We start from the raw sequence: 72089 nt of genomic DNA, 5'->3' as shown, positions 1-72089 counted from the left end.
TACCGTTGATCGGTTTGCCTCTGCCGTTCATGGCTGGCTTGGATTTGCTCCGCGAGGTGCTCCCTCAGCTCCTCATACCTCCGGTCAATAGTTTCCATGGAATCTTGCGGTTGTCGGGGTTGAACCATTGCCAAAAGAAGTTTCGGGTCAGGAAACGATCGGCTCTGATACCAACTGATACAGATTGGAAGCGATAAATGAAGGTTTTAATCGTAAACCAACAAAGATGTTCTTCTCTAACTAAACTAGAAGGAGTGAATCCCAATAAACAATCTATAAACCTTAAACTCTCAAAGAGAATGAATTTGATTTGATAAAAGTTGCCGTCATTCTTACAAAATGAGGGTTTAAATACTTCCCCTTAATGATAACAAAAGACAAGGATTACCCCTACTAGGGTTACAATAAGGCTATCCCTAAAAGGGTAAAATAGGTGATACGCCCCGACAAGCAGTACATTGGTATAGGTACGGATTGTCAGGGTTGTTGGTGAATTACTTCGGGAGGAAGTAAGCCTAGAGATCCGCCCAGGGTAGATGTTGATACGCCTCCTTGCGTACTCCTAGATTCGCCCAGCTTGCTTGTCTTGGGGATCCGCCCTCCTAGGTATAACCTCCGTGGGTCTGATGTCTGGGGATTCGCCAGAGCGCCTGTGATCAGTGATCTCAGTTAGGATGTCCGCATCAATGTGGATGTGGATGTGAACGATTTGGACAGTCTCACTCAAGAAATGAAATCATTGGTATTGTTCTTGACTTGGATTGAACTTATTGGAGTTCCCTTTTGAGGAGAAATGAAGCAACTTTGGTTTTGTTATTGGACCCTTTAATTACTCTTGTGTTGTTCCTTAATAACATGACTTTACTCAGACTTGATTATGTTGGTTGCATTTGCAGAATATGAAATTCATTAAGTTTCTCTTTATTTATTTATTACACAGGGCATACATGAAGAAGAGAAGCTATGGAGAATTCCGGATGAAACGAAATCAATTGGTATTGTCTTCTATCAAGGCATATATATATTTATAAAAAAAATTCTGGATTTTAGATTATGTAGTTAAATGACACAAGAGGCTTAGGTATCTGAACTGAGTTAAAACAGTCTCTGAACTGAGTTTCAATTGTCTGATGCCTATTTATAATTAAATGAGAACAATCACACATATTGAAAACCTAATCAAAGGTTTTGTTCACATATGGTTTATTTCAGTTTATTTTTACGTCAATTCAGGGCTTAAATATAGGTCAAAAGCTAAAGGAAACTAGAAAAAACAATGATTTTAACTTAATTAATTATCCTCTTTGTTCGTAACAGTGGGATAACATCAACCTTGAGTGCACTTACAAATCCAATCACCAAAACAACACCACGATCAAGTAGACTATCTCTGCCGGAATCAGAATCATCATTGTCCTTATCATCATCACTTGATTTCATCCTAACCGGTGTTATTTTCGAAGAAGAAATGAAATGGTATCTCTTCCTGATATATTTGAGTTAGTTTAATTTTCATCAATATATCACCATATTCTTTTTTATGTACAAAAAAAAGTGGCAACTCTGAATCAACATATTCATTCACCATAGATATTTCTACACTTTCTTCTCCTCTAGTAATATCATGGAGATAAACCAGATATTTCTTTGGCTCCAACAGAAAGTGCATCATCAGCATCTATGTCCTCATCATCATCGTCATCTATATCCTCGTCATCATCGTCATCATCATAATCATCACAAGAAGTGCTAGAATCATCACGACACAATTTTGTAGCAAAGCTGGTATTAGTATCTGTTGAGTGCGGCTGGACTTCTCTTGATGATTTCAGTTAGCAGTTTCTCAAAGGGCATGCCCTTTGATTCAGACTGTCGCAACGTCTCTACAGAATTTTGGGGAATAGCAGCTTTATGTTGTATGCTAGAAGGCATTTCCTAGAGGTTAGGTTGAGATTGGAAATGAATAAACTGTGTTTCAACTGCCTGTGCTTGATTCGTTGGTGCTGATACATTCAATGGATCTGCAATATCTAAAGCCTGTTTCCCTTTTTAGGCTGCTATCTGGACATGCATGGTTGTGTTAGAGAATGTTTCACCAGCAAACCCATTTGATAATTTAAGGGGTTGGAGTAGAACAGGCACCAAATTGCCTCTCTAGATCCCACATGAGAACTTTCAGTTACCCCTGAAGGCACCTGTTTGGCTTTACTGGGTACTAGATTAACAGATCGAGCTGCATGAACAGTTCCATGTCTTTTTCTGGACCGTGAACTATTGCCACGAACCAGAGCATAATTTCCCTTAAAAGACAGTAGACTTTTGGGCAGCTTTGCCTTCTTCATTTTTTGAGTTTCATTAAAATGGCTTGGGATTAATGAATTTTGTACATTTTGGAGTACATGCACATTTATAGAATTAGTACTTACAAGCAAGAAGCCTTCACAAACGGTTTCCAAAAGTGTTATCAAAGAGAAATCATGAATTTTGTATTTAGTGTCACATTCATCTTTCACTTTTCCATAACTGCAATTAGAATTTTTGATTTTGAAAAGAAGGGCTTCCTGAAAAACCATTTCAATAACATCTATCCCTACCTAAAGTTCATGTTGGAGGTATTACGACTAACTTAGCGGAAGCAATTAATTTAATCGTAGAGCAAAATAAAAATTAGTATGGAAATTGAAAAAAAAGCAAAAGAATTGAAGCACAAATTTTATTGATTGAATTTGCTTAACTCACCCTATTACAACCAGAAATCTAAAGCCTATTTATAGGTATACAAGGAGAAGATTTTATTGAAAAATAAGTGTGAAAATATAGTGTGAAAACCATACATTGAAATAACATCAATTTAATTGTTCTGCGACAATCAACCTATGCATAATTGTGTGTGTGGACCAACAATTAATTATCAGTGTTATCTCATTTTTCTTGTATTTTTTTGACTCAAGGTCATGGGTTCACATGATTTATTTTGGTTTTAATTTTTAAAATTGGTCTTGCATTTCCTGGTTTCATAAGATGCAAGATTTTTTTATATATATCCATCATTTTGAACATCCCTCATTTTTCAAAATACCAAGTTTGGTTCGTAGGAACTCAAACTTATTTTTCGGTAATGCCTTCGTAAAAATATCCCTAATGTGGCTTTCACTAATACAGTGAATTAGATTAACTTGGCCTTCATTTTCAGCTTCACGGACAAAATAAAACTTGATCTTGATGTGTTTCGTTTTATTGTGCTCAACTGGATTTTATCAATGGAAATTGTAGACTTGCTATCATAAAAAATATTAGTCGGTTGTTGTTGTATTTCACCCATATTCGTGGTAGAACGGGAGACGTACTTTCACCTAGGATAGTTGAAGAGACTAAAGAACATTACTAGAGGTATTTATTCAAGCTAGGCCATAATAACTGCTACTCTAATAACTGCGCCACCTCACACCATGATCCAAACCCCAAGCATTGTAATAACTGCAATCAAACGGTTCCCATTCAAATCCCTATAACTTCCCTTTTTATTCTATAAATTGAGAGGAAGAACACCTGCAAAAATCTCTACATTGAAACTGTCATCTCTCTCTCCCCTGCACATTCAAAACCTACCTCAAATCTCCATAGAAATGTAAGAACAACAAGTTGGAGTCGAGATCATTCCTATCGCTGTATACCGTAAGAACTTTCAAAATGGATCAAGCTAAATAAGTGGGAAAAGTTTTTTCAGCATCCCTAGTGTCACCTATCCAAGATTGGTCATAGAGTTCTACCAAAATCTTAGGGTTCATCCACAGGACCCTGATCGCCTGTTCACCACCGTCCAAAATATAAACATCTACATTTCTACTCAAACCTTGGCCGACCTACTGGAAGTGGATCTTGTTGGATTAGAACTCCGAAGAAGCGGAGATGAGCACAAACCTGGCTTTCCCTTGGACTATCTAACTCTCGCAAATCTTCAAGGAGATCTTCTTTCTACATCACTTGTTGCTGATCCTCTATATGCTCATTATCTCATAGCGCACTATATTCTCCCAAAGAAAGGTAGCACCACTTCTATTTCCAAGCTTGACCTCTATATAATATGGCATCTGTTCGAGGAGAAGCCTCTAAACCTGCTTGTTCTTCTCATTGCTGCAATGAAAAAAATGTAAAGCTCAACTGTTGTTTGGGTCTCTCATTACTCTCATTCTTCATAAGAATAATGTCCATATCCCCTCTGATATAGAACCAGACTCAGGCACAATCATCAACGCAAAGAAAATCAGAGGCTTGGAGCACACCAAGTCCTATAGATTTATGCGTGTAGAAAGAGAAGGGAAAAGGAACTCCAAACGACAAAACCGCATAGAAGTTTAAACCTCTAAAAATCCAGTCCAAGAAAGCCAAACCTGTCCAGCTCCTACCTCTGACATAGCACTTGAAACTGCTAAGCTGGTCTCTTAGAGGACCGCGGCTTTGCAAAAAGAAAAAGGGGAAGGTCTATGAGACAGAAGAATCTGACTCCGAGGACTCTGATGACGATAACCTCACTCTTCAAAAGGCACTCCAACGATGCAAAGCTGTCTTAAAGGACAACTATCTTGGAAGTGGCTCTGGCAAGTCGCCAACTGAATCACCCATTCATATACCTGAAGCAACTCCATCTTCTCCTCATGTCAAGGCTGGAGAACTCCAGGCCATGAACCTGAACAGAATCTATGGGCAAAGGCCCTCAATTTTCATAGATATTGCGGTCAAGGAAAATATGTGCTCCTAAGGTAAGTGATCAATCTTTATAGCTATCTCACACAAGTTTCATCTTTCCAACCCCATTTTCCATCGTATTTCCACAGGAAAAACAAGCCTCTGACTTTCCATGTGAAGATCAAGCCGCTCCATTATCTCATTGTTGAGCGATTTCCGCAAGTGCACGGTTTCGCTTGTAGTAATAAAAAGATATCGATCCCACAGGGAACGTTTTTCAATAAAAACTTATTTATATGTAGTTTAAATATGACTTAACGTTTATAAAAATAGATAATCATGATTTGAAATTTGTTTTGAGATTGATTGAATAAGAATTAGGTTAGAATGTATGTAGAATGTTAGAAATCAATTTTGTTGACTATGAATTACAAAATAGAAACGTTTAGTGTTTAAAATAAGAGATTTATTGTGTTCGTTTTCATTAAGCAAAGAAAACAACTTTAAACTTTGTATAAATTATAAAAGTGTAATAACGTAAACTCTTTCAATTAAAAGGCTTTGAACCGCAGACAATCCTCCTACGGTCAGGTTAGATTGCTACCTTAACCAAATTAACACTTATTTCCGATAAGCCGACTTAACGATTATATCGTCCTTAAGAATGAATTTGCCTAAGTGTTCAACAAAGTTTCCTTGTAAAGATATTGAATTTAAATACGTTTTAATGAAAACACCAGAACTCACTTCGGATCTTTTACCAAAGTGCTACATAAAATTATATTGAATCGCATGAACTTTATTAGATGAAATGTGAATTTGATACAAGTTTACAGAGAATAAAAAGCATGGAAGCATTCAAGAGGACTTAGTGAGTCCGGATTGTCAATCCTTCCTCAAACCCCGTTAGAGTTTGTCAGGTTCCGGGGTCGAATCCGCTACTTAATCTTCTCGCTGAATCTTCGGAATAGAGATGGCTCTTCTACTACCAAAATGTAAACTAATCTTCGAACAGATCTTAATCTAAATCTAAGTGCTACTGTGTTTGTAATTAATTGATAAACAATGTGTGTACATCATATCGTTTTTACAAAATCGAACTTCTAACTCTGAATCATTTTTGACTTAGAATTTTTGCATAAATTATGTACTAAATCTTTATTATCTAACTCTCTCTGAACTCTGAAATCAACTCTTTATTTATACATGTTGAAGAGTCGTGTTTAGGGGTCATGTCCGCTGCGAAGAGACATTTTTATCCACTCAAACGGACACGTTTCTTTGTAATAGAACATGTGAAGATAGTGCTGTCGAAAATCTGATGTTACCGAGATTCGTAAATCTCTACCGAGATGAGGCGAGTAAAATTTCAGCCTTCGGAACGCAAGAAAGGACGTCTGGAAGACGCGTGTCATGACCGAGATTAGGGAATCTCGGTCTCTACACGGGTGTTTTTTCCCGTCTCCGGCTTTGTTTCCCGTCCTCGTTTCGGTGCTTTTGATTTTCTTTGTCTTTCACTCTTTTCGTACGGGTTTTCCTTCGTTTCTGACCTTTTCCGCTCCTATTTTGATTTTACCAAATATTTGTATGAAAGAAACATATTCGGACGTAAAAGTACTCTAAATAGATATAAACATCACAAATTTGTAACAAAACTGATGTAAATATTAATGATATTTTAGGTATATTTTGGGCTTAACACTCATGCCGAACATCTATCTCCTAAGGTCACTATTGACCTAGTCCATATCGAGCAAGCTCCATCTGCTCAAAATGAGAAAACTGTGCCAAATCCTACTCAACTCTTTTTTGATGAGCCTATCATTGAGGACACATCCTCTGATTCTGAAAGCAATACTCCTCCCCCAACTTTGAATAAGTCAGCTAGAGCATAGAGCCAAAGTCAAGGAATTTCAGCCTTTCCAGCATCCACTCTGCCTAATGCTACATCTACCCCAATCCATATGGCACCATCTAATCTGGCTAAGTCAGAAGAGAATATGACCCCCCCCCACTCTATTAGTGCTGTTATGGAAAGAACTATCGGGGAGCTACCTCAGGTAGCAGCTGATCTTGGAGCCTCTGCTGGTCAGTTCTCTTCTGCATTTTCAAACCTGACCAAAGAACTGCAAAGCCTATCTTCTCATGTGCTGGCTCACGACTCATCTGCTCCAAATACTGAAATTCTCCATCTTCTGTCTAAAAATGTGGCTGCTACTGCCTCATTGGATGCAAGAGTAAGTACTCTCAATGCCCAGCATAATCTTCTGGATACAGCTATTCTGAACATCCTTCAGAAGTACGCTCATGCACTCACTGAATGTTGTCTGGCTAACTCAAAGGATCTGCACCTACTCATGAATGAAGCCATCATACGCAATGAATTTAGTGCAAATGGGGTTCGCCTTGTAGCCGACATCTTCAGCAAACAGAAGAAGAGCTGCGATCATTTCAGTACCCAGACTCAACATCTTCTTTCTCGGACCTCTTCTAGATCTCTGAGTATGGAAGTTGATAAAAACAGGGAGAACGAGAAGGAAGTTGTTGCTGCTCAGAAGGAGAAATCCAAGGAAGGGTAGGAAGAAAAGTTTCATGATGACAAATATGTTAAACTAGTGTGTGTTGGTTGTTCTAGATACTCAAAACATTTCTGTTTGTTATGTTAGGATTTCTGTTATGTTTCCTTCTCCTATTGTTGATGTTGTATGAAGGCTGATAAGCCTAAATATGTTATGTTTATTAATATGAACCTCTTTTGCTCATAACTTCCAAAATTCGATTATCCTAACATCTCCTGAATATTGCATTAAGCATGACATCAACAATAAGTTCAGAAAAGGAATCCTTCTAGGAGCTATACAAAAGTAAAGTGCAATAATTATGGGGGAGCAAGACGCGAACATTCCTTTTCTAAAAAATTTATCAACTTCAAAAAGGGGGAGATTGTTAAAACACGAGTTTCTATGTAGTTTTTGAATGTGTCAAAAATTAATTAATCAGAATCCCAAATAAACAAACTAAGGGTAAAGTTGATTTATTTACTACTTTTTTATGCGTTGAGTGTTTTGATCTAAGTTATAGTAAAAAAAAGAAGGGGCTTGAGAAACATTGAAGGCTTATTTTTGTACCGGAGGACCATATCGCCAAATAAAGACTGATCATTGATTCGGAAGACCATACTTGCATTTGGAGTCCACAAGTTAAAAGAAATCAACAACTTACATGCTTATTCCCAAGGGTTGTTCTAAAAGATAAGTGACATAGTGGGCACGTTAGATCAACATACCTATGCCATAGCAGCAGATAGAAAAGGTGGCAGAATTATACGGCCCAAGATTGAAGTTGTGGATGTATGGCAGACCTTTTCACCTACCAGACAAAAAGGAGTCAGGAGCAAATGGGACAACCTTCGTTCTATGAGAACGGTAACTTCAAGTTCAAACGGATATTTTGATTTTAGCTGCCTATAAATAGAAACTCACAAGTTTCACTTCGACTTGACGAAATCCAAAAGCTCTCAACAAAAATCAATCTTCAAAAGCAATATTCAAACACTCAAGCATTGTTCTTACTTTAGTTCGTCCAAGGATATTGTTTGGATCTTCATTGTATTTCTTGTAAAAGAAAATCCACTGTTCATAATATTTTCTTTCGAAAGCTCTGTTGTTTGCTTCGATAGTTGAGTGATTGTAAAGGAAGATACAGTACAGAGGCTCTGTCTATTTGTATAAGGTTTGTGCTCTACCTATGAAAGGGTGCTCTAGAGACTGGACGGAGGCTAGAGACCGAACCAGGATAAATCTGCTTAGTAACTATTTTCTAACCTTTAACCTACTGCCTCTGATTACTTACATGTTATAACTGTCATTGCATGAAGGTTGTTATCTAATTCTGTTCCATCACTTACTACTTAAGAACTGCATTATATTTCCTCAATTGCTATATCTTAACATTTGGTTCGGAACCCCATAATTGTAATCAGAACCCTAAAGATAGCCAGGTTCTTCTGTCTACCTTAAGGAAGTCTCTGATTCCAACTATTGTGCATTCTTGAGTCTCGCGTTAACAAAGTGAGAATTTATAAAACATCAAAATTACTCGTTAGTTCCATTCACCGCCCTTTGGAACTAATACTGTCTTACAACGGACCAACATAAATCCTATCAGGTCGAGTTCAATGTAAATTGCTGCACTTTGTCAGTGAGCAACTTTCTCTCTGATGCTGGTATCTCTAGTCTATCTGCAACCGTCGGACAAAGCCATTCGTCGAACTAGAAATTACGGTCTAATTCCATGCCAAAAATCCAGCGAACCTGACGCCTCACATCATGGTATAAATATGAAGATCAAATAGAGGAGTTCACCGTGTAGCACTTCGACCACCCATTAGCATACAGAAAACATCTTTGGATAAGCCGTGCAATCGGATTTCTCCCTTAAGGAGTTATTCAGTCCTGCATAAGAAAGAGAAATATAAATATAAGCAATTAATACTAAAAAATCACCCTTTTGGTATGCACTAGGAAGCAAAATTCATATTCGCTATGTCACTAGTTAGGGAAGCATATATTGGAAAATGGGACCCATCCATCTAAGGGAAGAAGAAGATAGTGAAGTTCGAACTAGATATTGTCAAACCATCTATTCTTTAGATTCTAAGATATGTGGAAGACACATTTCACATGCAGCTTACATTTTTTAGAATGAGCTGACTAATTGATTATATTTTAAGTAAGTTGGGAAAGACTATCATAACATTTTAAAAAAGTGGGGGTTATCAAAATACTTTAAAAATTTAAGATGTTGATCAAAAAAATTGGACAGGTTTCAGAAACAAATGACGTACTAAGCCCCTTAACTTACTAGGACAACTCTCACATCTTTCATACAAAAATTATTAAATTTCACATTATTCAGACGAACACGGATAGAGATAGAGGCACAAAGAATACTATTTCTATACAATATAGGATAGGGAAAAGTGAGGAAACATATAAATATTAAAAACATTGAGGCAAATTTATAATTCAAAATACAATATTATATTAAGGATTCAAAATCAAATAGAACCTTAAACTATCATAATCATCAACCAGGTCCCTGAACTAACAAAAAATCATCAATTGAGCCACCATTCTAAGCAAAAATCTTCAACTGAGGCCTCGTAAAAAATCATTGAGTTCAACAGTTTTAGACTTTCTTCCCCAAATCCATTTTTAACCAACACATAGATTATTATAATCTATATCAAATAGTCACAGTTTCTGATTTTAGGATATGATGAAGACTCAATTGGTGTTTTTTGCTTAGTTTAGACACATAATTGATGATTTTGATAGGTTAGGGTCCTAATTGACTTTGAAGCTTTAGTTTGGGTACCCAAATGGGTGTAATGCCTTTTAAGTTTATATGCACTAAAATTTTTATAATTTGTATTTTTGGCATTGGAATTATTAATGTGTCTGATCTTGATATGGCAAAAACAACCCACCCACACTTAAAAAAAAATGAAAAAATAGAAAATTTGAAAAAAATAAATATACAAATCTTTTCTAAGCCATACTTCCACATGTCTTTCATTACCAAACAACCCACATGTCCTCAACCTCACATCAATTCAGTTTCAGAGGAAAACAAAAAGTGGTACAGAAAATTGCATGTCCTCAACCTCATATGAAATTCAGTTTCAGATAAAAACAGACAATAAGAACAAAATTTAACAAAGCAAAATTAATATGGCATCAGCCAACCAATTTCTCATCATCATGTCATATTCAAAATAAACAAGAAGTACAAGAAGAAATATATAAAAATAGATGTTCTTGGATCAGATTTACCATTAATAAGATAAACAATCAGTGCTCATAAAATAAAAGACCCAACTTTTATGGTCATGGTCAATTTTATTTGCTTGCATTCACTAGATCCGGAAAAACCAATTGGCATCAGGAATATTTAAATGTTTCATTATACTTCTGACCTTGCTTATGATTAATCAATATAATGGTAAGTAACAACATAAAAGGGGATTTCACTAAGTTCAAACACGAACCACTTAAACCAAGTTCATGATGGCAAAAATACCAATTTAGGCCAAAAAAAAATGTTATATTAAATAATAAAGAAAATGAACATGATTGTTTGTCCATTTTTCATTTACAGGATTTGTAAGTCTTCAATAAAAAAAATATTTGTGATTCAAAAAAAAAAATTAATAAAAAAAATATTTGTGGTTTATTTAATATGCAAAGTTAGACAACCCTTCATTATTAAGTAAGTTGAAAAACTGAACTTTTAAATTGCTTTAAATCGCTATCTCTTGAGGTAAATTAGGACAACAATGTTTTTGCAAACAGTACAAACTATAAACTATATATGTTTGCAAGTTTATAAATCAAATGATTGTGTTTGCAAAAATATTAAGCCATAATTTCTTTTTACTTTACCCTAAAAATAATACAGTTGTTAATTAATGCCTGCTTGTAAATTATCTCAAGTGTTTGATCTTTAATTACTTAATTTTTCTTCATCGAATTGAAAATTAATTAAATTTGTAAAAAAAATAATATACGAGTTAAACTTAGAATATTTAAAATACTCTATAAACCAAGAAATTATCCTGAAGAAAAACATATCGTGTATTTTGTTGAGAGCAGATTTTGTTTCTAAATATTTATCTAAAATTTGAACTTCAAGATTTAGTAACTCAAATTGTATGTGATATTGTTGGATATGGACATTAATATCTTACCTTACTATTTCATTCTATTTGACTTTTGGGAAATGGACAACAAGAAAAACACTTATCTGGTGATTAACTTCTAATTCACATGATGTCTCTCACTTAAACTCTATGCTCTCTTAGAATAGAATTTGTGTATAAAAAGGCGTTGATAGAGTAATTCCGGTATAAGAAAGTGTATCACATTGAATTAGAGAAATGGAAAATAAGGAAAAGAAGCCTCATGTGCTGCTGGTAATATTCCCCGGCCAGGGACACATCAACCCCGCTCTTCAACTAACGAAGCGCCTCCTTTCCATGGGAATCCATGTGACCTTTTCCACCAGTGTCGGTGCAGAACGCACCATGTCTAAAACCTGTATTCCTCCTTCTTTATCTTTTGCTTCCTTCTCTGATGGCAACGATGATGCTTTCAAACCTGTCCAAAATTTTGAAGATTACATATCTGGTCTGAGGATTCAAGGCTCTGAAAGTCTCCGTGAAATCATAAATAATTCTTCATTCACTTGTGTTGCGTACTGGCTTCTTCTTCCTTGGGTTGCTATGCTGGCTCGGGAATTCAACCTCCCATCCGTGCTTTTCTGGTCTCAAGCTGCTACTGTTTTCAACATCTATTACCATTACTTCAATGGTTTTAGCCGCGAACTAGAGAAGAATATCAGTGATTCTTCTTTCTTGTTTCGTTTCCCTAGATTGCTGCCTTTATCTAGCCGTGATCTTCCTTCCTTTTTCAGTCCTGGAAGAACATCTCCAGATGCTTGATGGAGAAACTAATCCAACAATTCTTGTCAACACCTTGGACGCACTAGAATCGGAGGCCTTGATCTCCATCAGCAAGAACAAATTGCTGGGAGTTGGGCCTTTGGTTCCTTGTGGTTCTGATTCCTCAGTTGGAGGTGATCTTTTCAAATGCCCAACTTCCCGGTTTTACATTGATTGGCTTAACTCAAAGGTTGAGGCTTCAGTTATTTACATATCTTTTGGAAGCATCACACAAGTATCAAAGAGGCAAGTGGAAGAGATGAGGAGAGCATTAATAGAGAGTGGGCATCCATTCTTGTGGGTTATAAGAGAGAAATCCATGGAAAAAGTAGAAGAAAATGGAGTGACAGTGCCATGGTGCAATCAACTAGAGGTGCTATCAAATCAAGGAATAGGTTGTTTTATTACTCATTGTGGTTGGAATTCCACAACAGAGAGCTTGTCTTGTGGTGGCATTTCCGCAATGGACTGATCAGTTAACAAATGCTAAGCTGCTACAAGATTGTTGGAAAACTGGTATTAGAGTTACTCCTAATGAAGATGGGATCGTTGCCGCTCAAGAGATTAAGAGATGTCTCAATATGGTGATGGAAAATGAGGAGAAGAGAGAGAATGCTATCAAACGGAAGGCTTCAGCAGAAATGCTTTTAAGGAAGGTGGTTCCTCTCATAACAATCTTCAAGATTTTGCCAACTCATTGTTTCACAATTTTTAGAGTATTTCACCTATATAGGCCAAGACTAATGGCCATAATATTAAATAAATGAATAAATAAAAGAAAAGTGAAAGTGAAAGTTAACTCATCCTTTCTATTTAAATTTCCATAGCTCAAGAGCGTGAGATCTGTTGTTAGAAAGATATTGCACTTTCAAAGATTTTATTAATTATTGGGAAGAAAAAACTAAACAAGTAAAATGTTGATTTGCATTGATAAAATGGGAGCCTCTAAAAGCAATTGAAATCTACTCAATTATTAAGTAAATAATATATTAATTGTTGCTTTGCATTGGACTATTTCAAAATTTTAAGTAAACGTCATAAATATAATATTAATGGCTATAATTCAAAATCATCTTAAATAAGAGAAAGCTGGAGAGTGTGGCAAAAAATCAATTTGAAGAGAGATAGTTCATCTCTGTTGCAATGCAAGCAACCCTTTCCTAAAGAAGCTATGGAGAATGAAATTCTTAGTATTCCCTTCTAAGAAGGCAGATACGTATTTATAAAAGAAAAATTATGGATTGTATAATATGTTGTTAAATGACAAAAGAGGCTTAGGTATCTTGCCGTTGTGTTATATGTCCATATTACTGAAATTGAATTTGGAATTTTGTTGCTTATTCTGATAAGCATGTGGCAGTTGAATCTGCTTCCCTTCTTCGTGATGGCTGCTTGAATGAGATATAAGACATCACAATTCAGGATGCAAGCAATATAATGTGTCAGCATCAGTTGTGCCTTGTAATTTGGATTTGAGAAAGAAGAATGTAGTGAATCTTGTTGATTGTTTATGCAATTCACCTGAGCAAACTGCAGAGAATGCTGGGCAAGGCAATGCTCTCTCTGCATCCATTGTTATCTGAGGTACACAAAGGGTTGTGCAAAGTGTCTCGAAGGTGCTAATTGCAGTGGGGAGTTGCCATGGTCCTTAGTCTATAGATGAATTCTTCCCTGTTTGTTGCATCGGGAGCAATTCATGAACTCGTCACAGTGGAAATTTCTTAAAATCCAATAATTCAAGGTATATTACATGCTCCATCCATATTTTTTTCTTATTCAGTCACCAGTTCAATTCAATTTTTTCAACCGTTGTTATTATTATTATATACATGTATATGTGTCCCTACCATAATTATCTAAACCATTTTAACTTACTAGATTCATGTCGTAAACATGTCTCCGTCTTTAAGCCCTAACCCTCAGGGATTACGAGTATCAATGAAGGGTGAATGTTGGAGGTATTGCGACAATTTTAGCGGAAGCAATTAGTCAAAATGCATAAAACAATAATGACACATAAAAAACTAAAAACATTAATTAGTAGACTAGACTCAATTTTTTAATGGTTTTTCTTGTGACCAACAATGTCATATGTTCACATGCATATGTTGGGTTTTTATTTTATTACTAGATTTAACCCCGTGCAATGCAGGGATTACATGATTTTACTATATTAGATAAATATAATTTTAACAGTAAATATTAACCGAAGTTAAACATACATATATCATCTATTGTATCATTCTTCCATAATCAAATAATTTTCGCAGTAATTTTTCAGATTCATTTTGTAGCACTAATTTCTTCAATATAGTCATAAGTTAAAGATGTGGTTTACTAATTTTTTGAGTGGTAAAAATAATAAAATATAAACTTGTGTTGGATATTTAGGTGATATTATACTTATTCTCGTTTTAGTACGTGATATTTGAGCTTAAACTCAAACCAAAAAGTTAGATTGGCACTTACAACTCCTTATGCTTATTTATTATAATTATAATTGAATTAAGGATTAATTTGGCCCCTAAAGTTGGCATATATTTAGTTTAGCACAAATCGAAATTAAGTATCAACACTACAAGAAAAAGGGGATTTAATGATAGGAAATCCCATCACTAAAAGTGTAATTCCACTCATTAAAGGCTTTTAATGAGCGGAATTTTCCCCTTGAGGAACCCTTCTTACTAAAAGTATTAATGAATTAGAGATATGCCACTTATCCGATTACTCAACTATACAATATTGGTATGAGATATTGTATATTCGGGAAGCTGGTGTAATACTGTTTTCACCTATTATGAAGAGGTAGTGAGCTTCTCAATGAGAAGCAGATGTAGAATTTGAAACTAACTATAACTGTCCTTGGGGTGTATGCTCAACATCAGCCAATTGGTCTCCATATAGCTATATAACTGATGCTACTGTCATGGTAGTACGCAGACCCACCTGCACTAAAATCAAAATAGTTTACATACTCAATCTGCATTAGGTAGTGATCCCCTAATGCTTCATTTGGCCAAAATGTCAAGGAGATATGATAACATTCTCTCACCAGTCTCTTCTTTCTACCATTTTGCTGCTTCTTTCTCCAACTACTTTATTATGTGCACAAACCAAATATTTTCATCTTCAACTTTATTAAAGTAATATATAAATTATTTCATTTGCTCTTGAGCTATGTTGTAGGGAATGGAAATTTAAATTGAAATGGATACCAGAATATGTTATTTCTAAAAAAATATAGCTGAGAATTGGAAATGGAATACGAAAAAAGAAACTGGAAGGACGCCAAACTGAAGAAAGAATTTACATTGTAACATAGAATCTATGGGGTAATTCCTCGAGATTTACTATATATTTATTTCTAGGTTGTGGTTTCAAAAACGAAAAAGAAATACAAGATTTGAAGATTTACAATTTGGTAGACAAATTAATTAATGTTAGCTAGAATGGTTGTTCTTGAGGAGGTACTCACTGTACCTCTATTTTTATTGTTATTATTATGGATTTCTCCACAGTCACCACCGAATCATGCGTCCATAGTCGAATAATTCTCAACAACGTGGCTACTTTTCTTCTTGTTGTCATCGTCCACATCCCATCAGCTCCATGCCATCATCTCAATTCCAGATACCCAAGCTAACTTTTCCAACATATCTGACCCTCCTTTTCTACATATTGTAACCAGAGTTGCAATTGAACTCACTGTAGCTGTATTGTTATTGTTATTATTATGGATTTCACACTCACCATAGAATCATGCGCCTATAGTCGAATAATTCTCAACAACTTGGCTACTTTTCTTCTTTTTGTCATCGTTCCACATCCCATTAGCTCCATGCCATTCTCTCAATTCCAAATACCCAAACTAACTTTTCCACCATATCTGACCCTCCTTCCCTTAATATTTTACTTAATTTCTAATTGCATTACTATAAGTCTTCGACACCATCAATTGTTCATCTCCCTTCCCCACCATTTCAAGTATCCTTAATGCCTCTTCCGGCAACACATATAAAGATGGACCTATAATGTATTGAGAAAATTGATTACTAAGCAAATAGCATGTGACAAAAATTCAGAACTTTTAAGACTATGCTTGTATAGACTTCAAATCTAAAAGGCATTCACATATACACATTAGTGATATAAAAGCTACTCTTGGAAACTTAAGCTTTACAAAATACAAAAGCTAAAATGCTTGCTTTGCTCCAATTTTAAACTAATTTTTAATTTAACACCATATCATTCCCAACATGCATCCGACAAACACACTATCAAAATTTTCTATCAATATCCACCTTTTTATACACTTCTATTTCACTAGAACAATTCAACCATAATATCCAAGACTAAACTATGAAAGTTTAAGTGCAATAACAATACCACCATATTTCTGTGGGACTTGCCTGTAATCCAAATTCGAAGTAAAGTTAATCATTTGTTTCTGCTTAAATAAGTAGCCGATTCTTATTAGGATTCATCAACCAAAAATCGTCCATCTAAGCAATAAAGGACCGCTAGAATGATTTGTTCTTAATAATGCAGATTTAAACAAGCAATTAGTAATTTAAACCTCAACTTACATGAAGGATCCTATCCAGAAAAGGGGTTTTCGCCGGCCACATTCTGCAATCACATATAGGATATCCTTTTTTGTTCTTCTGAAAGCCCCAAAAATTTTCTGATGCACTGAAATCTTGACATGAATTTTCTTCTTGTTTCTTCACCATTGTTTTTCCTGCACAAAATTAATATTTTTTCAGATTTTATTGTTTCTTGTCCTTTCTGAACTATCATTGCTTTCTATAAAATTCATAGTCTCATTACCTTGTAGATGCTCATGGCCTCCTTGATTTTGATTTTGATTTCCTTGTTGATTCAAATTGTTTCCATTATCGCTTCTATTCTCTCAAATTACTGCTGCAATATATATAAGAAATTTTCAAAGAGAAAAATGGCAGACAAAAAATATGAATGAACTTTGCAGAATGCAAAAACAAGAAAGGCTGAGTTTACAAGATAAAAAGATCTCAACCAAAGTGAGAAAGAAGAAAAAGAATTAGATTCAGATTTGGCTTACAAGATACAGAGTAAAGCTTTATATATATAGGCTTGATGTAGTTTCTCAATTTATCCAGAGCACTCCACATCTTCCATACATGTGTCTTCTCATCACACATACATATCTCTCTGCATGAACTTCGGTCAAGAGGATTCCACATCTTCCATGTACGTGTCTTCTCGATACAAAACATCTTCACCAAGTGTCTACATACACATACCAAAACTACACCATAATAATGGATTCTAATCCTCTCCTGTATACCAATAAATTTACAAGGTCTGAGATACCACTAATGAATTAATCTCAAATATTAAACATTAAAACACATCTAATGCTCAGTTAACCATAACAATAATATTATTAGTTAGGTTTTTCTTCCAATAATTCTACAAATATGGAGACACACTTCAATTATTTCTAGTGAATTAAGTTTACCTCTCCAAAGTTCCTCATAATAAATTTTTGGATGAAAACCCTTTCCCTTGATTCCATCCCAATTCCATGTATATACATAAAGTAATTTCCGAGTATATTGATAAGAAAAGGAATCCCTAAGTTTTTATGCAAACAACAAAACTGAGAGAGAGAAAAGAGAGGAGAAGAAGAGCCATGGGAGAGAGAAAAGGAATAAGAAAGATGTATTGAGGCCATTAGAATATATTTATATACTCAAAGGGTAAAACCCAACAAAAATAACAATTTTAGAATGAAATGAAACATTACGATTTTATATTAGAAAAGTGAATGGATTTGTTTGGTAGATAGCTTGTTGATGGCCAGGGTTGGGTTTAGGTTGAAAAATCACATCCCAAGCTAACCTAAACAAAATTAAAATTTATGTCTAAAAAAATATTTCATATATAAATTTAAACTAGATATCGCCACGCCATATCCCTGAATGCCATATGGCTCCTGATTTTCGGGATAATGTGTGATTATAGCAATGGCGGGATTCTTGACTGGGTCTGGCAAATCATCCTGAGTCAAGTTTCTGGCACTCTATGGTTTTGTTGTATTTAGTGGAGGAGATATTATATCTTCTATTTTTTGAGAGTATGTTTAAGCCTATACCATGCCACGGCTAAGTAATATTTCATCCAATTAGTAAATTAAAAATGTTCTTTAATTCACTCCATTAAAAAGTGAATAAAAATTGATTTGGATTGAACCAACGATTTGGAAATTGAAAAATGTTAGTTTTGATCCTTGAATTGGATAAAGGAATCACCAACACAAATTAAATATAAAATGTTGTGAAAAATTATCTTAGGGGGATGTAGCTCAAATTGTAGAGAGCTCGTTTTCCATGCGAGAGGCACGGGGTTGGTCCCCCGCATCTCCACACATATTAAGTTATAATAAAAACTAAATGATTATGATTTAATTAAAAATTAAATATTTTAAATAATAAATTAAATATTTATTTGACTTAATTTAATTTTTTAACTATATTTATTGGATTTAATGTAATTTTTTAAGTTATGCTATGAAACAATTTAAAAGTTATAAGCACTTAATTGATTAGTTTTAAAATATTTTTTAAGTTATCAAATTTCTCATATTAGGTTGTACTAAAAACTAAATGTTTATAATTCAATTTAAAATTAAAAACTAAATATTTGAATTACTAAATTAAATATTTATTTGACGTAATAAATCATAAGCACTTGATTGATTATTTTTAAGTGATTTTTAAAGTTATCAAATATGAATTAAGAATCATTTTTATTATTATCTCTACCATGTGTTTTTTAAGCAAATGTCCTTTCAACTTGAAATGTGTAGAAAATGAGAAAACTGCCCAACTTCCCTTTTTTCTTCTTCTCATCTCTTTCCCCTTTTCTCTCAAAACCTCATCATTTATTAAATACACAACTTGTCTGATTTTGTGAATCTACTTTGATGAGGAAGAGGAAAGTTTGTCTTCCTTCTTCCTCCTCCCCCACCGGTTAGATTTGTTGTGTTTTTTCATTATTGTTATTCGTCTTTTCTATTTCTGATCATATACTTCATCTGATCTCTTTATTCATCTGAATTGTATCTACTCTCCATTATTATTTCCTTTATACCTTTTTCGAATTTAGCACGAGCGGAAACAGTTTATCTTATTCGTAGATCAATGGATCTACGTGGTTGCAACAAAAGAAAGGATTCACATCCGAATATTCAGAATGGCTTAAATGATGATGATTGGATTGCTTATGCTTTTCTATGGATTTGGATTTACGAGAAGTATATGTTTTCTTGTTCTTTGTTTTTAATACCTTTTATGGTTTTTTTTGCTCGTTGTAGTTGTTTTAATGCCTTTATGGATCTTATAAGGTTTTATTCCTTATACTTTCTTTGTTGTACTTGTTGTTTGTTCATCTATTAAAGATATAAGTACTTTTATCAAAAAAAGAAATGTGTAGAAAATGCTCAGTCTACTTTGGATCTCTTATTCTTAGTTTAACAGATCCTAATAGGGTAAATAATTTACTGTTCCTTAAGTTTTTACTTATCACACGGTTTAATCCTCATATCTTAAAAAAGACACTAGAAGGTCACATTTTTAACCAACTTAGGCTAGGTTGATACATAAATTTCAAATTAGATTAAATTAATTTTGGTTGCCCACTTTAGAAATCGTTTTTACCCTTATTTCAATGTACCCGCAGCTACGCAATATTACCGGATCCTAATGGAATTATCAGTACTTCGTATAAAATGGGTATGGGACAAGTATGAGCTCAAAAAAATTACTAGTGACGGGTATGAGAATATCACGGGTATCCGTTACTTGATGGTCCCGACTATTTTATATAAAAAAACATATTAATAGTTTTAAATGTAGACATGAACGAGATCCCTTTCGGCTCTTTCATTTAGTACCTAGGCAAGCAACATCCTTGTAGGAATTATCCAATCGTACTAATTCGTATTCGGGTGAATTACCGATTAAAAGTTTATCCAATTGTGTTATTAGATAATTGCAAATGCTAAATTCATTAAGGATAAATTACAAAATTGGCCCAATAAAAAGACTCATTACATATTTAGACTCATTACACTACATCGTACATATTCAGGTCCATTTTTAAAACCGATTAGGATATGGCTAGTTGCATGGGAATGGGTATTGTACCACAGGTAAGCAGTACTATCTGATCCTAATGAAATTATATGTACATTGTATATAAATGTATATGGGACAAGTATGAGTTCAAAAAATTACTAGTGACCGGTATGAGAATATCACGGGTATCCATTATTCAGTGGTCCCGACTCCTTCATGTAAAAAACATATTAATAATTTTAAATGCAGTGGAAATTGAAACCATAACTTTTTCTCTCTCATAGTGGTCATTGTTAATTTGGTTCTATATAACTTGATATAGTGGTCATTGTTAATTTCATTTTATATATAAGAAACCCTAAATCTGTCTTACTTCACCAGCAGCCACCTTCAAAATTCTCTCTTCTATGTGTCTAGCTAGGAGATTGGGAATAAACAGGAGGAGAAGAAACTCAATTCTCGTGACATGCTAAGCGTAATCAGACAAGGTTTGTGTCTTCTTTCTCTTTTTATTTGATTTTCTTCCTGCTGTTTGTTGAAGATAATTTGAAGGGCTGTTGTGAAAAGATGACGGTAATAAAATTTAGGGTTAGGGTTATTAGGTAATTCAATGTGAAGTTTTGATTCCAGTTTTTCCGATTCACTAGTGTCAACTTCTTCTTCATTTGAAACTCCTTTTGTCGTAGTAATTTTTCACAGATGCTGGATAGGTAAAATCTTATTTAGATTTTTTTAGATGGTGCAGGCAGTGCAGGAACTGTTTTTTCCAGATCTATTTCTTCATTGGAATTTGATTGTTTACATTAATTGCAAGTCTCTGAATGCTGGGTGACTTCCTGTTATTGGCTAGGATGAGATAATTGACAGGAATTGAAAACAATGCTTTGATAATAGAAAGTAAGAAAATGAGTTGATAGGATTGAAAGCAGAATTGATGTTCTTGGGTATTTCTCTATTTAACACCATTTTTATATGCAAAAGCGGACAACACACTGTTAAATTAATAAAAAGCTAAATTATATTAATTTGTTATATGGGTTGGTTTAGTGGACTTCTTTTAACATTATCAAATGAGATTTTTTCTAAATTTTTTTAAATCAATGGAGTAATATTATGCATCTGTGGAAAGGTGGACAAATGAGAAATAGCAAAAAAAAAATTGAAGTTGCTAGGAAATGATTTTCTTTTTCATATATTAACTAAGGCCATTGATAAAATGGACAAGTTTTCGTTCGTCTTTGATTCCCACATATTATAGGCTAATAAAATGGTAGATTCCGACACAGACAGTTTTGCCTTTCTCTAATCACTCTGCTCTTTCACAATCAGCAGAGCCAATAAGGAATTGCAAATTTTGCGGCACAATAAGTGGATCTTGATTCAGTAATGGCAAACAGAATTCTAATCATAAATTGGATTGACTAACTAATTAATCATTATGGGCAAAAAGCATCACGAGGCCTTGATATTTCATTGTTTGGTGCATTAATCTTATATTTAGACACATTGGGCCTCTGACTTTTCATTGTTTGGTGCATTAAGCTTTCGATCTTTCATTTAGGCACATTGAGTCCTTGATTTTTCATACTGGGTGTATTAGGTCATTCCGTAAATCAATTCATATATAGGTGTATTAAGGACATGTTTGGTTAGGTTTATATAACCACAACTCTGGACACTACAAAAAAATTTAGCTTTTCAAGAAAAGCTCTTTTTTTGAGAGATTAATGCACCAAACAATGAAAGATTAGGGGCTCAATGTATCTAGATGAAAATCGATGGCTTAATGCAGCAAACAATGAAAGATCAGTGGACTCTGTCTAATTCATTCATTAATCTCAACTCCATGTGCATTATGTCTAACACTTTAGATGGAACAATAAAATTGATGTCTAGATTTTGCTTGCTGCATATTAAAACTACAATCCTCTTAATAACATTTATTATCCAAGTTTATTATTAAACCACGTTAATCAAGTAGGATGCAACATTGTTAGAAAACTGAATTAAATAGCGTCAAAAAAGTGTATGATAAATTTCGAATGAAACTGAGAAACTTTGATTATTTTATGTGCGACAAGATGAGAGAGATATGCCTATGACAGCTAATGCATAATGAAATTGGTAAAGCTATTCAATGTTCTTTATCTACATAGAGACAGAGGACATGTCTTCATCAACCACTGCTTATGGTTTAAAATTGCTTTTTTTCATCAAATTCAGTGTTGGACTTGCTTTCCCTTTCCTTTAGAGATAGAGACAAGGAAGCAGGGTAAACTTTGTTTTCCTTTTTTTCTAAATCAAAACCAATGTAGATCGAAAGAGATACAGAGTGAATAGAGAAAATCTGAATAGATCTAGACAACTACGATGGTTGAGAATGGAAAAGAAACAAGAACAAATGATGATTTTTAAAGTAGTTAATTTTGTGCAGGAAAAGCAATGGTGAAGAAAAACAAAGAAAATTCATGTCAAGATGTGAGTGCAGCAATAGATATTTCTGGCACTCAAAAGAACAACAAAACATATTTTAGCACTGACTGCAAAACGTGGCCGGCGAAACCAATCCCTTCTGACACTAAGGATGATAAGATACTACCAGTAATTTGAGGTTTAAATTACTAATATTTTATGTACTTAATTAATTATTTTTTCAAGAAATAGATAAAAGAAAAAAAACTTATATTTTGTAAGTATTACAATTAAACTTAAGTGATGAAAGGAACATATAAACTCTACTAATGTTCATTTTACTAGCCTCTATTTCAACAAATCTTCCTTCTCCAACGGCCACCATGTACCCTAAAACCCTTTGCAAAAATCTTAGTAGATATGAACAGATCAAAAACCTGAATAAATCAAAATTTCATGGCACTCTCCTGTTTATAAACCCCAACATGTTGAAGCGTCTTCACAACAATGATGTTGAAGATAGTGTTCTTCTTGATCTTAAAAGACCTGCTTCGCTTATTTCCTCTTCTAATTTAATGTTAACTACTCTTTATTTCATTAATTGTTTATTACATTTTCTATTCTGTAAACATAACAGGGGAAATAATGCTGCAAAGATTCAATTTCCCACATGGAGTTGGAGTTGGAGTTGGACTTTGACTCATTACTGGGTTAGCTCTCCAAATTGCCTATTTACTATTTCAAAATTATAGTATCTAATGACAGTAGTACTTCCATAAATCTCATTTTACAACATCATATTAGTATAACGAATCCTAAATTTTCACTTTGTAATTTAAATAGTTAGAGTCGTTGAATTAATTTTAATAACTTTGGAATAAGAAGTTGCTAATTGCTTATAGTAAATTCAAATAACTTGTATTTGGAATGATGTTTTTCTTATAATGTTTGTTTGCAGTATTATAAGAGAGTAGGGGAGGAAATGTCGAAGATGAAGGAAATAATATTTTTCTCAAATGCAGAAGAGGATGTTGGAGAAGATGAGGGTATATTATGTAGTGCAAATAGGACAAAAGCAACGGAAGCCACAGACGATGTATTTGAATGTGGAACTGATGAAAGAAAGAGAGGTTTGAATTAAGCATATGCAGGTTTGGGCTTATTAGAACTAGTTCATTTTGAGTTTTGGTAATGCTAGCTGCTGCTGCTAATCAATTTTTGTGCAAGTGATGGAAGTGGTTCGAATTCTCTTAAAGTCTGCCAACAACAAAGACTTAGTCCCAAAATGATTCGGGGTCGGCTAACATGGCCCGTCGTACAAAACCATGAACTACATACTAAATCAGAAGAAAAAAAATACATAATCTAATTAAATACAAGATAGAAGAAAAACAAAATTGGAGTATTTCACTAGATCTTCTAGCACTCATACCAAATCAGAAGAAAAAAAATACATAATCTAGCATTGATTGCAGAATGTTTCCGGCGAAAACCATACCTCTTGGGTGATGGTCTTGTGTGCTGACCTTATCCATTTTCTTTGAAATTCCTCTGATGTTCTCTAAGTTATTTTTTTTGTTTAGAGTAGAACAATATCTATCGATTCCCAATTAATTCAATAAGATTCTACATCATTTTTTCCATCTATCTTAGCTTGTAGAGCTTATACAAGAGATTCTTTAATTTTAGTTTTTCGCCTGAATTCCTATAGTATTTTGAAGTCTGTATTTAGTTATCAGTCATGCTATTTTCTTTTTCACCTTGGTTTACAAATATTTCTATTTCTGTTCAGTATGTTGATAGTTTAGGAAATGGTGTTACATATTTTTGTTAGCAGCATAGAGTTTAAAGTTTAATTGACTTGTTTTCATGTTAAAAATTCCTCAATTTCTATCTGATTGTATATCTCAGAGTCTTGGTTATCATCTTTTCTCCTCATGTTTACCTTTTTAGATTAAAAATGAGAGTTTCAGGTTTGGTTACATACCTCCTGCTTGATTTACCAACAACAACATCATAGAGAAGGTAAACTAAATGGACCTGTCTTTCTAATAAGCAAAACTTTTTTTCTGTCTTTCTAATATTTTCATTACTGGATATATCATTATTACTGGTCGGGATAAAAAGCTTTTTGGAGTTCATTATATTTACGAAGATCAAAATTATGAATTTTCATAAGTTTCTCCTGCTTTGTCTTGAATCTGCGCTGAAAACAGCCCTCAAATGAAGGCTCAATGGAGGTTCTTAGGAATAACATATATGCAAGGCCAAAGTGAATAGAGGTTACAAAATAACAAATAGGTTCCATAACATCCCAGTTGAGTTCCCAAAATGTTAGCCTCATGAACCCAAGTGTTTGAACCATTAAGAACCCAAGTCCACAATATAGCTCTGCTCGAACTTGGGCTCGAGCATTTTTGTCTATAATGGCCTTTTGTAGCTCCATTTCTTTCAATTGCTCTCTTTTTGAGTCATCAGGATATACTATTGATTGGGTAATTATGTTCTGAATTGATTTAACCACCTGTCAAACATAGAAAATAAAATGTTTTAATGGGGTTAATGAGAATAGCACAATTTTATATTTGTTTGTTTGTTAGGAGGGAATCAAGTGCACCTAAGAGAATTGCATGAAAGCCACTTGCAGCCTTTTATTAGACATGAGATAAGGACTAACTACAACATGTCATTCCAAAATTTAAAGAGGGACATTTCATTTGGAGTGAAATATTTGAAGCATAATTTAGTTTTTTATATTGTCATTTTGTGGTCAAATTAACATGGTTTCTAATAATTGATGACTCTTTTCTGTTGAAACATGTTAGTTTCTAAGTTTAATATATTTTTCGTCTCATAAAAATTGACTGTCAACTAATTTTAAGTAATCTATTAGTTCAGGGAAAATGTATTAAACTAGATTTAAAGTTTTTGCAGAAGTATCAATTTAGGATTGACGTACAAAATAACACTAATACAGGTTTAATGTTTAAAAGGGAGTACCAATTTAGGCTCGATAACAAAATGTGACACGTCATTCGTATTATTCCGTTAAGTTCTGGCTTCTCTCTCGATATACAATTGAAAGATCTTAACAGAATAATATGAATAACGGGTAACGTTTTGCTATCAAGATCTAAATTTGTACATTTTTTTAAACGTTGAGCATATATTGGTGTTGTTTTGTACATGAATCCTAAATTTATACTTTCCTAAAACCCTTAAGGCTATTTTGATATCTTATCCCTAAAGGTGAAGAAAGAATTAAGCCTAGTTCCTAATATTAGTACATATTATTTTGATCTAGTTTTAAAAAATAAATTTTATCTTTATCTAAAAAAATCCACTTGTGCATGTGTCAGTTTCCAAAAACATGTCATTATGTTTGTGGTTTTAAAACAGATATCTGTGCAGAATCCCAACTACCGTGCTCTGCTTGCCCATTATTGAATGTCTAAGTCGAACCTATTATGCATAACTACTTATTTTCTTCTTCTGCCTTCTCTGGCCAAACCAGCACTCATATGATTAATTGAATCACAAAATCCAATTGATATCACGGTTAAAATTAAGAACATCTAAATTAAAAATCCAAACAAAACAATAACCAGTTATACCTGCTCCGGGTGGAGGAACACAAGACTCCAAAGAACGATCACAATTCCACACTGATCCAACGTCTTAGCGAACTCAACACCTTCGATTTCATGTCCACACTCCTCAGCACAGATCTGAACGAACTCATGATATTGAATTGAGGTTTCCCGAATCTGCCTAAGCTTCAATTTCAGCTTCTCCATCTGAGACAACCTCAAGATTTTCCTAGCTTCTTCAACTGATATTCTGAAACAATTTAGATCTGTAGCCTCTGATTCCTTCGCCTGAGGCGAAAGAGCTAGTCCATCGAAGCAGATTCGATCTCCAGTGATGCTTTTGAGTCTCTCCTTCAGCTTCTCCCTGATATGCATGGAAAGGAACTTAGGCAGCTGGTTAATTGATCTCCGGTGAAGGAAAGGACGGAAAAATTCTCTCTTTGAGGATTCCGGCGGGTTGAGATACTCTTTGTGGAAGTTTGATTTGGCTGCATTTGGGGGTACTGTGGGTTGTAATGAGGTAGGGGAAGAGATTGGAGAACGTTGAAGAGAAACTGTCGTGTAACTTCCTGAGAGATGCTTCGAGAACAATTTACGAAGCGACATTGATGAAGAAGAAGAAGCAGAGGGATGAGTTTGAGAGCTTGAAACGGTTTTTGGATGAGCTGATGGAGAAAGACGGAGGCTGAGATGGTCTTTTATAAGGTAGAAATATGAAATACATCAGAGAATCTTTCATTTACAATTTCAAGATAAATGTTTTTATTTTTTTTAGGGTCAGGTGAGAAGAATCAGACCTGTTATGACGTTATATTTCAACATCGTCCTTTTGTTCTTTAACCATTGAGTGATACCACTAAATTATTTTATTTTTATTGATTAGGGTTCAATTTTTTCAATTTTTAGATGATTGATTTATTTAATTTATACTTTGTTAAATTTGTAATATTTTTTATTTTATTTATTGATTTTTAACAGATAAGGATAGCCTATGTAAAAGGACGGGTACGTGTAATTAAAAAATAAACAGATAATTTGAGATTTACACTATCCGCAAGTACTCTACTCGTTACCATCCTTAGTAGTATTTGACGTGAAATTTGATTGGGAGATGTACTTCACGCGTAGTTATATTCATAGGGTTTGTAGGTTCTGATGAGGGATGACAACTGATACTGTATCCATGGGTACCCAAAACTACCTGATTATAATGAGACTATTCGTACCCTGTATAAAAGTGTATGAAACGAGTATGAGACAGATCTGAAAATACCCACAGGGTACCTGTTATAAATCTTTTATATATTAAAAAATATTATTGCTTTTTAGATGTAATGATGTGATATTGGTTATGAAAGAGAAATAATAACCAAATCAACAAGTTTTCCCGATCTATCTTAAGGAATTAATATCATCAAATAACAAGCATAAATTGGTGATAACAAACCAACCCCAAAGAATTAAAGACAATGAAAGGAGATCTAACCTTACACCTTCTAATAATTAAATTGGAACCTGAGTGTTTGGCGATTCACAAGTACCTTACCAAAATACTTGTTCACGATCAAGATAATATTGAAAGAATGATGACCCGGACTCTCAAGCTTACAATAAAGAATTCAATCCCGGATTGAAAATAATTCCCAAAGGAAAAGAAGAACTTTTGTTCATAAAAATATTGATGTCTGATTGATCAAATAATGAAGAATACAAGCCTTTATATAGGCTAAAAGAAACCTAAACCTAAACTAAAAAGGAAGTTGAATCCTAGTGCATCAAAGCTAAAAAAATCCTAATTAGACAAGGAAAAGCATGAAATTCGTTTTTGTCCTTTAAAGCCCAATTTCAGCCCACTAATTAACATTATTTGGGCCTTTTAATTAGCTAGAAACAAGCCCAATCAACCCTATAAGGTTATAGCATTAATTTTAATGAGTCCCAATGGGTTTTGCACATGCCAAACACGTGCAAGTCCAAAGCTTCTCTTAAAATATGATCAACCTTTTTACATATCACTATTATGGGCTTAGGTTTGAATACAACACAAAAATACACCATCTTTAATAACTTTGCTAAAATACATTCCTTGCTTAAAGAAGCTCAAGACGAGTCCATTAAGCATTTGTTGGTCCTTCTTTGCATGATTCTTCGTTATAGGTCCAATTGACAGCTCCAATGGATCCTTTATGCTTCTACTAGGCTCCTTAACTCCAAGCTCCTTTGTTCCATGCTCTTGTGATTTTGATATCACATCATTCCCTCTCTCTTGAAAAGGATTTGTCCTCAAATCTTCATCTCCTACATCAAACAAAGATAAATCAACGACATTAAAAGTTGTATGCACACTATACTCACCTGACAAGTCCAGCTTGTATGGATTATCTCTAATTCGTGCGACTACTTGAAATGGGCCATCGTCTTTAGGATGTAGCTTTGATTGTCTCTGAGCGGTGAATCTCTCCTTGCGCATATGCAACCACACCCAATCACCGGGTTCGAATAGCACACATTGTTGACCCTTGTTAGCTTGCTTTGCATACTGATCATTTTTATTCTCTAGTCGTTGTTTCACTTGTTCATATAACTTAAGCACCATTTTTGCCATCTTCTTTCCATCTAAACTTTTCCTTTCATCGACAGGTAACGGGATCAAGTCTAATGGTGTCAAAGGATTAAAACCATAAACAATTTCAAATGGTGAAAAGTTAGTAGATGAATGCATAGCCCTATTTAGTTCATCCAACATATCATCTAACCTAGGGATAGGATGACGATACTTTACCATGATTTTATTGACGGCTCTGCAATTGATGCACATCCGCCAAGTTCCATCTTTCTTTGGTACTAGGATGACTAGTACATCAAATAGACTCATAGATTCACGAATCAACTTTTTTGTAATTAGCTCCTCCACTTGCCTTTGAAGTTCTTTGACTTTATCAGGGTTGCTTCTATAGGCTAGTCGATTTGGAATTTGTGCTCCCGGAACAAAGTCAATTTGGTGCTTAATTCCTCGAATCGGGGGCAACTTATCAGGCATCTGTTCAGGGAATAAATCCTTGAACTCTTGTAAAAGAGGGGAAATACTAGAAGGAAGGTTAGACTGACTTACAGAAGATAAACAAAAACTCTTACAATAAAATAATAATAAATTTTTGTTTTCAAAATCAGCTTGCTTTACACACCTCAATTTAGCATATAAAGATAGATTTTGGCTTTTGTTAAGGATCCACTCTTTTTCTCTCCTCTCACCCTCATTTCTCGACCTCACTAATGCCTTTTCAGTCACCTCTTCTCTCTTCACACCCTCACTGATTTTATCACTCTTATTTTCTCTCGCCTTAACCATTTCCCTTCTCACAGATTGTTCTTGTAACATTCTTTGCATGTAGAGCTCATCTTCAAACACTTCAGCAGGTGACAAAGGTGGCAAAATATACTTCTTCCCATCCTTAGTAATAGTAAATTTATTTGTTCGGCCATGATGTAGTGATGCTCGATCGAATTGCCAAGGCCTCCCTAATAACACATGACATGCTTGCATGGGTACTACATCACATAATACCTCATCAGAAAAAGAAGCAATAGAAAAGTTCAGAAGCACTTGTTTAGTAACTTTGAATTCGTTAATATCATTCAACCATTATAATCGATAAGGATTGGGATGTGGAATTGTTGATATCCCTAATCGGTTTGCTAACACATTGCTCACCACGTTGCAACAACTTCCTCCATCAATAATTAGTAAGCATGTCTTTCCAAGTACCTTGCAATGAGCATGAAAGATGTGCTCTTATTGCTCAATGTCACCACTCACTCCCATCTTCAATGTTCTACGAGTGACTAAGTTAACTCCATGTCCTCCTTTGCTATCCACCTCTTCTATATCACTACAATCTTCTAAGGTGGGCATATCATCTGATTCATGTTCGGACTCACTTTCAGATATTAACTCACCATGCTTCATAACCATCACCTTTTGATTCGAACACTCTCTTGCATAGTGCCCTCTCCCTTGGCACTTAAAACACACAATTTCACAAGTTCTTGTGGGTTTTTCAGCAGTTTTGTATTTTGGAGTAGTTCCACCAATTTGCAACTTCCCAAATGCTTTTGAATCAACCTGAGGCTTTTGGTCACTTTTAGAGCTAAATTCGGATTTAGTTTTGAAATTACCTCTGGGATCTGACTTCCATGGAGTGGAAGTAGTGCCTTTGAACTTTGATCTCCCTTTCTCAACCTCTTGAAGTTGTCTCTCAATTTTTATCGCTTTATGGAGCATCTCCTCCATGTATAAATAAGTTTGTAGCTCAAGAGGGTTGTGAATCTCCCTCTTCATTCCCATGAGAAATCTAACCATGGTAGCTTCCTCATCTTCTTGTATATCAGCTCGGATTAGTGCCATCTCCAATTTTTTATGATAATCTTCAACAGATTGGTTACCTTGAGACATGGATTGGAGTTCTTCCAACAGCTCCTTATAATAGTGAGCCGACACAAATCTCTTTTTCATGACCTTCTTCAATTCACCCCATGTTCTTATGGGTTCATCACCATCTCTCTTTCTTGTGCGCTTTAATTGGTCCCCCCAAACAGCCTCATATTCAGTTAGTTCGGATACTACAAGTTTCACCTTTTTCTCCTCTGAATACTCATGTATGTCAAAGATGGTCTCAACCTTTCGTACCCAATCAAGATACGCCTCTGGGTCACTAGCTCCTCGAAAAGTAGGCATTTTAAGTTTGATAGCATTAAGATTGCTATCTTTTCGATCGTTACCCCTTTTTCGGTATCCAAACTGCTCCTCCTCTTCAGACTCGGATAATTCATCATCAAAATTCAATCTCCCTCGCCCTCCTTTCTTTTGGCTTGATTTCTTTTGGTTTGAAACCAAATCAGCCACAATAGCCCCTAACCTCTTCATCTCACCTACAATAGCTTGTTGCCATTCTTTAGAATCAACGTCGTTAATGTTGTCCTCTTTAGGTCCGTTAGATATGACAAAATATGTAAAGAATGAAAGAAAAGTGAAATCTAGTCTAAAGCAAGAAAATAAGGAAAAGAAAGTAAAATAAGTACCTCACAATCAGTTCATCACTCTTGTATATTATCTTGATAGATCACAAGGATTATCTCGGGTAATATAAATGCCAATGAAGCAAAAGAATGACAAAATAAAGTAGGGCAGAAACTAGAAGCAAAGAAGACTAATAGTGTAATGATAACCAAAGTTTAGTATACTAAGAATAGAATAAAAGACGATTTTCGAAGAAGAGACAAAGGTTTGAAAGAAATTTTAAGAATGTGTGTTTAGCATGCAAATTATAGAAAACTTGTAGTACAAACAATGAGCTGATTCTTTTTTTTTTTTTTTGCTTTTTTTCTTTCTCTAATTTGAATGAGTTGTAATAATGATATCAACACAAACAAAATAATTCCAGTTTTTTTTAACTAGACTGAAATTAATTAACAAATTAAACTTTCACTAATGATTTAGCACGCAAAAACTTGAAGAAATTCACACACATATAAATAGGTTTGGCTAGTAAGAATAGAATCCAAAAATCAATTCGCTACAACTAAGAACCTAAATAACTAGATGCAAAGGTATGAGGAACTCGATCAATAATTAAAGACTCTAGATTGGGGTAATTTTTTTTTTAATTTCGACAAACAAAATAAAAACAACAAATTCCTTAAGGGTCAAAGCTCTGATACCAATTGATGTGATATTGGTTATGAAAGAGAAATAATAACCAAATCAACAAGTTTTCCCGATCTATCTTAAGGAATTAATATCATCAAATAACAAGCATAAATTGGTGATAACAAACCAATCCCAAAGAATTAAAGACAATGAAAGGAGATCTAACATGACACCTTCGAATAATTAAATTGGAACCTGAGTGTTTGGCGATTCACAAGTACCTTACCAAAATACTTGTTCACGATCAAGATAATATTGCAAGAATGATGACCCGGTCTCTCAAGCTCACAATAAAGAATTCAATCCCGGATTGAAAATAATTCCCAAAGGAAAAGAAGAACTTTTGTTCATAAAAATATTGATGTCTGATTGATCAAATAATGAAGAATACAAGCCTTTATATAGGCTAAAAGAAACCTAAACCTAAACTAAAAATGAAGTTGAATCCTAGTGCATCAAAGCTAAAAGAAATCCTAATTAGACAAGGAAAAACATGAAATTCGTTTTTGTCCTTTAAAGCCCAATTTTAGCCCACTAATTAACATTATTTGGGCCTTTTAATTAGCTAGAAACAAGCCCAATCAACCCTATAAGGTTATAGCATTAATTTTAATGAGTCCCAATGGGTTTTGCACATGCCAAACACATGCAAGTCCAAAGCTTCTCTTAAAATATGATCAACCTTTTTACATATCACTATTATGGGCTTAGGTTTGAATACAACACAAAAATACACCATCTTTAATAACTTCGCTAAAATCCATTCCTTGCTTAAAGAAGCTCAAGACGAGTCCATTAAGCATTTGTTGGTCATTCTTTGCACGATTCTTCGTTATAGGTCCAATTGACAGCTCCAATGGATCCTTTATGCTTCTACTGGGCTCCTTAACTCCAAGCTCCTTTGTTCCATGCTCTTGTGATTTTGATATCACATCATGTAAGATGTGAGATTCAAACCCCAACTTTTTATTTTTTAACAATTGAATTATATCATTAAACATACTTTATTCTTATTGATTAAGGTTCAATTTGTTCAACTTTTAACTTCATGATTATTAAATTTATACTTTATTAAATTTGTAATATTTTTTGTTTTATTTATTAATTCTTAACGAGTAAGGGTATCCCGAATTAAATGTGATGGGTATGAGATGCAAAAAAGTTACCCATTAGGAAAATGTGACGAGAACGGATAATTAAAAAATAAACGGGTAAGAGTTTGAAATTGACACTACCTATAGTAGTTAAGTGTTGGCATCCCTAGTTCTGATACACAGGCACAACTATCCAAAAGCTTTAGGTGAGCAAAAGATGAAGATACCCTTAAAAAGGACAAGCAAACTTAATTTTTTGATATAAGATTGAAACTTGACCTCTAAAATAATATATTAATAGAAATTTACTTCGTAACAGTTTAAATCCAAATCTATTTTATTCTTATATAATAAAAAAACTCATCATAAGAAAAACCTTGATTGACAATTATTTAAATATTAGCTTGTACTTAAAAAAAATCCCACGAAAAAATTAGATTGTACGTTCTAAATATAATTATGTTAACAAATTTTTAAGGTGGTTTTTTAAAAAGATTAGTACGGTGTTATTAATATAGTTTAATTTCTTTTATTAAATAAATTTTTTTTGGATAGAAATTGGGACGATACAGAACTTGGGCGGGGTGAGCACCCATGGCCCAAGAACTGTCAAACCCGCAATTCATTAATAAAAAAAAGTGAGTGTTTGAACAAAAGAAGAGGAAGGAGAACAAACAAGAAGAAGGGGAGGAGAAAAGATAGGAAAAGTCAAGAAAAATGCAAGTGAAATACTACAAATGTTATCATTGATAAACATGTGGCAAAAAGCAGGAGCTGAAGGCCACCAATTCATCACTGAGAAAGAGATTCCAAACTTTGTCAATGCATCAACAACTGTATTTCCTTCCCTAAAGATGTGTGAAAAGAGAATGTTTATCTTAGAGCAAATGCTGAGACAATGCAACCACTCTTGTCGAATACTCCAAGAAACATTCATTTAACGATATCTAAGTAGATTAACTACGTACATTAACAACTAAATTTGTTATATATATGTTGTTTGTCTCTTCTCCATAAGACTGTTTATATGTTTTTAGGTAACACTATGTCATTTTCCCTTTCACATGACACAAGATACATGACAAACATTTGTTTTCGTGTCGTCTGAATATTTTTTGTGACAGTAACTCTATGTCATCTGAAGGCGAAATAAAAAATACGTTCGATTCTCAGATGACGTTACGATTACAGAATCCTGTCATCTAAAGAAAACGCGTGTTTTTGTTAAATTTCACTTACTCATCAGATGACACCTGCAATAAATGACTGTCATTGTATATGGAAAACAAAAAAAAGCGGCAAATGAAATTTCACTTACGCGGCCATATACCAAATTTAGGCGCTGGATGGTTTGATTGAAATTTCAGCTCGTATATAAACCTTGTATCTCACCCAAAATCCCATTTTCTAGGTTACGCAATCTTGATCCCCTCTCATCTCTCTCTATCTCCATGGTTGATTCATGCAATCAGTGAGCTCGAAACACGGTACTGGTAAGTATCTATTGATTTTCATTGTTCCTTACTCTCTGTTTTCCTCATCCGATTTACTTTTGTGTATGTCGATTTCAGCAGCTGGCATCACTATTATCACTATCAACTGATATTTTGGGTTTTGGATGAGGCACATAACTTGTAGTGCACCATCTATTTGACATTGACATAATACTTTCATGTCAATTCCCTGGACTTCTTTCACTCGTTCCTTTCTCTTTTTAACTTCCATGATTTCTTTTCCCATTTGATGACAATCCATCTTTGGGAAATATCTCATTGAGTTCATTGATCAGTTTAGCCTCACGTTTGTTCTCCGACACTTACTTGATTTTATCAGAGGCTTTCTCAATACCTTCTGCACTTCTATTGTCCTTTGCTTCTTCTTCCACATGTTTGCTCTGCTTCTCGTCTAATACTTTCATTTCTTTTTCAAGCCCCTTCCTCTTCTTAGATACTTTCGAATTTTGCACATTTTTCTTTGCACTATTTTTCTTCTCTAGTTTACTTCTTCATCTTCATCCTGATCGTCGTCTCTGTCTGAAGACTCTGAATTCTCATCAGTCCATAGAAATACCTCATATAACAGATTGCCTATATATTTCTTATATGGATCAAGTGCAAATTTTATCAAGTCCAAAATCTTCCTCTAAAAATCTACAAAGACTATTCTTTGTAACTTCCTCACCATTGGCTTTAATATAAGAATCTCTATTCAATATTGTTGTGGTAATATTGCTCTTACTTGGAACTTCTTTCTTCTTACTGACTGGATCAGTTTCTGATAAAATGCCCATCATAGGAGAATCTTCCATTTTCTCCTCACCATCAGATACATGTCCTTGTACCTTAATTTCTCCTAAATCCTCGGAATTCTCATCATCATCATTTTCTAATTATTTCACGAGACATTGCATGACAAATTTCTTTTGTCCATCCAAAGTATATTTCTCCAATCCCAAATCATTTTCCAACAGCCTCCCTCGAAGGTCAAAGAATCCACTTGTTCTCCCACGAATCAATCATGATTTCTCTTTTCATCATGATTCTCAATTTTCAGGAGAATTTTTGTCTGGCTCTGATACCAATTTGTTGGATCAAATAAATAAACTTTCACATGTAACAGAGAAAGAGTATAATTAATGGAAGAAAATTCTCTTTTAATTCTCTTGTCTTACTATACGGATACAGAAATCACTCTTGGATAATACACTGAACCAAATTAAGACTATTCATTATAAGTTTATTATTTCAACAGGCTTTTCAAATTGTTCATCAAGATTAGCTTTTGATGGCAAGATTTCAGCAGAAATATCAGTTTCTGATTTAACAACTACAATATTTGGCTTTTGAAATTGTTGTTCATCAACATTAGCTCGCAAAGTAAAAGGATATTCTTTCTCTGTGGCAGTCTTGTCTAATATGGTGACATTGAATTCGGAAGCACTGTTATCATATTCAAATACTACAAGATAGCCGTAATCAAATGAGTAAAATTGAGAGAATTCTCGCCATCCATTTTGCAGCCAGATCTCACCCTTGCTTTTAACAATATCGACTTCCCATCTTTGACCGGAAGGTGCCTTTAAGATTACTGGACTAGAAAGATAGTTTCCAAAATGTTTCACAAATTTTCTTGGAATTTCCTATTTAATTTTATTTGATTAATTATACAATGAGTAAAGTGAGAAGAAAAAGAAGAAGAAGATAAATAAATGCTAACCAGCTTTTGTGGAGGTAAAGAATAGCAACAATGAACTTGAAAAAATGCGGTCTTTGATCTTCTTTAAACATATATTTGTTCTTAGGGCAAGAACCCATTGTTGAACTGCTTTAGTACTTCACCTGGAGAGTATTTTGCAACTAAGTTTCAAACCATAAAAATATTTTACTAGACAAAATATAATATCATATCATTTCATTTGCTGGAATTTTTCTCCGATTTTTGGGACTAGTTGGTGTAAAATGATGATGTTCCAAGTATAAAACATGCTGGAAAATTTCTCCGAAAAAGTAGACAACCTATGGATTTATGTGATAATATATGATAACACCAAAGAAATGTGACAAAACCAAGGTCTTAGTACGAACTAATTTGCACATTAATCTAATAAGTCTGAAACCTGAGTACAAACTCAAAGGTTTCATATCCTAATTTTTTCAATGAAAGTTAGATATTAATATTATATATTATCTAAAGAAATTAAAAGAGAGATGACATAGACCCTAGTACACCAAGTTACAATAGGCAGCATAAAAAAATTCTTTGCTAACTTAAAAATATCTTTCTAATTGGAGAACAAAATTTCAAGATGCAACAATCATGAGAGATTTTATAAACATATACACATAAAAATTGTACAAATTAAACAAAATATTCAAAACTTTTCAGACTTTGCTATATGGGGTATGTATATGTTGCAACTCATATGATACTCGTGTCAAAAAGTTGTAACAACGAAAAAACAAACAGAAACATCAAACAGGAAGAGGTCATAATAGGAATAGCCTAACTTTTGACCTAACTTTTGGCCATTTTTAGATTTAGAGAGGTCCTAACAGGAAAAGAGCCTAACTTTTGGCAATTCTTGGGTCAATTTTTGGTTTGCTAATTGAGCACCCCATCAAAAAAATTTAGAGACATGGGCCGGAGCCACTGATAATTAAATACAAACTCAATGAGTTAACTTTGTATTAATCATATAACAATCCTCAATTTATACCCTCAATTTATCAAATACTCAATCAAAGTTTTAGGTCAAATCCGCAATTTATCAAATAGCCAATTAAAATTTAATCAAATCACAAAGTGAATTTTGTGCAGACAAGAGGAGCCGAAAATAACCCTGGTCATGGTAGTTCCTACTGCCGGAAAAAGGAAATGAAAAGTAAAGACAAAGCCATAAAGTAAGAACATCAATCGCTATTACCTCCATTGATATATGAATAACACACAAGAAATTGGTGCAACAGATGAGGAAGTGGTGTCAAGATCAAGAAATTGGGAGCAGGATTTTATATTTGCCTAATACAATTAATTGATTTTAGAGAGAAAATAGAGAAAAAAAACCACCAAACTTCAAAATTTACATATAAACATAAATTGCTCATGTGTCAAAACATAGATCTGCTTTTGTTTCAACTTTTAGATGTTAGATATAAACAGATAGCTAGATAGATATGTAATATAATTAAAATTTGAAAAAAAGTATAATTATGATTTATAATAACATGGTTATTATGTTGAAAAAGGTACCGTAAATTTATTTAACCATGTGAAAGCAAGGCTATATAATTATAAATTTGAATTTGAAAAGTACTTGAAGCTAGGCACAAAGAAAATAGATAAAGAGATGATAGAGATGCAGAAAAATGTGAGAAATACGAGCGACTGATAATTATTTTTTTAAAAAAAAAGAGAGGGAAAAGAGGAAGAGATATTTAATGGGTAAAATAAGAATAACAAAAAAAAGGATAGAAAGGGGATGAAATTACTCATTTAAATGAGAGTCAAATGTTATAATTAATCTTCAACATTTATAGTGGTTTTTATATTAAAAAGTGTAAAGTTCAACTATTTTTATGTTATATTTTCAAGTTTTATGTTATATTTTCAAGTTTGAAAGGTATATCATTCAAATGAGAAAGTTGAGTGACTAGAGATGTAATTTATCTATTAATATCATTAAAATGCATATTCCTAAGAAGGAATACTATTTATTTTCCTCTTGAACGTGGCTTGATATGTGAATTAAGAAAATAAATTAATTATAATAACTATTTTTTGTTTTCACAACATATATTAGGGATAAGTACAAAAAAAATGCCTGTGGTATACCGATTTTGCGAACTCGAACCTGTGGTATTTTTTTTTTGCAAACAGAGGTCTGTGCTAAACGCCGTTAGCAAAGAACGGATTTTTTGCTTAACACCGTTATTTTTGATGATGTGGCACTTTGACTGAAAAATTGACCAGGGGTAAAATAGGTATTAAAAATACCACAAACATTTTTTTTTTGTACTTATCCCCATATATTATTATAGCCAAACATAAATTGAAAAATGAAAAGGTGAGGGTAATGTATACAAAAAAAAAAATATATTGTGATTTTGTTGTTTTGCAATCACAGTGTCATGATGTTTTTTAAATAATTGTTTGTGATTTGTGTAGTTTGCAAATTTAGTTATTCCGTTATAAAATATTATCGTGGTACTAAAAAAATCAGCGAGTTGGATGATTTAAAAATTTGTAAATAAAGGTTTGTTGTAAATTCGAATATCAAAAATGATTTTTCAAATTATTTAAATCACAAGTGATATTGTACAAAACAAATTCAGACACAAGGCATTATGTTTGCCTTCGGATCTACTGCCATGTGGAATAGCGTGAGCATTCAGATCCAGTAAAACTTCCATGAAACATATTCCATCAAAGAAACCCCTCTTGCGACTATGATGGAATCTGATAAAAAAAACTCCTCCCAGTAGGATATTTCTCCTAAAAGAGTGATTCTAATATAAGAAGGATCCTTAATAAAGTAAGAACTCCTACAAAAAGACTGCCTCGACAGAAGCCCTATAAATAGGCACGTGTTAGGCATGAAATTGACTAAGTTTAACAAATAATTTATAAGGGAATTCGGGTATTTTTATATCATTTTGTAAGGAATAAGGGCTAATTAATGTCCTTGTGCAGATAAGCAAAGAAAAGTGCTAAACTCGCTGGAAACAGCTTGTTTCGCTAATGCCAATAAGGAGTGGAGCTTTACTTGTGTCCAGCGGTTAAACGCCGGATTATCCAATGATAGACAGCGACAGATCGTTGGTGGCAGTGAAAGGAAAGCGGCAGGACAGCAAGTGAAAGTGTGTGGCGATGGGATTGCCCAAAGAAGCATGATGATTTGAAGTCTCACCCCCTTGAGTGTTCAAGGGTTAATCTAAAAGTTAATCATTTTAGTTTATTTTAATTGTAGTAAGTAGTTGACTTTGTTTGTAAAAAGGGTACGAAAGTTGTACCAATTTTGGATAGTCTCGGTCTTTTCCCTTTAAATAGGAAAAGCTGAGAAGGTTTTAGGATCAGATATTTTTCTTAGTTTTAGTTTTTATTCAAGTAAGATAAAAGGAAGAAGAGAGCTCTCATGGAGTCTCAAGCTGTAACGAGAATCTTCTTCTGCTCACTGCTCGACATGAGTGAGTAGACATTTTGAACGGGCGCGGCATGGCCGGTCCGGTGATGTAAGTTTTACAACGTTTTTATGAATATTTAGTATTTTGCCAATGTTGTGCTCAATGAGGATTTAACTTTCTTGCGTAAGCATGTATGTATGTGTTAGATGAATGATAGGACACTGCTTTCATCTTTACCGATATCTCTATTGATCTCCCAACTTCGAAGCTGACAAGTTAGAAGGTTGTGTCGAGGGTTTTCTCATCTAGAAATGCAGTTTTGTTCTTAATGCTAGAAAGAACGTATCTTTAGGACGCTAAAGATGTTAGTAAATCTTAGGAGTTTGAGAACACACGACAGTTGACTCAAACTCACTTAAAAACTGATACTTTGGCTTCGTTGGCATTATCTTTTATTCATCGAATGTTGTAAGATGTAGCACACCGTGTTCGGTCATGTCAAGCCTGTTCTATTCCCTTAATCTTTGAAAAGTAACCTTATTTCCTTGATTTATTATTCTGCCTAAGTCAGTAAACAACCAATATCAAACAAACAAACATAAAGGAAGGCACTTTTGTAACACACACTGTTTAGCAACGATTTCCCTTATTTATTTGAATCACAATCCCTGTGGAGACGATACTCACTTATCACTTTATTACTTGTATCTAGTGCACTTGCTAGAGTCTCTTTTGAGGACAACAAGTTTTTGGCGCCGTTGCCGGGGATTGAGAGCAACAAATTTATGGCTGAAATTTCTGTAAAACAGGGTGTTTTTAATCTGTGTGTTAAGGCGTGCAGGAACAAAAAGGTCATTTTTCCATTTATGCGTAGAGCTGCAGCTCCTGTTTTTCCTATCGATCTCGAATTAGAGAGAACGTGTAGACGAAACAGAGCGGGAGCTCGACGTGCTAGACAAAGAGAAAGGTAAAGAGAGAGAAGAATGGCTGGAAGGGAAGGACCAGAACAACAAGTTCCACCAAACCAAGAAGAGGAAGGAGAAAATAATAACCCTCCTGTTATGAGAATCAGAGATTACTCTAGGCCAACTATCGAGGGACACTCATCGTGTATCGTATTGCCCAATGAGGGAAACAACATGTTCGAAGTAAAAGGGTCCATGATACAAATGATCCAAGCCTCGGTGCAATTTAATGGATTTCAATCTGAAGATCCTAATGGACATCTTCAAAAATTCATTACCTTGTGCAACACATTCCGGTCGAATAGAGGTGCCTCTGATGATGTGATCAGATTAAAGCTGTTCCCTTTTTCACTAAGGGATAAAGCAAAAACTTAGCTGCAGAATTTACAGCCTGGAACGATCACGAGTTAGGAAGAAATGGCAAGAGCTTTTCTAATGAAGTATTTTCCGCCTCGACAAGCCATCAAGCTACGAAATGAAGTGTCACGCTTCATACAGGACGAAGATGAGTCGTTGGCAGAAGCATGGGAAAGATACAAGGAGCTGCTCAGAAGGGTGCCAAATCATGGTATCCCCATGTGGATGCAAATGCAAAATTTTTACAATGGCGCGACCAACGTTTACAAAATCCAGATCGAATCTATCGCGAATGGTAACCAGGAAGATCTAGAGCCACAAGCTTTATATGACCTAATAGAGAAAGTGGTCAGCACGAGTTACAACTGGCATTCGTCACGAAGTGAAGGAAAAAGGACATGAAACGAGGATGTCGTGTCAAAACTAACAAGCCAAGTAGAACAGCTTACCCGGCAGCTGGGAAAGATAAATGTCTCGTCCATTCACAATGAACCGCCATTTAGTGAACCACCATTCAATGAAAGTTGTGGTTTTTGCGGAGGAGCTCATTTCAATATCAACTGTCCTGGAGTTAAGCAAGGAAAAGGCACACGGGCTGAATGCGACTACGCAGGGTACAATCAGAGGAATCAGCCCAACCGTTATTCTAACACCTACAACTCGGAGACCAGGAACCATCCAAATTTTGGATGGACAGGCCAACCGGACCAGCAAGGACAGTATCAAGATCAGCCGAGGTATCAACAACAGTAAGGAGGACATTACCAAAGACAACCTCAGCAGCATTATAAGCAACCTGTGCCACAAAAGGAAGAAGTCGAACCAGATATGAAAACAATGATGATGTAGTTCATGAAACAGACGCAGGCATCGATCAAGAATCTGGAAGCACAAGTCCACCAGATCGCCGCATCCACATCAAAAGGAAAGGGGATAATACCGAGCAATACTGAGCCAAATGCTAAAGGCGACGTCATGGCAATCACCTTGAGGTCTGGTAAGGAAACTCAACCAGTTGTTTTATCTAAAAAGGATGTTGCGCGTGCAGGAACATCCAAAGAGGTTGAAGGGGAACTGGAACAAGCTGTTCCTGGTAATGAAGAAACGAGGAAGGCTAACCAAGCAAGTAAGCCAGATCAAGAGGAGGAAAGGTCATGTAAACCACCATAGCCGTATGTCCCACTGGTGCCATATCCAACACGGCTAATCAACAAGAAGTTGGAGGAGCAGAATTCTAAAGTGTTGGACACTTTGAGGAAATTGCACATCAACATGCCTTTTGTGGAAGCACTAGCACAGATGCCAACATACGCAAAATTCCTCAAAGATATCCTATCGAACAAGAAGAAACTGGAGAAAATTTCCATGATACAACTCAACAGAGACTGTTCGTCCATACTCCAAAACAAGCAGCAGCTTCCAAAGAAGCTAAAAGATCTAGGGAGTTTTTCGATTCCTTGTTCAATTGGGAAGCTGACTATTGAAAATGCACTTTGCGACCTAGGAGCTAGCATAAACCTAATGCCATATTCTGTATATGCACAACTAGGGTTAGGAGAACCAAAACCCACTCGTATGTCTATTTAATTAGCTGATCGTTCTGTATGCTATCCTAGGGGAGTAGTAGAAGACGTGTTAGTCCAAGTAGGAAAATTCATTTTGCCCGTTGATTTCATTATAATGGACATTGATGAAGATTTGCATGTCCCTATTATCCTAGGAAGACCATTTCTAGCAACAGGAAAAGCATTGATAGATGTAGGAGAGGGAAAGTTATTCTTAAGGATAAATGGTGAGGAAGTCATATTTAAAATGAATGAAGCAATGAGGCGAGTGAATCATAATGATGATACTTGCTGTTTCTTGGATGATTTTCAGAGTCTTACTACTTTGCAGGAACAGGACACATTAGAAACTTTATTGGGGAGAGAGGTGAACATATGCGAAGGAACATGTTGTTCCATTGAAAGCCACTTTTTGACACCTCCGTTAGACCCTGCTGTTCCAACTCATCAAGAACCACCAGAGGTACCCAGTGTGCCTGTGTCTAAGCCAGAATTGAAGCCGTTGTCTGAACATCTCGAGTATGCTTTCCTGGAACCACCCAGCGGAAGTCCTGTCATCATATCATCAAAATTAACTCCTGGCCAAAAGACGCAACTAATGGCGGTCTTGCGAAGAAACAAGGCTGCAATAGCATGGAAAATTGATGACATAAAAGGAATCAGCCCAGCAGTCTGTGTTCATAGAATCTTGATGGAAAAGGACCACAGACCAACTGTTCAGCCGCAACGTAGGCTAAATCCCCACATGAAGGAGGTTGTGAGAAAGGAGGTGATCAAGCTTCTCGATGCTGGCATTATCTACCCAATATCTGATAGTGTGTGGACAAGCCCTGTCCACGTTGTGCCAAAGAAAGGAGGAACAACCGTAGTACTAAATGAAAAGGACGAGCTAGTACCCACAAGAACAATAACAGGGTGGAGAGTTTGCGTCGACTACAGAAAGCTTAATGAAGCCACAAGGAAGGACCATTTCCCCTTACCCTTCATTAACCAGATGTTAGAACGACTAGCGGGCTATGCATTCTATTGTTTTCTTGATGGGTATTCAGGATATAACCGAATCGCAATTCATTGCGATGACCAAGAGAAAACCACGTTCACATGTCCATATGGGACTTATGCTTACAGAAGGATGCCTTTCGGACTGTGCAACGCTCCTGCCACTTTTCAGAGATGTATGATGTCAATTTTTCATGACATGGTGGAGCGGACTGTGGAAATTTTTATGGATGACTTCTCTGTCTATGGAAGTTCATTCGATAGCTGTCTAATCAACCTTGAAGCGGTGCTCGCGCGGTGCAAGGAGACTAATTTAGTCTTGAACTGGGAAAAGTTCCATTTCATGGTCAATGGAGGAATTGTCCTAGGGCATAAAATTTCTGAGAAAGGGATGGAAGTGGACAAGGCAAAAGTGGAAGTAATCGAGAAGCTGGCTGTGCCTGCGAACGTCAAAGATGCGAGAAGTTTTTTGGGGCACGCAGGGTTTTATCGCCGATTTATAAAAGATTTTTCAAAGATTGCACTCCCATTGTCAGCCCTACTCCATAAGGAAGCCGAGTTCTCTTTCAATGCAGACTGTTTGAAGGCCTTTGAGCTCCTAAAGACTAAGCTGATCAACTCACCAACCTTTTGAAATAATGTGCGACGCAAGCGATACTTGTGTGGGAGCTGTTTTGGGACAGAGGATTGAGAAGAGGTTTCGACCTATCTACTATGCCAGCAAAACATTGAACGTGGCCCAACAATACTATACAACTACCGAGAAGGAACTTCTAGCGGTTGTGTATGCTTTCAACAAATTCAGGCCCTACTTGGTTTTATCCAGGGTGATTGTTCACACAGATCACGCAGCGTTGCGATACTTGTTCGTGAAACAAGATGCTAAGCCAAGGTTGATCCGATGGTTGCTATTACTTCAGGAGTTCGATTTGGAAATTAAGGATAAAAAGGGAACGGAGAATGTTGCTGCAGATCATTTATCAAGGATTGATCACAAAGGCAGGGTTGAACAAATAGAAATCGTGGAAAGGTTCCCTGACGAGCATCTGTATGTGGCACAGTCTGCGCCATGGTTCGCCGATATAGCTAATTACCTTGCAACTTCGCTCAAACCACACAACCTATCCACAAATCAAAAAAGGAAGTTTTTCTCCGAAATCAAATATTATTTTTAGGATGACCCTTACCTTTTCAGGTTGTGCGCGGACCAAATCATTCGAAGATGCATATCGCAAGAAGAGGGACAGGATGTTCTCAGCCACTGTCATAACCGCGAAGCAGGAGGACACTATAGTGCAAGCCGTACCGCGGCAAAGTTTCTCCAATCAGGTTTTTTCTGGCCCACTCTTTTTAAGGATGCTAATGCGTTCGTTGGAACTTGCAATGAGTGCCAACGAACTGGAAACATTTCAGCTCGAAATGCTATGCCCCTAAACAACATAGTTGTGTGCGAAATTTTTGACATCTGGGGCATAGATTTCATGGGACCATTCCCAACTTCCCAAGGGAATAAATACATCCTAATGGCTGTGGATTATGTGAGCAAATGGGTCGAAGCAATAGCTAGTCCCACCAATGACGCCCGTGTGGTGGTCAAATTTCTGAAAAGAGTGTTTGCCAGATTCGGGGTCCCGCGAGCGATCATCAGTGATCAAGGGACCCACTTCTGTAATGCAAAATTTGAAAAATTAATGGAAAAACTTGGAGTCTCACACAGGGTTGCCACACCATACCATCCACAAACCAGTGGACAGGTGGAGATCTCCAATAGAGAAATAAAAAGAATCTTAGAGAAAACCGTTGGCAACTCTCGAAAGGATTGGGCAAACAAGCTCGATGATGCTCTATGGGCATATCGTACCGCTTATAAAACACCAATTGGAATGTCTCCTTTTCGGTTGTTATACGGGAAATCTTGTCACTTGCCGGTGGAAATGGAACACCGCGCATTTTGGGCGTTAACATTTTTAAATTTTGAGACACAGGCTGTTGGTGAACAGAGAAGTTTACAGCTGAGCGAAATGGAGGAATTCAGGCTGTTCTCATACGAAAATGCGGTGAATTACAAAGTCAGGACCAAGCAGTGGCACGACAAAAAGCTCATGAACAAGGTGTTTCATGAAGGACAAAACGTCCTTCTTTTTAATTGACAATTGAGGCTCTTTCCAGGAAAGCTCAAGTCAAGATGGTCAGGACCATTCATTGTGAACCGTGTGTTTGCACATGGAGCTGTTGAAATTTTAAAAAATGGGGGTGATCCTTTTAAGGTGAACGGACAAAGATTAAAACCATATTTAGAGAACGATCACACAAGGAAGATCGATACTGTTCATTTCCAGGATCCCCCAGGATAGTAAAAGCAAGAGAACATGGTGTCCGCTACAAACACCAATTGTAGCACAAGTAACTTTGCATTTTATTGATTTTTATCTTTGCTTTTTATTTTTATTTTTTGTTTCTCTTGTGTGAAGTGTGTTTGAAGTTGACTTCATCTTGAGTAATTTCTGCCTAGGCACAATTGTAAAACCTAAAAATCCTTCCAAGGATGAGGTAGTACAATTGTACCTGTTTTGTAGGGAAAGGGAAAATCGTAGAAATTTGGGCGGTAGGAATTTGTTTACTAAAGCTAGGAAAAGTGGAACGTCCACTCCTATGCCAAATAGGCAATCATACCGCCTGTTTTTCTCCTCGATAAGATTGAACGGTTGGGGGGATATAAATGCTAAAATCAAATCTTGACCATTCATCTACCCTCATTCTGATTCGAAAATATGCGCCTTTCTGCCAATTTGTCCAGGTGGCCGACGTTGATTCGACCTCATAATGAAAGATTGGCGAGAAGACGCCTCGTTTCCCCTACTTAAAGATGATTTATCTCAGTTCAGTCCGTCTATCACCATATTTCTTTCTTTTCTTTGAGATTTCTTTTCACAAAGGCATTTCATGATCTGTGCCCTATACCACTGGAAAACCCTACTTAAACTTGAAAGCGAAATGAGAACCCGAGGCTCGGGCAAAAACGTAAAAATTGAGGGTTCTTCCAAGAAATAAAAAGCAAAGGCAAAAATGGCGGAACCGAGCATTGTGGCGTTTGTCCCAGATGAAAAGCTGGTCAAGAAACTCTCCTAGTTTAAAGACGCCTCTGTTCAGGCGTACTATGATGAGCTAGTGAAACCTTAGTTCGGACCCATCCGAACAGTTTGCTGGGAATCCCTAAAAAGGCTAAAGCTCGAGGATCATGTACGCACCCTAATGAAGTCTGGTCATTTTGAATGTTTCTTTGAAATGACGGAACCGGCATATCGAGAACTAACACTCGAGTTCTTGGCAACCTTTAAGCACAACGCTGAGATAACCGAACCTGACGAAGAGGGAAAATTTAGCTTCAGGCTCATGGGTCACTCCCAAAGGCCTTCGCTTAACCTGTTCAACCAGATGCTTGGTGCTGCCGACGATGACGATCTAGAATCCGAGAGATATAAAGAGGCATTCACCACAACGCCTGATGTTTTCGACCCTGTGGCCTTCTGGGAATCACTCTCAGGGAAGAAACATTATGACGGTAGTTCGACAAAGGCATCCAATATCGATGATTACGTTGTTTGGTATTTACACAAGTTGATCTCTGGTACTATCTTCGCCCGGGAAAACCAAGCCACCATGCCACATGCAGATCTCACCGCGTTGTGGAGTATGGCAGTTGGACCGAGAATGAATTTGGGATTCTGGTTTGGAGAGTACATCAGCACTTTTTCCAAGAAAAACTCATCGGTCATCTGTTGTGGAAGCATTGTCACCAGAATTGCGGAGTCAATCGGGGTTTTTAAACCTGAAGACCACTCTCGTCTCACGATTGTGAATCACCCTGACCCGATTGATCTCAAGAGCCTCCAAAAGATGTTATTCGGAAAAATTGTGAACGGGAAGTGGGTCTGGATGTCTGATTTTGTTACATCTCGGCAGACTGAGAGCCGGAAAAGGAAAAGCGAGCCTACTTTATCAGTGTCGTCAGATTCCGAGCAAGTCGAGAAGCCGAAAGACTTGGACTTTTATAAGAAATGTGCAAAGATGACCTGCGAGGATGTGATGGATCGATTCAATGCCCTGTTTGCCCATAATCTGGCAAACCGCAAAATGATATTCGCCATGGAGCAAAAGTACGCGTCGCAACAGGGCGAGATCAATATGCTCAAGAGCCTTTGCATTGAGGAGCATGCCAAAGAAAGTCCATCTGGTTTCTCTGTGAAAAGTCCGGTAAGACAAGTGCCCGAAACACCTGCCAGTGCCAATGTTAAGGCTAACGCTGCTGCCTCCTCGAAGGAGGAGGGTATTCCTGCCCCTGTGGATAGAGAGGTTAACTCCTCTCTTTCCCATCACGCCTGATCTGTCCAAATATATAGCATCTGGTAACCTCTAACACCCTTACTCTATCATGTTTTGGTCCGCCTATTTTGTACAATCTGCTGCCGTGATTATTAACATTGAGGACAATGTTTTGTTTTCTTTTGGAGGTGGGGATTGTGTTGTGTGCATCACAATTTATGCGGAAATAACATGATAAATGCTATAAATCGGTTGGTTTAATTTAGTGATTTGATGTAGAACAAATATCCCTTGAGAATCCTTGTGCATATCCTTGGTAATTATTGTCTGCTTCCATTGTTTTCTTTCCGTTTATGTTTGTTCCATCTAGAGAATTGCTTGGTGTTATGTAGGAATCATAGAGCAGATTGTGCATGCTATTTGGTGTTAGGTTGTGTTAATTGCTTGTTTGTACTTCGTGTTCTCTAATTCAGGAAGTTCCAAAAATTTTGAAATCTTTAATTCCTCTGTCAAAATTAGTAATCATGGCCTTACTGCAATTTTCCCCGAAAATAGTGAGAATTTGAGCCTTATAATGCATCTATGGTATGCATTGTTTTTTTGAGTGGGCCAGCACTCACTATCTTTAGGGAGAATTTGCCTTGGTGCCCTGATGAAACGGTGATTGGTTCTGAATTTCATAGGAGGAAAAAGGCATTTAGTTATTCCCTCCGCTACACAAAAGGCACCCGTGCTATGCACCCCAATTATTAGGATAACCAAGTCGAGCCATAACCTGCTCTTTCTGAATAACCACAAATAATAGCCCTCTCCCTTCACTTAACTCTAAAATACCTTGAGTTCTGTCTTATGCCTCGAATTGCCAATTGTTTAAAATAAAATCATGTGCTTAAGTTATGCGAATATAAGCAATTGAGCAAACATCGCTTAAGGAAAAGATTGAATGAACTAGGGAATATAATGTGGGGAGGAATGAACCATTATTAATAGTCAGAGGAGTACTGGGTTATGAGGGAACAGTTTGTGTAGATAAAGTGTGTGTAAACAGCAATCATTATAGGCTGCGTATGTTAAATAAAGTGCAAAAAGACAGAATTCATACACTGAAATAGCTTTTCACTGTCAAACCAGAGCCCAAGCCTAACATTACAACCTTTATAAAGTCCTTTGGACTATGTCAGGAGGAACTTTGACCCATAGACTCGGGACCAATAGGCAAACTCGCACCTTAAGGGTGTGGTGTCTGAGCTGAGGAGTGAAATCGCATTTGTTTTCCTATGGCAAAAAGATGCCATGCGAGAGTGAGTGAATTATTCCATTCCTTAGTGAGGCATGTCTGGCTGTTGGTAACTCTTTGTGAAAGAGGAAGTCTAAATTTTAAGATTTGAGGAATTTCTTGAGCAAAAAGGGCATAACTTTTAAAACAAGCTTTTACTCTTCGATGAAACCTTAGCATGCATCTGTTCATCTCCTAATTGTACCAAGCGTTTTATGTTTCTTTTATCGTCGTTCTCATTCATTAAACTAATTTCATTCCTAACCCTTTTTCTGATCTCTTCTTACAATTTGTTGTTTGAGGACAAGCAAAGGATCAATTTGGGGGTATTTATTAGGCATGAAATTGACTAAGTTTAACAAATAATTTATAAGGGAATTCGGGTATTTTTATATCATTTTGTAAGGAATAAGGGCTAATTAATGTCCTTGTGCAGATAAGCAAAGAAAAGTGCTAAACTCGCTGGAAACAGCTTGTTTCGCTAATGCTAATAAGGAGTGGAGCTTTACTTGTGTCCAGCGGTTAAACGCCGGATTATCCAATGACGGACAGCGACAGATCGTTGGTGGCAGTGAAAGGAAAGCGGCAGGACAGCAGGTGAAAGTGTGTGGCGATGGGATTGCCCAAAGAAGCATGATGATTTGAAGTCTCACCCCCTTGAGTGTTAAAGGGTTAATCTAAAAGTTAATCATTTTAGTTTATTTTAATTGTAGTAAGTAGTTGACTTTGTTTGTAAAAAGGGTACGAAAGTTGTACCAATTTTGGATAGTCTCGGTCTTTTCCCTTTAAATAGGAAAAGCTGAGAAGGTTTTAGGATCAGATATTTTTCTTAGTTTTAGTTTTTTTTCAAGTAAGATAGAAGGAAGAAGAGAGCTCTCATGGAGTCTCAAGCTGTAACAAGAATCTTCTTCTGCTCACTGCTCGACATGAGTGAGTAGACATTTTGAACGGGCACGGCATGGCCGGCCCGGTGATGTAAGTTTTACAACGTTTTTATGAATATTTAGTATTTTGCCAATGTTGTGCTCAATGAGGATTTAACTTTCTTGCGTAAGCATGTATGTATGTGTTAGATGAATGATAGGACACTGCTTTCATCTTCACCGATATCTCTATTGATCTCCCAACTTCGAAGCTGACAAGTTAGAAGGTTGTGTCGAGGGTTTTCTCATCTAGAAATGCAGTTTTGTTCTTAATGCTAGAAAGAACGTATCTTTAGGACGCTAAAGATGTTAGTAAATCTTAGGAGTTTGAGAACACACGACAGTTAACTCAAACTCACTTAAAACTGATACTTTGGCTTCGTTGGCATTATCTTTTATTCATCGAATGTTGTAAGATGTAGCACACCGTGTTCGGTCATGTCAAGCCTGTTCTATTCCCTTAATCTTTGAAAAGTAACCTTATTTCCTTGATTTATTATTCTGCCTGAGTCAGTAAACAACCAATATCAAACAAACAAACATAAAGGAAGACACTTTTGTAACACACACTGTTTAGCAACGATTTCCCTTATTTATTTGAATCACAATCCCTGTGGAGACGATACTCACTTATCACTTTATTACTTGTATCTAGTGAACTTGCTAGAGTCTCTTTTGAGGACAACAACACGCACGACCTCATTAATAGTTACGTTAATATCCACTACAAGAAAGTTGACTTTTTCTGGAAAAAAAGTTGTGGGGAAATATGTTTCCCCACTAAAACTAATATATTTGTGGGGATTTACAATATTCGCCACATAATATACATATTTCCGGGGAGATTAAAATTTTGCCACAAAATTTGAGATATTTGTGGGAGTTTAAATTTTCGCCATTATATTTTAAATATTTGTGGGGAAATTATGATTTCGCCACTAAAAATATAAGATACTAGTGGGGAGAATTGAGATTCTCCACAAAATAGAAAATATTAGTGGGGAGTTGAGAAACTCTCCACTAAATATACTTATCTTAATTAATTTAGCTTAACAACTCATGTGGCGGCCATTAAAGAGGCGTATTAGGAAGATGTGGAAGGCAAAGATTGATGAAATATTCTTTGCACCCTAAGCCTTGAATTTTCTGGCTTTTACATCCATCTAGGTTTAACTTTTTTTATCCTTTTTTTTTTTTGCAGAAATTGATGAGAGATGGATGAGCAACAAAGATCCATAGAAGTAGGTAGGAGATTGGTGGTGATAGGAGGAGGTATTGCTTGCTCTGTATTTTGTCTACTGCCATTTGCCTGGCATGCTCATGGGTAATTGTATATGTATTTGCAATGATATGTTGTGTGATGTTCTTATTTAGCCCATTACTTGTATACTATGTTGCACGGAAACTCTTTTTCATTAGCGTTTCCGCGTTTCGTATCCGTTTCCGTTTCCGTTTCTTTTCCGTTTCCATTACCGTTTTCTAGCTAATTTTTCTTAGAAATAACGTTTCCTGGTATCCGTTTCCATTTCCGTTTCTTTTTCGGTTTCCGTTTCCGTGCATCATAGCTTGATCATAGCTTGTATAGAGCTTAATAAAAAGTTGTACACCTAATATTAGACTATAATGGATTAATTATGCAATAGGATGTTAGAGAAGAATCCAATTTAATCATTTTAGCTAGTGTCTTTCACTTGTTTTCTCACATCTATCGCTATATTTAATCATATGTTGTTAGGCTCCAAACCAAGTTTGAACATTTTTTCGAAAACAGAGGATTCAATCATGGCTCTTTGCTTATTACATTTTGTGACATTTAGAAACTATTCTAAAGTCTCCTTTAAACTTTGTATGGTTTGCCATTGTCAAATCTTCATATAAGGTTTTCCTTGGTGTTGTATTAACCTTTTATAGAAAGCTTTATGGAAAACTATCTTGTTGTTGAACAAAGCTTGCAGTAAATGGAAAGTTTCATTGTTAATTGGTAATATGATTTGTAAAACCATTTAGTTCAACACAACAGCTTGATATTTTCATACCTGGAAATTTATACAAAACACAAGATTATTGTCGGTTGATGAGCTACGTTCCGTGGAAGGATAATTGTCTGTTTAAGTTTTATAAATCCTTTAATTTTCTGGACATATACAAGACCTTATTAGCTCTCCCTTTTACAAGGTTTTAAAATTCGCTTATTTGGTCAATTAATTTGCCTTCAGGTAGGCGCACTATTGGTTATTTCCATGTCAATTTCAAGCTCATGTTGACAGAGAAAGCAAAAGTTCCAACCTATTTTCACCAATGAGAATCATGTCTCACTTGCCCCATATTGGTGGTAACCTTGGGTTTGGAAGACAATAATTTACCTTGGGTTATTCTTCCTTATATAGTATTCTCTTTGAAATTGGTAATTTTTCACCACTTTCATTTTTTAAATTAAATTAAAGCTGAATCTAAGTTTTGAATATGAGCATGCCTATTAAAGCTAGTGGAGTATAAGCTTATCCATATTGGTATTGAATCCCTACTCATGGACAAAGGTTATACATACTTCTCACTAGTGTATAACAATTAATTTTATGTTAGATTCTACCTAAAATATGGGCTTAATTATTGGTGATTGATTATAGGTGGCCAGCATAATTTTTGTTGATTCTCTAGTTCTCACACTTACGAGACAACATAACTTGCTTCTATTTTAGGAGACTTTTTGCAAATCAACCAAGTAGATGAGTTTCTTAGAAAAGTAAATTAATTGTGTGATTCACTGGCTATAGTTGGACTAAATTGCAATTAGTAGCTTCCATGTTTGAGTTGAAATGTCAAATGATCAATCTGTTTTGTACGGAATGATATATATTCTTAGGTCATTGTATGAAACTCACAAGATAGAGTCTGGAGGGCCAAATTTTCAATGAGGACAAGTTATAGATTTGGGTTTTGATATATTATTAATAACATAAATGGATTCTTTTTGTGCAATGCTCATGGGACAGAGTCCCATTCCTGATGGTAGCAGGGAAGGCGCTGTAGTCAAAGAGGTGGGCGAATTTTTTTTACAAAATTATTTTTTTAGTTTGCCAATTACAGTGATTCAATGGATGAAATAAGGCAATGTTGCAATTTGCATATGCAGAGCGGAGATCTGAGTTAAATTCAGACATGTACATGGTAACTTGTACAACAGAAATAGAGGAACTGATCTAGACAAGGCCACGAATAAGCTAGTGCTTCGAATTCTACTAGACAATGCTATTTACCTGAAGATCAACAATAAAATTCTTGATGTGCTGAAAAATTGGCTAGAAAGAAGCATTCAAGTTATTGTTGTAACTAATGGTGAGCGAATTTTAGGACTTGGAAGTCTTGGTTGTCAGGTATGAATAGACTTATGTTATAAGTTGCATTTATAACTGCATTATAAGTTTGGATTATTAGAATGCATATGATGAGTTTAAATTATTACAGGGTATGGGTATTCATGTTGGGAAATCGTCTCTTTATACAGCACATGGAGGAGTTTGTCCTTCTACAGTAAGTATATTTGGATTATCAAGATTGTGCCATTTTGTTAGCCATTAGTACCAATCTCCTTGGGAGATCCATATTTCTGGAATGTTGGATTCTTGAATGTGTTGGACAACAAAGTTCAACTACTAAACAAAAGCACTTATACTAATTATTCTTTCTGACGATTTTGCTCACTTGCAGTTTTAGTGTTTGCCAATCAATGTTGATGTGGACACAAACAATGAAGTTGAAGGATGAATTCTACATTAGTTGTATAAATGCCTTGGAATGAATGGATATCAACGACCTTAACTTGTACAAATCAAGGTAAGGAAATTAAACTTCTTGATTGATGGTATAACCAATTACATGTGTTTGTGTGTTAGTCACTATCTGAATACTAAACAAATACCAATTACATGTTCCTATGTTATTTACACTCTCACATGTGCATGTGCTTCTTTATACTGGACACGGTTAATGCTTTATGAAACTCCAAAATTGGAAGTTATTTACTTATTTTAATTAATTTTTGTGGTCCTTTAGGCAGAGCATGATCGGGCAGACAATTTCATTCTTAGGGATGAGAATGATAGCTCGAAGAATGATAATTTATTACAGGCTACAAATGAGTAGGTTTTTATCAGAAAGAAAGAAATCGGAAGGGAAATTCTGAACCTTGAAGAACATGCTAAGATGTTTCAGTTTCCTCTCAATCTGAAGCAGCATTCATCTGAAATGAGGAACGAAACGACTCCGGATACTGTTGTGGTCATAATGAATAGCATTATTTCAGTTGATGTTTTTCTTGATGTTGTAAGTTCATTATTTTGCTTCTGTAAAGACTGATTATTAATCTGGTTACGTGAACTAATGTTTTTTCTTTTGTTTCATTTTCAGAATAAATGGATGGAGCTGTTTCCTTCACTTGTTGGTAGAGCAAAAATTGTTCAAGACATATTGCTGGTGTTTCTGGTCCAAGTGGCTCTCTTCTTATGGTACACCAAACAATTCTTATTTTATAAGTCTTGGTCCTTCTTATGGTACACAAAACAATTCTAGTCATTGTTGAAATATTGGCATGTAGCAATTCTACTGTTAAGCCATAATACACAACTAAAAAATAAATATAGATAACTACTTGGAGTTGGAGGTCGAAAATCCACTAGCATCAAGAACGACACCCTGCTTAGAATTTAAAATCAACTCAATAACTATATGGAAGTGTCTAAAGCCCCTTTTTTGTGTAAGGTACCAATTGGTAGGTTGTGAATTAAAATTAACAATCCATTTTCTTATATTAATAAATGGGACAAGTACCAAAATAGTTTTATGGTTTTTGGGAAGTATCAATTTAGGCTCAACTTACAAAATAACACTAATATAGGCTATACGTTTAAAAATGTATCAATTTAGGCTTTGAGAACGGGTTTAGGCTTTAGTGGCGAAATTTCAATCTTTTGTGGGGAAAATCTTCCCCACAAAAAATCTGTTTTCTTGTAGTGATCATTATCACACAAGCAATTCACATTCTTGAACCATTCCAACACATATTACCTTAGGCATCGGATCCGGTTCGCCGAATCCGGCTTCTCTTTGACCTTTTGTTCTATCCCACAAGTATCCTTCTAGAGTGTTTGGCAAGAACTTAACACACACGATAACATTGTTGAGGTTAGCATGGACTTCGAAGAAACACGTAAAAATTCAGAAAAATCAACCATGGCGGAAATAAATTGCATCGAGTCAGAAATACATGAGGAAAACAGAGAAGAATCTAACCCTAAGTCTGTGCTCTACGATCAGCAAGGAGCAACAATACCAACAACACATCGAGGGGGCTGCACTCCATATAGAAAATAAAATTAACTCAAGAAAAAAAAACCTAACAAGATGACACATTTCAGAAAAATTAGTTCGAGAAAAAGTACGTTCTTTTAGTTGACAAATATCTTTCACTAAATAGCATCCTTAATTCATGTGATATTCTAGATTATGGGTAAAAATTTCAGAAACAACTGTATGAATTGGACAAAAAATTTATCACTCCACTTAGTATTTCAACAAGTTTTTTTTAACCGTGTTAGTAAGACATTAAATATTTTGGATATAATTAACGTTTAAAAAATTCGATGTCACGGTTAAATAACATTCAAAACAACATTTTTAAAGCTAAAATTGATCTTACTTGAACTGATTTATATGTTAGAGTCAAATCTCCACTTCACTGAAAATATTAAAGTTCAATTAAATAGATCAGATTCTCATGTTCTGGGCACAAAAGAACTTCAAATGGACAAGGCTGCATTGAAGTTGTGATCATTTTTTTTCACAAATACTATACAGACTACAACAATAATGGGCTTTAGCAGCCCTTTTTTAGGGGCTATATTAATAAGCGCCGGAATGGGCTTATATAAAAGTCCCATAGAGGCGGATCTGAAAATAGCCCCAAATAAACCTCTAATCTGGAATTTGTGGGCCATCAAAAATATCTATTTTTATAGATGAGAAAACCTTTTGGTCATTTCCATAATTTCATCCATCGTCTCTTTGGTTCAGTTCAAAAACTCTATCGCGGCCTTCAACTACTAGATTTTGAGCGTTCTAATTGCATGTCCGCCGATCTGATCTTCCCTTGAATCCTCTTCTATTTTCTGTCTGGTAAGCTGGATTTCGAGTTCTTCATTTCAATATCTTAAAAAATTGCTGTATTTACATTTGGTAATTTTTCATTCTCCTATCCTCTTCCTTATCAGTTTTGCTTTTCTTAGTTTGACGCTTGGATCCTTAGCTCTATGGTCTCCATCTCTGGAAATATGGCATGGAAGAAATCTAGGGTTCCATTGGCCATGAGTTCATATTATTATTTTTCACATTGTATTATGGTTTTCTGACATTTATATATCACGATCTCTCCTTTTTATTTTGCACAGTGTCAAACCAGTTTAGTTGACAAATAGACAGGAAGATTGAATTTCCTCCTTTTCAGATATCAAAACCAGGAGTTGTATATTCCAGGTGCTTAAACATGCTTTTGGATATTCACTTCAAGTTGTTGTTTAATGTTTATGTTGTTATATATTATAGTATATCTTCCTTTATGGCTATTTGAGATTCTAGTGTCTAATTGTTTTTCTTAAGCCAGTAACTAAATCATCAATGGCCATTAAAATGAAATAGTCTACTTAAACATTTCAAGTATCAATTACTGGCCTCTATGTATGTATGATTTTTGGGATCAAAGCTTGAATTCAATTAGTTTCCTTGATAATTAGTGCTAAATATCAAATGTATACAAGGGACATCGGCTAATTGATTTGTTGCTGCTTTATTTCTTTAACAAGAATGCAGCAAATGTGACAACTCTATAAAATTCAAGGAAAAAGATACCATAATTTATTTATATCCTTGTTAATTAGCAAATATTCTTTTGTTTTGCATATCTATAAATGCTGCTTCTTCCCCCTTACATTTTCATTACATTTCACTATCACTTCCACACTTGCTCATACTAATAAATTTTGAAATTGGATTTCTTTGCTCAAATTCTGCAGGAAAATGGCTTATCTTGGAATTTATTTAGTAACTCTGCTACTATCCATCTCCAAAACAATTTTTTAGGTATGGAAATAAGGGGTCTAGTGCACATGCTACCTTCTATGGAGGCAGTGATGCTTCTGCTACAATGGGTAAGAGTGGATTTCAAGTCTTATTAATTGAAGATGAGTTTATTTTCGATACTTAATCGGTTCTTTGTTGTGTGTAGGAGGAACTTGTGGGTATGGAAACCTGTACAGTGAAGGCTATGGGTCAAATACAACAGCTTTGAGCATAGCCCTGTTCAACATAATCAAGCACAACAACATATTCTTTTCTTTGTTTTATGCTGGTTTTATGCAGCAGAATTCAACTTCTTTCTTCGCATCCGCACTTGGTTCATACATAATGGTTGCTTCTATATCAGAAAATATGAGCACAAGAGTCTTTACATATTTTTATCTATACTAGGCATTACCAACTATAGATTACAACAATAATTCTATGGTTGTGCAATTAACTTCTTTGTTGTTAAGGTAAACATGTTGACCATTCCAATATTAATTCATCATTAACACATACTTTTCAAGTTATTATCGTTGTCCTCCCTTGAATACTCTTTCTATTGATTGTTGCTCTGTTATTTTATTTGTTTATTCACTTGTCTGTGTATGATTCAACAATGCCACATTTAACAAGCCTACTAAACTAAAGGAGAAGAAGCACTCCAAAATAGTATGATTCAAAGTGAAGTTAAAAAATGGTAATGCATGCTTTACTAGGAATATTATGATTTTATCATACATTTTAGTAATTGAATTCTCTCTTTTCCCCGTCGTGGTTAGAGAACGTTGGAGCAGGCAATCAATAGAAGTAGATGAATTGAGCATATTGGAGCAGGGAGAATTATATCGACATTCTGGTAGAAGAATTACTTCGGGTTTGCTTGAAACAACAATTATTGCTACCAAACTTATGAAGTATAATGAGGTAAAATTTCATCATGTCGCAGATCCGGATATGGCATGTCGCAGCAGTATATCTCCTCATTTTCCTATAGTATCTATAAAGTTAACAAGTGGATCCTCATCTCATCACCTCATCCAATAATGTTGGATTTTGGGTGCCAATTGCCAATTAACTAATCATTAATTAATTGATTACCAATTTCAGTTAAACTTCTTGACTAGGGAGAGGAGGGGGCACAGGTCAGATGCTGAAATTGCTTCACTTAGAGCAGCTTTTACGTAGGAAGTTGCTGTGTGGCACAAGCTTGATCATCCTAATGTAACTAAGGTAAATTTTGCTACTTTTAGCTCAAAATTGAGTCAATGACTATATTTTTCATTTTCAAAAGATGCATGTGAGCTATCACCTTTAAGCTGTGAACTAATTAATGCTTTCAACTTAGCTGTCGTTTATAATTTTTGAGAGTTCACTAACATCAGAGTGTTGCCTTCTCTACAAACAAGTTCCTGACAACTTATAAGTTGAAGTTTTATTTACTGCATTTAGGTGTTGCAAATGGGGTGATATTACTGGGTTAGTTTGATTACTATTGTTCTTATGTTGTTTCCAAAGATCAACCTCTTGGTAAAATGTTCTCTTTGCTCTCGACTTGTGCACGATGTCTTCATGCTATATATTTTTGTGTATTTTCCAAATACACGTAGGGTGATGTTTCGGCATCATATGCAATAAAGTCTCACTTGTTTTCTGTTCCCTACATTGCAGAATCTCTGTAGAAGGCAAGTCCTTCAGGGTTTTTGGTTAGAGCAGCTCTAGTGGCCACTATCTGGACAGAGCATCGCAGCAAGTCCCCTTCCAAACTTGAGAAGGGATTTACATAACTGAATAGGTTGACATTCAATTCATTATGCTTTTGAGTAAAAACTGTTGATGTTCTGTATCCCTTAATCTTATGAATAAGGTGTCGGTTAATCTTATGAATAAGGTGTCGGTTACTCTTGAAACCATTCTCAATCTTCTTCGGGTTAAACATCATTTCTTATTATCTCTAACCGATGTACAATCAATCTTATGAAGGAAACCACATTGAATCATGTATGGTATTTGGTCTTATGGGAAATGGATTTGGAGCTACTCATGGAATGCTGAGGAATAATCTCATCTGGATCAGTTTGCCTTAGTAAATCCTCAGTTGCCTGTTTTATATCTGGAAGTGAAGGGTGAAGGGTGAAGTGAAGTCTAGGGAGTCGATGCTGAGGATAGGGACAAGGCTGGTAGCATTAGGCTGCAAAAGTTAGTTTCTTTTGGAATTTTTGCAAAAGTTAGTTTCTTTTGGAATTTTAGAAATGACATTTGTACTGTATTCTTTTGAATCCATTTAGGATAATGTATTGAATTTAACAATGTATGAAAATTCAAAATTTTTGATGTTACACGCTCTATTTGAAAGTTCTATAATATAAATTTGAATTGTTGGTTCATAATCAGTATTAGGTACCCAATTGAAATATAAAAAATATAAGCAAAATTCACTAATAGGGGTTCATAATTAGTATTAGGTACCCAATTGAAATATAAATAAAAAGCAAAATTCACTAATACAGCTGAGAAGGGAGTATTCCAGCATGACAGTAGGGGCGGTTTAAACCGCCTCTACACATCTGTCGCTATATTTTATCTACCCCGTCGGTGATAATTTCCGTCGCTATTCTGTAGCTCCGGTCCCCTTTGCCGGCAGATTTGGGGCGGTCGGTAAAACCGCCCCTAGACCTTGTAGGGGCGGTTTAAACCGTCCCTACATGTAAAAAAAACTGCCTCCGTAGGTAATTTTTGTTGTAGTGACACATGCATATTGTTTTAATTAAAAAACCTTGAAATATGGGTTTAATAAGGTAAATTATGTTGAGTTTACTGATTTTTTATTTTTTAGGTCATTCAACATTAATTTTTATTAGACTATTGATAATTCATTTTTGGTTTATTAAGCGTTTGACAGCTAAATTAGTTAGATATGAACATCTAATTCAATTAAAAATGTGTTATTTGTTTCATCTTCGTTTGAAATTGTATTTTTTACAGTTTGAATTATTTTTTTTACATTTTTTTATCACTACAACAAAAATTGCCGATAGAGGCAGTTTTTTTCGCTTGTAGGGGCGGTTTTAACCGCCCCTATAAGGTCTAGGGGCGGTTTTACAAACCGCCCCAAATCTGTCGCCAAAGGGGATCGGAGCTACGAATTAGCGATGAAAATCATCATCGACGGGGTAGAGTAAAAAATAGCGACGAAAATTTGCGACGAATTTATAGAGGCGGTTTAAACTGCCCCTATATATAATTTTAGAATCTCTCTTTTAATTCTAGGGACGGTTAAAACCACCCCTACATAAATGCCCCTACATAATATATTCATTATTTAGTATATATATTACTTTTTATATTCCAATTTCCTACCTACAATAATTATTTATTAATTAATCAAATTTAAATGTGCAAATCAATTCAAAAAGAACATATAATATAAAAAAAAATCAACTTTCGATATATTACTAAATTCAATACATGATTCTAAAATTAAAAAAAAAAAGAAACTAAATTTAATGGAGTATGTCATTTCAATATCACTACCTCGATATTGCAATACTAATGTCATTTCAATAAAAGGGCGGCCCGGTCGCACTACGCGTCCCCGCTGAGCGAGGGTCCGGGGAGGGGTCCCACCACAAGGGTGTACTGGGGGCAAGCCTTCCCCTGCCAATTTATTTGGCAAGAGGCCGCTCCTAAGACTTGAACCTGTGACCTCTTGGTCACACGACAATAACGTTTACCATTGCGCCAAGGCTCGCCCTCACTAATGTCATGTCAATATCAAAATAAAAACATAACACGGGATTCCCTCTAGTTTCTAAGTTGTCGATGTCCCATCTATCCTCATTGGAAACCTCGACACTAATGGCATTGCCTCTGAGTGCCAATGATGCAACATAACAACCTCTAGCAGCCAATATTGTGCTTCCTTTTGAATACTTGAATCAAAATGCACTTGATGTAATATATACATCATTCTAAGTCATGCCATTGGTTTATGATCGCAAGTCCTGCGAGACCACAAAAGAAAATCACAAGCAATACACTGTCACGTATAGATCCAAGCAATACATATATCAAGACTCAAAACTTAAAACTTATCCTCAGAACTCAAAACTTATCGCAATCCAAAGGCTATTAAGTAAGCTGCAGCTACAGCCAAAAAGATCATATGTTCTATAATTGACAAGTTGTGGCAGAGGAAATGAATAAAAGAAGTCCAATGTGAAACACCATGCACATAAAGATTTCCCAGTCAATATGAGTTTTTGATAAGGTCTAATAGAGGAAACGAACAAACAGAATGTAAGAATCCAAAATACAAAACTGAAAGGATGTATAGAGAAAATGAGCTACATGTTTAAAGTTTAGAATAATGCCTTGTATAAACGCATTTCTCCATGCTCACATCATTCGTTATGCCTAAGATGTCAACTACTTTAGAATAATACCTTGTATAAACGCATTTTGGTGAGGATAGCCATCTCCTAATGCCCCTTCATATGCCTTCAGAATGTCAACTGCTTTAGAAGCACTAGCAAAGAACATCACAATTTCAGAATCAATAGCAAAAAAGAGCATAAAATGCCACATGCCAAATTGTACGTCTTTGCATAATAATAATAATAATAATAATAATAATAATAATAATAATAATAATAAAAAATTTGAATACAACAAATGATTAACTTAATAAAAACAAGTGTTTATCCAAATATAATTTTAGCAATCCATGAGTTTCAGATCAAATTCTTGAAGAACATGACATAAATTCTGAATACATAAATTCTTGAAGAACATGACCAAATTTAGATGATATATGCATGAACATTTAAATTAGTTAACATTTACGCTCAATATGTATTTCCCATTTATCCTGATAATTCCGTTCATTAGATTCCATTCCAACACAATTTCTATCACCTGATTAATTAAGTTAGAGGCTACATACCATTGACATCCACCAGCACTAAATACTTCACCGTAATGACGTTTATTGTCCAATGTTGAAAACTTGTCAACCTTCCAAGTAAAGGTTCCGTTTGGAGGATTCTTTATAAAAAAAAAGCTCATTATCTTTAACTTTATTTTTAATAACATGAACATCCGCACCAAAAACGCAGCAATCATCAACCACATATCCATTGGTTTGATCATTGAACTCCGCAAGGGGAAGGAGTTGATCAAAACCATGTTTAGTCCTTAAAACATTGCATAACATTAATTAAGTAATTAATTAAATAAATAAAATCAAGATAAAAAGAAGGTAACCATTAAGATTACATTTAATTAAAACCAACCTTGGATTTTTAAGTACTTATCTCGAATATGGTCGTAAATGAAAAACTGAAAAGCACGTTGACATGGCAGCCAGTGGAAATTGCTTTTGCATCTGATGCCAAATAAAGAGAAATGTGTCCTTCCCCATTTGCTTTCAAATTTCCATTAGGATACAGAACCAGTTTCCTAACAGAAGGTTGAAAAATCTCAGTAAATAACTCACAAGAACGATTGATATGTAACAACAAAGGATTATTGGTTTATTTGATAATTCTGTTCTTTGATTCCATTTACTATTACTACTTTTTATCAACACATTATGAGAGACTGTGTTTGTTCCTGGGGATTTAATTCCGTTTATTGGATGGTTGGATGTCAAAGGAGTGGTGAAGAGAATGAAGCGAGTAACAGAGGAAGTGGATTCAATAGTAGAGAGTTGGATAGAAGAGCATAAGTTGAAGAAAAATGAAAATGAAAATGAAGATAGAAAAGACTTCATCGATGTTATGCTATCTGTGATCGAGGATGATGATTCCTTGGGGGTTAAACAAGAAACCATAATCAAAGCAACAATTACAGTAACAAATATCATTTTTTGTAAGAAAGACTTGACTTGATTAACCAAAATATATACATATATCTTTAAACTCCATATTATCCTTATTGCAGGCAATTGTTATTGCAGCCTCACACACCACAGCAATCACTATAATATGGGCATTATGCAACTTGATGAACAACAGAAATGCAATGGAGAGCGCTCAAGAAGAACTAGACCAGAAAATTGGAAAGAATCGATCGGTACAAGTTGATGATATTGAGAAACTGGCGTACCTGAGTGCTGTGATTAAGGAAACACTGCGATTATACCCTGCTGGTCCACTAGGAGTTCCACGTTAGGCAGCTGAAGATTGCTACATATCCGAATACTTTATTCCCAATCCTGATGAATTCGTACCTGAAAGATTTTTGACAAAGCAATCGTATTTGAGAACCTAAATTTCTCACCTATAATGTTATCAAAGAATGGTGTGTTTTATGAGAAAAGACAATATAAAGCAATTCCCATAAGAACTATCACAAGAGTGAAAATAAATTATAAACTTAGCCTCTTCGCCTTAATGGGAGAGAACAACAAAGGATAGGCACTAACCCTGTAGATGTATGATATGTTTGTTTTACCAGGTCCTGCAACTATAATTCCACCCTGCTGCCTGAAAAGCAGAAAACAAGAGTGAAACTTGATTGAGCTCTGAAATGGCACTTCTTAAACTTCTACTGAATATGCCCAATCAGAAGATAATAAACAAATTTAATAAAGTCAAAAACATGTAAACCAGTCCCTGGATCATGTCATTTACCTTATCGGAAGCCAGATAATCAGAACACTGAAAACCAACAGAAAATATAAGATGGAACTAATATGCCTGATTAAGCCTCAAATTAGTGCTAAAACCAATCATAATTTACTCAAAATGGCAACAGCTTTCCAATCTTTCAGGAATTCCATTACCATCCAAATCAAAGACTTTCACAGTATAAAAATCAGGACATTAACAAATTAGCAATCAAGACATTAACAAATTAGCAAAATTAGCAAAACAAATTTACTTCAAAGAAAAACCTAATTACAATAATAATAATAATATAAAAATAATAAAAATAGCAAGCAAAGTTGAATGAAAATGCCCAAGATCTAAGGTGGAGATCATACCTCTAAGAAGATTGGTACGAAATCTAGGGTTCCTCTAAATCGCCCAAACTTAGAGAAATGGAGAGAATAAGAGACAGAGAAAATGGCTTGGGGGAGGGGCAGGGAGAGATGCAGATGCAACACCGGTGTTGGTGGCTATCAGTGCCATGAATTGTTAGAAGCACAAAGACAATGGAGAGTATATAGAGGATTTCAATCTGGTTTCAAAGAATAATGTCACGGCCCGCATAAAGACATCCGAAGGAAGGCCCGAACCACATGCCCAAAGGGCTAAAAGAAGCGGTCCAGGGGCAAAACGGTCATATTACTGTTCATCGGGACGATGCGGGACATGTCGGTGGACATCGGGCCAATCGTATGTGCAGTTGTGCACAAGGCAGTCGGGCAGCGGGCCCGTGCCTGTCGGGGGCCAATTTGGCCAAGAGAAGGTCCCCCTATAGTGTCTTATACCAACTTGGGTCACACTATCGGTGGACATTGCCATGCTCCACACACCACAGATTTTCCAAAGGTGTGTCTAGAGGGTTCTAATTGCTTCCATATTTTATATATGGCTCTTTGGGAACATTATGGGGCAATGTGCTTTGGGAAGTGCGGGACAAATATTAAGTATGGCAAAAATTGCCATGGTGGAAAAGTAATGTGCGTGCTAGCAGGCACACCGATCCTCTGTTCGTGCGGGGCAAGTAGGTAGCAGGCCCAGGGACTGCAAGGAGCTGCGAGCGACGGCCAGGAGTTGCGAGAGACTTCCCCCAGTGAACCTCAAGTTGCAGAGCTACGGGTCCAGAAAATTCCAGATGGGCCCGGAGCGTACCAAAACAGGCCAGAGTCGCGTGGAAGGTGCCGAAACGTGCCGGAATAGTCCGGAAAGCACGGGAAGGAGCGGGAATGGTCCGGGAAACTTCTAGGGACATCTTAGAAATGTCCCAACCTTTCTTATTGTTTCTTATTTATGCTTTATCTAGAATATTCATGGATTTTATTTGTGTAATTATTCTAGCACCTTCTTAGGGAGGCTATAAATAGGAGTGTAGGCCTCATTTGTAAATCATGACACAAAAGTGTAAGCAAGTGTGAGTGCTTATTGTAATCTAGCCTTTGTAAAACATTCTTTTCTAATAAAGAGTGTTTTCCTCACTTAGCATTTGTGCAAGATCCTGTTTTTTCGCTGCATAGCGTTGCCTAGCATGCGAGCTAGCAAACGAGGTTAAGGCTGAACTAGTAATTGGGGGTGAAATTACTAGTGCCGCACGGTCGACAGATAGTCAAGAGGTTGTGTCCGTGACAAGTGGTATGAGAGCCATTTCTATTCCGCAGCAGAGTTTACATCTAGCTCTTCAACCACATGTAAGTGGTATCAGACACAAAGGTTGAAAGCCAAAGGTTCGAGTTTGAAGGAACCAAGGTTAGTGACGAATTTCTGATTTGCCGACGGATTGCACGATGCCGAAGAGAAGTGAGGTCGAGGCGACTAGCGTGTATGAGGAGCAAACTAGGAGCGAGAGGGGAAGATCAAGGTCACGAGACGTCCTTGTAGACATCAACGGTAGGCTGGCAAAAGTGGAGTTTGCCATTATCGAAGACCGAGATAAGTTCGAGGCGATAGACCAACGTTTGGAAGTGCTCGAAGGGGACGAGTTCTAGCAAGAGGTGCTAGCCATGTTGAACAGGGTCACCGGTGATTGTGAAGAAAGAGACAAGGCCTTGGAAGCTCAAATTGCTTCTCTTAGGCAAGAACTAGAGAGAGTTCTTGTTGAGTTAGTCTCGACAAAGGAAGAACTAGCCTTGTGCAAGAGGGCCATTGCACATGGCGATGCGTCAACTTCAAGTGCGTTTAGTCCGGAGCGACTAGAAGTACCGAAACCAAAGGCGTATGGTGGTTCAAGGAATTCCAAGGAGATCGACAACTTCTATTGGAGTTTGGAGAAGTATTTTAAGGCACTTGGCATTACGAACGATGCCAAGATGATCGACGTCGTGCCACTCTACTTGCAATATACGGCCATGGTTTGGTGGCGATTGAAGGAGCAGGAAATACGATGAGGTACGTCTTCAATCGCTACTTGGGACGAATTTAAACGTGAGCTTAAAGCCCAATTCTATCCAGAGGTGGGTGAGCTCGAGAAGAGGGCCAAGTTGCTTCACTTGAAGCAATGAGGTGGTTTGCGGGAGTACATCAAGGAATTCTTCGAGATTCTCCTAGAGCTGCCCAACTACCCACAAGAGGAGGCCTTCTATCTTTTCCTAAAAGGATTGCAGCCATGGGCTAGGCTAGAAGTTCAACGCAGAAATGTGAAGGAACTTTCTGCCGCAATTACCGTAGCGGACTCGTTAGTGGAGTTCGACAAGTCGGGAAGGCAAAGCTTCGGCCATGACAAAGTTGCAGCCGATGGCAAGAGTGGGGGAGACGCCCACAATCGAAGTAAGAACATCCCAAAGCCACAAGAGGCTAAGCCGTTCAAAGGCAACAAGGAGAACGTGGAAAGGCCGCTCAAGTGCGACTTGTGTACCCGCCAACACATGACAAGGGACTGCCTGATGAGAAAGAAGTTGAATGCACTCATCGAGGAACGGGAGCGTCTACTGCGAGACGACGAAGACAAGCTTGAGCAACCGTTCGAGATGTACATGGGGTCCCTATGTCATTTGGGAGCAATGAGAGTTGAGGGACGAAGCGATGACGAGACATCAAGCCCCTCGACACCAAGATCTCCCCGTGGAGCGGGAGAAAATTCAAGCGTCGAGCCCGAACCAGCCACGAATGTCCAAGGGAGAAAGGACATTCGGCCACCAAAGATGTCAATTGAGCTGCCATCAGAGGGCAAGGTGGAGCTCAAGCAAATAAAAATTTGCAAGGTGTTGCCGTCAGAGGGCAAGGCGAAACACCAACCTACCAAGCATTCACCCAAGGGAGCGGTGAAGAAGAAGAAGTCCAAGGCCAAAAGGATGACCAAGGACACAACCGACAAGGTGTTGCCGTCAGCGGGCAAGGCGGAGCACCAACCAGCCAAGACTTCACCCAAGGGAGCGGTGGAGCAAAGGAAATCCAAGGCCGAACGGGTGTCCAAGGATGCAAGCAACAAGGGTGAGCAAGGTGCCATCACCCAACCGAAGAGTCCTACGGCAGCGAGCACCAATGGGAGAAAGGTGCGGGGTCCGAGAGCCAACAGGAGAAGATCGGTCAAGCAAGGGAAGGCTTCCCAATCGAGGCTTATGGAAGGACAGTTGCCAAAAGAGTACAAGAATGACCAGAAGCCAAGGAGGTGGAGGTCGCAGAAGATTAAGGCTATGGAGGGCCAAATCTCCAGAATTGTAGGCTAAGGGGTTGGCCAACGTATGGATGAGCCGTTGAAGGAACGACATGTTGCGAAGGAGGAACAACCTATGAAGGAAGCTTCTCGTACCGAAGGGGCAGCCACCAAACCGAAGGGCCGAGCGAGGTGGAGACGTCCAAGCAAGGCCAAGAAGCAACATGGTGGGCATGGAGGCGTGACACACCCAACGAAGTCAACGAGGACGTTGCCAAATGGAGTGGGGGAGGATGTCATGGCCTGCCTAAATTCATCCGAAGGAAGGCCCGAACCACATGCCCAAAGGGCTAAGAGAAGCGGTCCAGGGGTAAAACGGTCATATTACTTTTCATCGGGATGATGCGAGACATGCCGGTGGACATCGGGCCAATCGTATGTGCAGTTGTGCACAAGGAAGCCGGATAGCGGGCCCGTGCCTACCGGGGGCCAATTTGGCCAAGATAAAGGCCCCCCTATAGTGTGTCTTATACCAACTTGGGTCACACTATCGGTGGACATTGACATGCTCCACACACCATAGATTTTCCAAAGGTGTGTCTAGAGGGTTCCAATTGCTTCCATATTTTATATATGGTTCCTTGGGAACATTATGGGGCAATGTGCTTTGGGAAGTGCGGGACAAATATTAAGTATGGCAAAAATTGCCATGGTGGAAAAGTAATGTGCGTGCCAGCAGGCACACCGAACCTCTGTTCGTGCGGGGCAAGCAGGCAGCAGGCCCAGGGACTGCAAGGAGCTGCGAGCGACGGCCAGGAGCTGCGAGAGACTTCCCCCAGTTAACCTCAAGTTGCGGAGCTACAGGCCCAAAAAATTCCAGATGGGCTAGAGCGTGCCAGAACGGGCCAGATTCGGGTGGAAGGTGCCGAAACGTGCCAGAATAGTCCGGATAGCACGAGAAGGAGCGGGAATGGTCTGGAAAACTTCTAGGGACATCTTAAAAATGTCTCAACCTTTCTTATTGTTTCTTATTTGTTCTTTATCTAGAATATTCTAGGATTTTATTTGTGTAATTATTCTAGAACCTTCTTAGGGAGGCTATAAATAGGAGTGTAGGCCTCATTTGTAAATCATGACACAAAAGTGTAAGAAAGTGTGAGTGCTTATTGTAATCTAGCCTTTGTAGAGCATTCTTTTCTAATAAAGAGTGTTTTCCTCACTTAGCATTTGTGCAAGATCCTGTTTTTCCGTTGCATAACGTTGCCTAGCGTGCGAGCTAGCAAACAAGGTTAAGGCTGAACTAGTAATTGGGGGTGAAATTACTAGTGTCGCACGGTCGACAGATAGCCCAGAGGCTGTGTCCGTGACAATAAGGATAGAGAAGCGGGAGGTAGGAGGAGGGGCGATGTCGATTTTCGTGGCTGTTAGCACAGTCAATCGCGGGGTTGAGAGGAAAGGTGTAGAAGATATGGATTACTGCCCAATGGGACTTCTTTGTATATGGGTTTTTTTGTGTTAAGCCCATGGGGTGGTTTTAATCACTACCACAATAAAAAGGCTGCCATAGCCCATCTTTTTTGTATTGCCAAATTACACATATAAAATAAACTATTTTTAAATTGTGAAAAATATAAGATTCGAAATAAAATGTTAACCGAGTTTCATGTTCAAAGCTGATATTCGAAATAAAACTTTGTTAACCGAGTTCCAGATTACACCTAATAAAAAGGGTTAAGGTGCAAAAACATCCATAACGTTTTGGGTCAGAAGCAAATTTACCTCTAACGTCTAAAATTGTACAGTTTTACCCCTACAGTTAGCAATCAAGAGCAATATTACCCCAAACATTGTCAATTTCAGATATTATTTTAAACGTTATGGGTAGTTTTTCACCTTATCCCTAATAAAAATAAACGATAAAGAGTTTAATATCTCTAAATAAAAAATTAACTGCTTAATGAAAAACCAAAATAAAAATTAGGGACTTAAGATACATTTTGCCTTTTAATAAGTGACCTAGCTATAGACTATAAGTAGTCCCACTGGTAGAACTACATAAGCAGTATCTAAAGAAAGTGCAGCCCTAGTCATTGACATGTTTTGAGGGGCGGGTTTCTCCGCCGTCGTCCAATGACTCGCCCCTCCTTCTCCCTGAAGCATAAGAAACTTTCGATGATATCTTATGTCACCCTGATAGTCATGAAGCCATACAAAATTATCTTCAAAATTATTAACTTCCATCCTCCGGCGGCTACCTTTTGATAAGGTAAATCTTTAACATCTGGATTGTTTCGATGATTTTTGATGTATGAGTTCCAATTTTTTTTTCTGAATTTTGACAACTCAGTGTTACATTCATTCTTTAGATTGAATTTTGTAGATGACTGGATTTGCGACACTATAAGAAATCGTGCATTTTGTGGGGAAATTTTTTGCCACTAAATGCTATTTTTTCGCCACAAAAACCCTTAGTGGCGAAATCTTAGTTCGTCCTCAATTCTCCACCCTATAGGCGCCACAGTAGGTGTTTATGGCAAATTTTCATTTCGCCACAATTGGGTATTATATTGTGGCGAAATATATATCCTCACTCATCTCATTTATTTTGCCATAAATAAATATTTCAATCGATTTACTATTTAGTTTTGTGGGGGAAAAATTCGCCACAAGTAAACCTTAGTTTATGGGGAACATAGTATATCGCCACTGATAGGTGGCATTGTGTGACGTAAAATTCACCAGAATTGGTGTATATATGTAGAATATGTATTTTGTCACTGATGAGTGACATTATGTGACGAATCGTTTGTCACAATTGGTATATATGTTATGGGGAATAATATATCGCCACTAATGAATTACATTTTGTGACAAAAAATTTGCCACATTTTCATTTTTAATTAATATAATTAGACATTTCTAATAAAATATATCTTAACAAAGTATATGATTAATTAGCATAAAATTTGAAATTTTACAAATAATGACAAAAGATTTAATAAATTTACAAAATGCACTAGCTAGCTATAGCTATAGTAGTGTGTAAAAAAATTACATCAAGTTCAACTTAATATTAATGTTAGGATAATTACAAAATACCTAACTTTGAATTTGAAACCTATTAAAAACAAAATAACAATAAACCTTATATTGTCCTGTATACACTCAATAAATATTGTTTGAAGTTGGAGGAGAAAAGACTTGAGAGCCAAACCACCCTTTCTAATTATGATGGTTAAGGTGACAGAATGGCACTTTTAACTTGCCAAGGAAACCGACGACCAATAATCCTGATCAAAGGCCTATAAAACAGAATGTAGCTGCTAGTTATAAGATCAACATGTACACTAGAAATTAAACGATTAGAATAACAATTAAGGCCCAAAGATATCAACAACACATGCTTTTAATAAAGACCGGAGATGTTGCAAATAGACTCAACACAAGTAGTTAAGAAATATTACAACTTAGGTAATGGTTATGGAGAAGAACCACAGAACATATTGCAATTAAGCATCAGAAATAGAGAAACAATTTGCAAACATTTCGATTAACATCTTTAATCACAAGGAACACATGGGCAGAATAACATGTATAATGATGCAACTAAGTATCATTGTATACCACGATTTAATTTGGAGCATGACAAAATATGTAAAAGCAAACTGCATAAGCTTGTTATAAGATAAAATCGCATAAATTCCCATAATAAAAATATAATTTGCAGTTTTAGTCCCTAAAATGAAAATCACGAGAAGAGAAATATATGTGTCACATACACTAGAAAGAAGAAGGACCAAAAGTGATACTTGTCACTTCAAGTTAGTTAACTGTTATTTTATTAATGGTTATCTTAGTTATCCTATTTTGTTTCTGGTGTCAATTCTATTATATAATTCCTTATGCATTGTTTTCATTATTATCATTGTATTTTGGACTGTAGCTAAAAGTTGTTAGGCCAGCTGTATGTTTTGTAATGATGCTGTCCTTGCTGATATAAGGTCATGCTTTTGCCATTGGCAAACCTATCAATGATGAATATTAACTTTTTCTCAATTCTCTTTCTTAATTCAGTACTCTCTTCTTCTTCTTCTCTCTTCTCAATTCTATTCTTTCTATTCCAGATCTGAAAACTAAAGTCAGAATTCTTAAGATTTGACATTGGTATCAGAGATTCCCTTTCTCCGGCCATTGTATGCATGGTAAAGGATAACCATCAAATCACTAGAGCAGCAAAACGAAATCAATCAGTTATGGATGCATTGGAGCAACAACTTAAGGATCTAGCAAGCCATTTCAATGACAGATCTGAAGATACTGCTGAGAAGTTGGAGAAGTTACAGACTCAACTCCAAGATGTTCAAGCTGCTCAACAAAGAAGGATTGACTCCATAGCCATGGAGCAGAATCAGATGAGAAAGGAGCAGATCGATTCTCATCACAGGTTAGAAGAACTTTTTCACCAATCCATCTCCACTTTAGCCAAACTCATACAGCACCTGAGCCAAACAAACCCTCATCCTCATATGTTACCCCTGAAAAACAACACTCATCCAACACTGATCGAGGAATCCTCGGAAGTAATCCTGGATCTAAGCT

The 72089-nt window shown here is 36.1% G+C and overlaps 2 protein-coding genes, 3 long non-coding RNA genes and 1 pseudogene across 11 annotated transcripts in view; 2 read left to right on the top strand and 4 right to left on the bottom strand.

The window, feature by feature from the left end:
* The first annotated feature begins 11500 nt into the window (after positions 1-11500).
* On the top strand, positions 11501-13170 carry LOC136224355 (phloretin 4'-O-glucosyltransferase-like; annotated as a pseudogene).
* Positions 13171-24813: 11643 nt separating this feature from the next.
* On the bottom strand, positions 24814-27044 carry LOC136223967 (calcium uniporter protein 4, mitochondrial-like). Its single transcript, XM_066012150.1, has 2 exons — positions 26340-27044; positions 24814-25249 (listed from the first exon to the last, which is right to left on the bottom strand). The coding sequence occupies exons 1-2, from the start codon at positions 26919-26921 to the stop codon at positions 24833-24835; spliced, it is 999 nt and encodes a 332-aa protein (XP_065868222.1). The 5' UTR covers positions 26922-27044; the 3' UTR covers positions 24814-24832.
* Positions 27045-56174: 29130 nt separating this feature from the next.
* Positions 56175-59641, top strand: LOC136224102 (uncharacterized). Of its 7 annotated transcripts, XR_010686281.1 has the most exons (9): positions 56178-56315; positions 56588-56672; positions 57209-57343; positions 57421-57727; positions 57891-57954; positions 58037-58181; positions 58365-58487; positions 58926-59049; positions 59238-59641. It is a non-coding gene; the product is annotated as an uncharacterized lncRNA (long non-coding RNA). The 7 variants fall into 7 exon arrangements; XR_010686280.1 differs by having other exon boundaries at positions 57891-58181; XR_010686282.1 differs by having other exon boundaries at positions 57421-57954; positions 58052-58181.
* A 1242-nt stretch (positions 59642-60883) lies between these two features.
* Positions 60884-62304, bottom strand: LOC136221791 (uncharacterized). Its single transcript, XR_010685309.1, has 3 exons — positions 62200-62304; positions 61700-61782; positions 60884-61258 (listed from the first exon to the last, which is right to left on the bottom strand). It is a non-coding gene; the product is annotated as an uncharacterized lncRNA (long non-coding RNA).
* Positions 62305-62645: 341 nt separating this feature from the next.
* On the bottom strand, positions 62646-64314 carry LOC136222267 (uncharacterized). The gene is made up of 4 exons (XR_010685581.1): positions 64243-64314; positions 63682-63742; positions 63363-63486; positions 62646-62714 (listed from the first exon to the last, which is right to left on the bottom strand). It is a non-coding gene; the product is annotated as an uncharacterized lncRNA (long non-coding RNA).
* A 6185-nt stretch (positions 64315-70499) lies between these two features.
* The window catches only part of LOC136222004 (auxin-responsive protein IAA9-like), an 8175-nt gene continuing 6585 nt past the window's right edge, over positions 70500-72089 (bottom strand). The window contains exon 4 of the mRNA XM_066009479.1: positions 70500-70792. The gene's annotated coding sequence lies outside the window, so the exon portion shown is untranslated. The remainder of the gene's footprint in view (positions 70793-72089) is intronic.

The sequence above is a fragment of the Euphorbia lathyris genome, chromosome 3 (assembly GCF_963576675.1).
Source record: "Euphorbia lathyris chromosome 3, ddEupLath1.1, whole genome shotgun sequence".
NCBI classification, from domain to species: Eukaryota; Viridiplantae; Streptophyta; class Magnoliopsida; order Malpighiales; family Euphorbiaceae; genus Euphorbia; species Euphorbia lathyris.
Note: the sequence above shows the minus strand (reverse complement) of the source record. Positions and strands in the feature narration are given on the sequence as shown.

What these genes read in the sequence shown, in the direction of transcription:
- LOC136223967 (XM_066012150.1), bottom strand. Translation starts at nt 26,921, where the DNA reads ATGTCGCTTCGTAAATTGTTCTCGAAGCATCTCTCAGGAAGTTACACG. An exon ending in TGTTCCTCCACCCGGAGCAG is followed by an intron (nt 25,250 to 26,339) that starts GTATAACTGGTT and finishes TATGTTTGACAG; the next exon opens with GTGGTTAAATCAATTCAGAA.